The sequence below is a fragment of the Bidens hawaiensis genome, unplaced genomic scaffold (genome assembly GCF_021521415.1).
Source record: "Bidens hawaiensis isolate Kalapana, Puna unplaced genomic scaffold, B.hawaiensis_p1.1 tig00033123_1, whole genome shotgun sequence".
Taxonomy (NCBI): Eukaryota; Viridiplantae; Streptophyta; class Magnoliopsida; order Asterales; family Asteraceae; genus Bidens; species Bidens hawaiensis.
The window spans coordinates 7,617-79,705 of NW_027505276.1; the positions used below are offsets into that span (position 1 = coordinate 7,617).

The following is a 72,089-nucleotide window of genomic DNA, read 5'->3' on the forward strand; positions in this document are numbered from 1 at the left end:
ATTTACCTTTCTTACATCTATACATACATTTATTCCTTATTTCATACTTTCATCCTTTTAACATGTGCATTACATACATAACTATCTGTACATTTTAAACCACATTTCGCCTTATTACCTTCGCAGATATTATTAGGTTCGGCAGCCCTGTAACTTTCGCAGATATTATTATGGTCTGCAACGCTTAACATTCACGATATTATTAGAGTTTGCAACCCTTAAACCTTCGAATATATTATTAGGGTCTGCAACCATCCAACCTTCGAATATATTATTAGGGTCTACAACCATCCAACCTTCGTTCATATTCTGCAACCCTGTAACCTTTGAAGATACTATTAGGGTTTGCAACCCTTTTAGCATACAACCGTACGTTATATATATATATATGTGTGTGTGTGTGTGTGTATAATTCGGGCCATGTGACTTGTACATGAGAGACTGAGAATGGTATGGTCTCTTTACACTTTCATTAAAAAATAAAAACATATCTATACTATATAATAAATAAAACTTTCTAAATGCCACATGCGATCACCAAAGTGATACTTACAAAATATTTCCATCTTCTCTCTCATATTAAATACATTTGAAATTTCTCTTTCTTATTAATAATTTTGTATTTTATTGTTTTTACTTTTTAATAATTTATTTTCTCTTTTTAATAATTCTTTCTAGATTTAAAACCTTTTTATACCAACATAAATATGTTATTCTGTTTTATACAAATATATTATATTAGTTACTAATATTAGGTATTTATAAGTAAACTAATTTTCATGTTAATTTTGAATAATGAATTGAAACATTAAAATTTTAAATATATCATATTAATAATGGTTTTATAAGAAATGGTATTATTAGATGAAGAGGCAAGATTAATTTAAAATTAAAATTCAATAAACTTTAACTTATTAAATATATATATTTACCAAATTACAAGTCTTTTTCTTTCAAACCTTGAAAAGAAGAATTCTCTATTGATGTATTCTTAGTGTTTATGTTAACTTAAATGAGCGTGTTTCTTTAACCAGTTAAAGTATCAACTATGGTTCGGGTCAAAACAATTTATGATTTGAATGAGTTTCGGTCCACGGGTTGGCTTAAAAAAGTAGCAATATATCACTTTTTTTAATCGACTATTTAATCAATTCATCACTTATGTAAGTTTATTATCTTAAAAAATCCACAAAAAATATAAACACTATATTACATGTTTTGGTTTTCAGGTATATAAGACAACTTCTTATTTTTGGAATACAAATGTCAGACATTAGCACAGTATTAATCATATCATAATTTGACTTTGTACATCCTTATATTTAGTGAGCGAGTTGTACTTGCAACAAAAAATGAGGTCGACATAAAAAATTAGCAAACGTTTGCTATTTGGTGATGAAAAATATTACCATTCTTCATATGGTATCTATCTTACATAAAATGATACGTTACAAGAAAGTATTAGTTTTCCAATGTTATAAATGACCTTAAAATCTAAGGTTGTCAAGTTATAGGTTAGTCCTGAAAGCCAATATTCAAGTGATGCTGCTTATAATAATAACTAGCAAATTGGTCTATGCAATGAAATTAAACTATATGTGAAAGAACATTATGATAATTGTGTCATAGAAGCCGAAATCATATCCGAAAGTAATATTGGAACTTACACTTTTATTCTTAAAGAAATCTTAGATAAAATGATTAATTTCAAAGAATGAAATTTTCACTTTATTTTTGTTTTACAATGAAGATTAGTAAAAGATAAGATCAATTATTAATTGTTTGTTTAAGAGACAATTTATTTTAACTCATAGTCAATTATGTGGTGCATTATATAGAGTTAAAAGCATAAAAATGTGAAACTACTAAGTTTTGATATATAAAGTAAAGTTACAAATAAAACTAAAAATATCATGTACAAAGAAATATTTAGAAATTTATGAAATTAACAACTTTTTATTTCCATATTGTGTAATCTAAAATTTATTCTACCATATAAAAAAATATTTTAATTAGATTTACTTCTTTCATTATATAGAAACATAGATATTACATCAACATAGCAGGTATTATTTAAATAATTTTTTTATTCTGACCCATGTGCTACACGGTAGCTAACCTATTTAAAAATATATGAAAATACTAATTAAACACTTCTTTGAATCTCTACTATGTAACAAACACAAATCAAACTAAAATCAGGTTCATTCAGTAACATTCTTCCTTTGCTATGGCAACATTCAACTGTACTGTTGAACGTATGGTGAGCAGTACACATCTGAAAGGAACCTTATTCGTTTTAAGTCTTTCTGCATTCACCATCTTTTGGTTTTTGGGTGCTTATGTAATTAACAGGCTGATTCGAGAAATGCCTTCCATTGCTCCTCAAGATCTTTAATTAGCAGGCCTGTGGAGAACATGCCATGTGATTATTCAAAAAGCCTTTCTATATCAGCATGAACATTATCACAATGTTGTAGCAACTTCGCCAGTTGTTCAGCCTTCTCCTATGTTAAAACACATACACAGTTATTTTTCCTTCTCCTCGTAACTTTGAGTTGCCATAAAAACTGTTTCTTCCACATAAACTAACTGGCGAAGACCCAATACCTGACACGTCTGTGTCTCTAATGTCTTCATCCTTTGACATGTTAATAGGATCATTCTAGCACTCTTATTCGACGCGTATATATAATTTTTACTTTTACTAAAACACGCAGATTAGTTGTATCTTCATCAGTAACAAAATTCACTATAACTACATTCTTTTTGGCATCCGCCTTTTCAACACTGTGATCTTCAGATACCCTCCTCTTTAAACCTGATATGTTATTTATTTCCGCCATCTTTGGCATATCCTTTTTTATGGTCGCCTTAACAACATTACTTACTAAACCATGGATATCGTGTTTTTCTTCTTCACATCATAATTTTTCTTACCTGAAGAAACACTAACCAGACCCCGGGCAGATTATGGGTAACCTGAGGGTTAGATAGATGTTTCCCACGAGGGGTTAGACCCGGCAAAGATGGTTCTTCTGATAACCTGCAAAACAGACACCGTGAGCTTGTCACTGAGAAGGGGGGGGGGGTTCCTCCTTGTGACCACCCTCCGGCGTGAGAATCAGACTAGATTGCTCTTTAAATATAAATATATATTAAGAGATTGCTAGAGCAGATATCAGGTATATTATGATGATAATATGATAAGATATGATGGTCATACCATTTGGGGTATTTATAGCCGAAGGTAGGTTTCCAAGGAGGTGTGGCCTGCTGAATAGTATTCCTGTTCTACCAACTGTGGCCTACGCACGTGCCCTGCTGGTAGTTGGTGGGTAGGCAGCGGCTGATAGTGACCAGGCCTGCTGTGTACTATTCCTTTTCCACCAACTGCCGGCTATGCACGTGGTATGACAGGAGTTGGTGAGTAGGCAGCGGCTAATAGTGACATACAGTACAGGAGCATGCTGCTCGCCATACTGTTGTCAATAAGCTGTCGTATCTTTAGTCAGATCTTTTGCCCATACCTCGTCAGGTACAGTACAGAAGATCTTCCCGTATCGTACGGACTGGCTTATTTGGGCGGGAGTATTCCCCCTCCCGCCCTTGTGCGGGATTGTCCCCGGCTTTGCTCATTCCTTCAGGTGACACTGAGTGATTGAGAGCTAAGTGCCTTGTGCGTGTAGCCATGCTGCGCGGGTGGCCTTCCCTGATGGCTTGTATCCGCAGCTGCGGGAACAGGCAGAGTCCTTCACCATTGGGAGGCATTTCCTGCGGGAACAGCTTGCGTACTGCGCGTAAGGACGTCACGTCTCTGAGCATGGTTGGTCCTGCGGATCCAGTTGCTTTCTTCGCAGACGTCCCTCTTCAAGGTGAGTCTTGCGGGTCCAACTGGGCTCTGCTGGGACCTACCTCTTCAAGTCCCCCAGTCCAATGTTCTTCTCATGAGTGTTTAATAAAGTGAGGTGAACTTTTGGACTTAAGCAAAGGGTTTTGAAAAGGGTTTTTTAAGGTTTTCCATGGGGATTCTTCCCGCGGAAGTCCTTGTCACTTGCAGAAATTCCCGACTTTCCTGCTTGATCTTTGGGTATGATGCGGGTAGGTCTGTAACCTCCTCGCAAGTCAGGAGCGTTGAGTCCCACTTGTGTGGATTCTCCATGAGGTTTTGGTAGTTTTGAACATAGTGATCAATTATGTTAAAACCACCAATTCCATCCTGGAGCTTCAAACAATGTAGTTCTCGACGTTCCCGCTATGCGGGGATGTTATTTCCGTTTCCGCAAGCATTGCCCAGAAGATCCTTCTTGGTTTCAATTCCCTGCGGAGCGCTAGGTATGTGAAGGGTTTTGCCTTGACACTGTACCCGCGCTCGTCTTATGGTTACTTTACTTCCAAGGTATTCCTGGCGTCAATTCCCTGCGGGTGCTAGGTATGTGAAGGGTTTTGCCTTAACACTGTACCTGCACCCGTCTTATAGTTACTTGGTTGCCGAGGTATTCTTGGCTTCAATTCCCTGCGGGTGCTAGGTATGTGAAGGGTTTTTCCTTAACACTGTACCCGCATCCGTCTTACGGTTACTTGGTTGCCAAGGTATTCTTGGCTTCAATTCCCTGCGGGTGCTAGGTATGTGAAGGGTTTTGCCTTAACACTGTACCCGCATCCGTCTTACGGTTACTTGGTTGCCAAGGTATTCTTGGCTTCAATTCCCTGCGGGTGCTAGGTATGTGAAGGGTTTTGCCTTAACACTATACCCGCATCCGTCTTACGGTTACTTGGTTGCCAAGGTAAGGGGTATTTTCCCGCTTACTTTTGAATCTTTTTGAATTTTTTTTGAAATTCGAAGAGTTGGTGAAAGGATAAGAACAGTCCAAACGTCTGAAACGTCGTGCGACGGTTTCTTCTGACTCTTCTTCAGAAGAAAGTTATGGTGACGTGACAGTACCTGGTCATTCCAGACGCTTTTTCAGGCGCGTGGGCGCGATTTTTCGGGCGCGTGGCCGCGAAATTAATGGTATGCGTCCTGTCAACAGCTGTTGCCAGCTTGCTCTTTGCCACGTGTCATAGTTTCATTGCACCTTCGATTTCTCTCTCTTCCGCATTAAATGCATCGCATTAATTGCGATTAGTATATAAAGGGTGAGAGGGTTCTTTGTAATCCACACTTTCACTCTTTTCATCTTCAGAACGATTTCCGGCGAATACTCATCTTTCAGTCGAGCATTCTCTTGAAATCGTTTTTTTCTTTCTTTTGCAAGATGTCGTCCCGTGATCTCGAATCTACAGCCGATGACAAGAGTACTGCTGGCGAGTGCCAGTGTGCTCTGCCTGTCGATCTGTATCAGTACGTCGTCAGGAAGTTCATGCTCGAGTCTCTCGAGCCTGAGTTTCCTGAACCCCATCAGACGGTGTACGATGCCCCCAGAGGCAAGATCGGGGTATATGCTGCATTCTTTGTTTATGGGAACCTTAGGTTCCCATTGACAAAGTTTGTTTACTGTGTCCTGGAGAGGCACGGTGTGCACCTGACTGAGGTGCACCCGATGGCGATTGCCAAGATTCGGCACTTCGAGTGGGTGTGCCGGATTCTGGGCATTGAGCCCTATGTTGACCGCCTGATGACCTTCTACACTTGGAGGTGCATCCAGGGGTGGTATACGTTGATAACCCGGATTAAGGGTTTGAAGATTTGCGCAACCGAGCGCAGTCTTCGCTCGTGGAAGCGGGAGTTCTTCTACATCTCCGCTCGCGCCATCCCCCTTGCCATGAAATTCAAGAATGGGCAAGCACTTCCCAGCCTTCACGCCTCCAACTACGAGGAGGCGGAATGGTTTTCGAAGATATCCCGAGTCCAATCTCCGGTTTACCGGTTTGCGGAGTCCGGGATGGTGATGCTGGGGATGAGCCGGGTGTGGAAGGAGGCGGATGCGCAAAAGATCCCGATCGTCCTCGAATACGGTTCGAACTCTGTTCCTTACGGTATGCTTTGTTTCTTTTTGTTGATTTAGAAACTCTTCTAACTTCTTTCCTGTTTATTTCAGAGGGGAACGACTTGCAGTCGCTCATGTACCCGCGGGAGGCTAACGGTCCCGCTCGGATGGGTACTCGCGCTCTAGACGAGAACGAGTTGCCCATCCTAGAACAAACGGCGGATCGGTTCGTGGAGGTCTACCCGCTAGGCCACGAGATCCTGAGCGCCAGGCGGCCAGGTAAGGCGCTATTCAACCCTCGACCCCTCAATGTTGAAACCTCTGCTGGAATTCCTCTAATCGTATGTTCTGATGAGGAATCCGCAGATGGTCCTCCGTTGGTGCGGAAGAAGAAGGCTGCCGGCCGGGAAGGGGAAGGAGAAGGTGGCCTTCACTGCCGATCCGGTGCCTCGGTCTGATTCGGAGACCGAGAGCGAAGAGGTGGCGGGGAATCCCGGTGGTGACAAGACCACTGCTCCGGAGGCTGCGACTGTCACCTCCGGAGAGCCCAAGAAGACGATGGTGAGCGGCGCAAAGAGGCCGGCTCCATCGGGTTCATCCCCGCCTGTTCGCACTTTCAGGCTCAAGAAAACCCGTAAGTACAAACTTTATTTATCTTTAACTTCATAGCTTAATATCATTAACACTTTTCTTCTTTGTGCAGGCGTGGATGTTGACGCATTCCAGGGTGGAGCGCAGAGCACTCCGCCCATGACGGTAGGCTTGGTCAGCCTACCTGAGGCGACGACCCAGGCGCCTGCGCCTGCTTCCGCTGGTTCAGTTGCTCACTCCGTTGAGCCGACTGTTCCAGCTGAGATGACGTCACCGCCGGCTGTGAGTGCCATTTTTACGGCATCTTTCACCGAGCCGGCGGTTACTATTGCTGCGGATTCCGCAGCGGCGACCGCGGCGGCCGCGGCGGCCTTTACCATGCCTCCTCCGTCATCGGCAACGACGGCCGATCCTTCAGGTATGCATGGGGCGTATCGCCAACCTCTGCCACCTTCCCATCTGCCTGACCTCTTGGATGGATTTCCCTTGGGTTCAGGTGATGGGTTCGGCGGTTATCGGCCTGTAATTGACCCTACAGGTGCGTAGGGTTCTTTTGGCCTATTTTATATTTTTCAATCATCTTTTCCTAACTACTCTTTGTTTTTTGCAGTGTCGGATTCCAATGAAGTGTATGTTCCACGATGGAACATTCGCCGAGGAACAACCCTTCGCACCCCTGTGGAGTGCGTGGAGTGGGCTCGTCACGCTGCTCCTAGTGGTGCATTGGGGGAAGCCATGGCTAGCTACCAGGAGGGTAGGCTAAGCAATGAGCTTCGGGTTCTCCTGGCCCGGATGCAGCCGCGCGTCGAGCTGCTTTGTCGTGAAAACGACAAGTTAAAAGCAGCTCGCCTTCAGGAAGTAGCTCAGGCGCGGGCTGTCCGGGAGGAGAATAGGAGGCTCTCCGCCGCGGCGGCGGAGAAGGAGAAGGCGTTCAAGGCCCTTGAAGTTGAGGTTCAGGCCCGTCTCGAGGCTCGCTCCAAGGCTGCCCAAGCTGTTAATGAACAGCTTCGGCTGGCTAAGGAGACTGCTAGGAACGCAACTGAAAGGGCCACCAAGGCTGAAGCTGTTGCCGAGCCTCTACGCCTGGAGAATGAAGAGCTTAAAGCCAAATTAGAGGCTCTCCAGCAGGCTCATGATGCTTTGGCGATGGAGGACGCGAAGAAGCTCCAAGAAATCCTGGACCAGAGGGGCGTGCTTGACCATACTGAGCGGAAGCTAAAGGGCGTCGAAGAGGCTGCTGCAAAGGAAGTGTTGCTTGCCAACCTTAATAAAAGTGAAGCCGAACGCGCCTGTACCCAAGCTCAAGCCGCCCTCCAAGAAGCTCTGGTTGCCAAGGAATGGCTTCTTCCAGAAGCGTTGTCTCAGGTAAGCTTTTCATGTCTTTACGCTTTTCTTTGTAAATAGAAAAGGTTCTGATACTTGTATATTTTCTTTTGTAGGTTGTGCATCGAGTCTTCACTGAGACGTCTTATGACGATGCTATGAGCGCAGCCCTCAACGCTTCTCACGAGGATGGGGAAAAGGTCGGCTTTCTGCTTGGTCTAGGGTTCGTTGAGAAAGGCATCCCGCCTTCCAACTTCCCTTTGTATAATGCTGATACTGAAGCTGTTTATGACCAAGCAGTGAATCAGTATGCCGCCTTCCCGCATCCGGTGGTGGAGAAGGTAAACGAAGTTGCTGCTGCTGATGATGGGCTAGCTATCCTTAAAACTTTCCTTGAACTGCCACGCTCTACTGATGGTGCTGGTCCAAGTGGAAGTGGCCCTGAAGCTTGATCCTGAAGATCCCTTCCCACTGCTAGGATAGATTTAGCTTGTATAGATTTATTTTCTTGTAGGCGGGTAGTTACCCGGCCATTCTTGTAATGAATCATTGTGAAATATAAATCTTTGTGCGGGTAAGACCACTATTTTCTCTGGATTCCTTGCTTTATAAACGTTATATGACTTGCATACTTTAGTTTAACTTAGCAATTTTCCAAGTGTTTAGAATAAGTTAACCTTTGAACGTGGTAGATAATAGGTTGAAGTTTTGCTTCCTCTTTCGTGATTGTGCGGGTAGGACCGTCACTTGCACTTAGTAGGATGGCTAAACTTTACCTATATCTGACCTGCGTGTAGGTTTTCCTCATCTTTTTTGAAATTTCTAAGTGTTTAGGATAAGTTAACCTTTGAACGTGGTAGATAATAGGTTGAAGTTTTGCTTCCTCTTTCGTGATTGTGCGGGTAGGACCGTCACTTGCACTTAGTAGGATGGCTAAACTTTACCTATATCTGACCTGCGTGTAGGTTTTCCTCATCTTTTTTGAAATTTCTAAGTGTTTAGGATAAGTTAACCTTTGAACATGGTAGATAATAGGTTGAAGTTTTGCTTCCTCTTTCGTGATTGTGCGGGTAGGACCGTCACTTGCACTTAGTAGGATGGCTAAACTTTACCTATATCTGACCTGCGTGTAGGTTTTCCTCACCCTTTTGTTAGAAATTTTCTTGAATAAGTTAACCGTTCGACGCGCGGTTGTTAATAGGTTAGTGTTCAGTTTCCTCTATCATGATTCATGCGGATAGACCGGCACTTTCATTTAATGGGATGACTGAACTTTTCCCTTTCAACTGACCTGCGTGAAGGTTTGCCGTTTTTTGGGTTTATGCGGGTTTTGCCGCCTTCCCCATGCAACGACTTTTCACGTAATTATGCGGTGAAAACCGGCATATCCGTGTTGATAGTTCATAAAGTATAAATGTAAAATCATCAGCGTCGATGTTCTAAGGAGAATCATTTCCATTAGAAGTGGCTCTTGGCCTTTTCTTTACAAATTTGGAATTGATCTACATGCAAACTGTGTAATTGAGCTCCCTTCCATGTTGTTGGGATGGGAGTGCCATCGAGCCGATACGCACCTGGTTCGGGATCTCGTTCTTTACGCAGCATGTAGTCTCCACATTGAAGCTGGAATTTTATTCGTGTTTTCCCCAGCTGGGGTTCTACACGCATCAGCCTGCTCAGCGTTCATTGCGCCACGAGGTGCGCGAGCGTCCCATCTCTGACAAATGCTTCGACCATGTCCTTTACGTCTGTGCATTCTTCAGTGTTGTGGCCTTTTGTCCTGTGAAAGTCACAGTATTTGCTCCGATCAGCATTGTGACGATGTCGGATTATTGGAGGCTTTGGCCATGGGAGCTCCTCAGTGGCGAATATCTCGGTGACGCTTTTGGTGAGCGGCGTATATCTGTTCTTGTTTGACTGTACGTTACCCCTTCCGCCTAACCGATGTTGCAAGCCGGATGAGGTGTCAAAGTTTACCCTTGACTGCCAAATGCCTAGCTTCTCGCTTTTTGTTTAATCGGGCGGTAAGGACGTTGTCTTCTCTTGTTTTCTGGGTGTAGAGGTTTGTGCTCTGTGGGAGATCTCTACCCAGTTGCTTCTTCGTTTCCGCAAAGCGTTTAGCTGCTGTCATGATGGCATCCCATGTGGATGGCATGCCATCTTTACCCGTTAAGGTGTGGATGAGCTCTGGGTCGTTCGCGCCCTGGATGAAAGCAGCGCGAACAAGATCTTCGTTGATATTACCCAGACTAAGCTTCTTTGAGTTGAAGCGAGTTATGAAGTCTAGCAAAGATTCATCTTCCTCTCGAATGCGTTTGAGGATTGTCCATTGCTCCTCGGTATACTTTCTTTGCTGGCTGAAGTGTTGGCTAAACTTCTGTTGGAAGTCTGCCCAGTCGTAGATGTGGTTGACCGGTAGACGATCGAACCACGCTCTAGCAGCCCCAACAAGCGTCATTTGGAACATGTAACACCACGTAGGTTCCGTCCAACTACTGACGGTTGCCCCCGCTATGAACCTGTTCAAATGATCGTCTGGATCAGATATACCATCATATGTGCCTGTGCTGGACATTTGTTTAGCACTTTTTGGGGCAATTGCTTCCGCAATGTCCCTTGCAAATTTGGACGTTCCCGCATTTGCAACGTTTGGTCTGAATGTTTTGGAGAAGTCACGTGGACTTTCACTTGTGTTTTTTGGTTTGAAGGCTTCTCCAAAATGCCTTCTCGGTTGGGAGTCCGTTTCCTTACGCTTCCCTTTTGCCCTATGGCGAGGGTTCGCGTCGGTGTCGGATTCCTCCGAGTCATCGTCCAAGTATTCTTCGAATTCGTCAGCCTGTTGGACGGAACGCAAGCGTTCGTCCAAATCAGCTTGGAATTCCTTTTGACGTGCCTCCGCCCATGCCTTAACTTCATCGAGTGTTTGGCGGGGGAGTCTTGTTCGTTTCTCTAACTGGGTATTGGTGAATCCCAGTGAGCGATTATTTACTGCACTTGCCCCAGCTTGGGTAACTGGGGTAGTGTTCGTAAAATTTACTTCACTTGCCCCGGCTTGGGTAACCGGGGTAGTGTTTGTAAAAACTGTGTAGCCGGTATTCCCCCCAGTAGCTGGGGTTGTGGTTATCGGAGTTTCTTTAACCATCTTTCCAGAAGTTTGAAAAAACTGAAAAGAAATGAAGTTCTAGCTTTTATGCACGGATGGCGCCAATGAAGAAACACTAACCGGACCCTGGGCAGATTACGGGTAACCTGGGGGTTAGATAGATGTTTCCCACGAGGGGTTAGACCCGGCAAAGATGGTTCTTCTGATAACCTGCAAAACAGACACCGTGAGCTTGTCACTGAGAAGGGAGGGTTCCTCCTTGTGACCACCCTCCGGCGTGAGAATCAGACTAGATTGCTCTTTAAATATAAATGTATATTAAGAGATTGCTAGAGCAGATATCAGGTATATTATGATGATAATATGATAAGATATGATGGTCATACCATTTGGGGTATTTATAGCCGAAGGTAGGTTTCCAAGGAGGTGTGGCCTGCTGAATAGTATTCCTGTTCTACCAACTGTGGCCTACGCACGTGCCCTGCTGGTAGTTGGTGGGTAGGCAGCGGCTGATAGTGACCAGGCCTGCTGTGTACTATTCCTTTTCCACCAACTGCCGGCTATGCACGTGGTATGACAGGAGTTGGTGAGTAGGCAGCGGCTAATAGTGACATACAGTACAGGAGCATGCTGCTCGCCATACTGTTGTCAATAAGCTGTCGTATCTTTAGTCAGATCTTTTGCCCATACCTCGTCAGGTACAGTACAGAAGATCTTCCCGTATCGTACGGACTAGCTTATTTGGGCGGGAGTATTCCCCCTCCCGCCCTTGTGCGGGATTGTCCCCGGCTTTGCTCATTCCTTCAGGTGACACTGAGTGATTGAGAGCTAAGTGTCTTGTGCGTGTAGCCATGCTGCGCGGGTGGCCTTCCCTGATGGCTTGTATCCGCAGCTGCGGGAACAGGCAGAGTCCTTCACCATTGGGAGGCATTTCCTGCGGGAACAGCTTGCGTACTGCGCGTAAGGACGTCACGTCTCTGAGCATGGTTGGTCCTGCGGATCCAGTTGGTTTCTGCGCAGACGTCCCTCTTCAAGGTGAGTCTTGCGGGTCCAACTGGGCTCTGCTGGGACCTACCTCTTCATTACCCATGTGTTTACCAAATTTTATGTGATTGTTCCAAAGCTTGTCTTCTTTATCTCCTAATTTATCGAGCTCTTGGTTAGCGAATCTTTCAATTGTGAGGGCTAATTTACCACCTTAAACTGCAATGCCACAATGAACATTCGCATACGCAAGGACTACATACACACTCTTTTATTGTTACAATTCAAATAATATATAGTAGATAAAATAACAATTTCAAATACGACATACCACGAGCAACGTCATTGATCCATTGTAATATGACCATGTATTCCACTTTTGTATTGTTCTTTTCAGTACCATCACAATGTGTTTACACAAATTTAATTCTTTGACGGCCTCTACATCTCTAACAGATGGTTGGAACCTTTGGTTAGGTGTGTTATTCTTAGAGATATCACCCATATATGTAAAAAAAACAACACGAAAGTTCAGCTTGAATCGATTGCCAGTGTCTTTTTTAACCTCTAGATATTGCATAAACCACTTTGGAGGAAATTCCTTGTTTAGGTATCAACATATACACATCCTTTTGTCCTTTTACGTATATGTTCAAGCATTTGGGTTAAACTAGGCAATTCCTTGTTTTGGTGATCATTTTTTCTGTATTTGTCACGATAACATAAAAATCAACCAAAAAAAAGTTAATAATAAATACATAAACCATAAGGAACAATAAAAGACACATATCACATGCAAAATAAAGACATATTACCATCTCGTCATGAATCCTAGCAAAACATTCAGGACCGAAGGTGTGCATATTTTTTTTCTGAGACATGCAAATTTTTTTGAGACCCCATAAGTCTCCCGAAAGTAATCAACTAAATACATTATCTCTTGTCTTTCACCAACTGGGAATCTAGTTCATGGCAAAAGATATGAAACAGGTTAAGATGTCACTACTTCAAAAAAGGCTGTTTATATTTTTGATAGGTTAAAAGCGGTTTTAATGTTTACAGCGGTTTATGATAAACATTGGTTTATGATTTACAGTTTCTTAAACAACAGTTTTCAATAAAATAAATATGCAATTATAATACCAGCATAAATATGTATATACTTATAATACAAATTTATATAGCAACAAATCATATTCATACCAAATTATCCAGTAACATTAAATAACACTTACATCCAAGTTATCTAGATTTATAAAGTACTAGCATCAAAATACATAAATCCAAGATTATCAATGTATGAGAATCATTGTGCCCTTACAAACAATCTACCAACAAGTTTTGGAATTAATCTCATAATCATATCGTCGAGTTCCCCCAATGTAGCAAATGTCAAGTCTTGCAAAATCTAAAAAAGATAAATACAAGTTAGAATAGCAAGAGCAAACCACAACCATAAATATAAGAACCCGACCCAAACTAACGCAAAAGAAAACCGAACAACCCGACGCGAACTAACCCAAACGAAAGCCGAACCGAACTAACCCAAACCCGACAAGACCCAAAATAAAAATATCCAAAACGAACATTTTTTATTCATTCACATGTAAGTCCGAAACCGAACAACCCGCACATTTTTTTTAGTAATATCCAAAACGAAAATTACCATACAGCTTGAAAGCTTTTTTTTTCAACTATATCTAACCCGAAAACCTAAAAACCTGAAAACCCGACCCAAACCCAAACAGCAAACCCAACTTGGTAGTTCAAATATATAAACATACGGAAACTACTTACAAGGTCGGGAGATTGATTTTGAGGATTGTGGACAAATTCAAACATATGTTTTATAACCATATAACCACATTCCCTAGCCCTTTTGTTGTTTCACAACAAATTTATATAAATAATTATCAAAAATATTATCAAAAACTAACGAACTAGCCAATCATAAAACTTACGTTAACCATTTTCCACGTGAATGCTTCTTCCTCGAAAGCATCTTCAAATATTTTCGAAAGAAGATAAATATTTTTATTCTTTATGCCTTTTAAAGAATCTAAAATAAATCCCTCCTTTCTTTTCGGGGAAATAATAAATAGGATCCAGTGACCGCTGCAAAACACAGATTATATAGCAATTATAGAACATGTAGTAACGAAATATATATATAAATTTATAGACATAGACTATGAAAAAGAAAATATGTGTTACCTTGCCAAATATGGTGCAAGAATATATTCTTTATCACCATGATAACTTGATATATCAAGAATGTGACTTTTAACTTCTTCGGGTTGAAGTCGGCATTCAACTTCGGATATCGCTGATATACTAAAGAAATCCAATGGCCTTTCTTTACGAATGGATTCCTCATAAAAATAGCTTAAATTAAAAAGAAAAAAGCCTGATACTATTAATAAAATAAAATATATATATACCGGTATATTGTACCAAATACAAAAACTAACAAACTTACATTGAAAACCATTTAATGAGTGTAGTATCAAGCCAACCCTTATCACGAAAGTAATCAACCAAATACATTATCTCTTGTCTTTCACCAACTGGGAATCTAGTTCATGACAAAACATATGAAACATGTCAAGATATGTAGTCAAGTGATATAAGTTCAAGTTAAGTTAAGGTTCTCACTTTAACTCATGTGTTGGTCATAAGCATTACTCCTAACGGTCTGCAGAAAGAAGACACAGGCCAACAACAGAAAAGTTAAGTTAGAAACCAAATTTGGTAAAATGTAAAAAACCCTCAAAACATTCCTAGGAATGCTCATTCATAAACCATCAAAACCGAAGAAATTTGGTCAGTTTGAAATATGTACGTTACGGTTCATGCACAGTTAGGTTTTGACGGTTTGATGGTTCGAAACTTGGAACCAGCTGTTTTAACATTTATTAATTACTTTTTTCTAATTTCAGAAAAACAAAGTTATGTGTGTGTATATATATATTATATTCATGAACAATTTTTACAATCTTTTTAATTTAAAAGTATGTTTTTTTACAAAATAATTTTCTTGGTCTAAATATATGCAAAACCAAACCTTCAAACTGTAACACCATGAAAACCAACCGGCCAAACCAAATCGTGAACATTGGTCACTCGAAAAACACAAACTTGGCCAAAAGCGGCAACCTATTTACGCACTTTTCCATTTAAAGTTTAAACCACAAAACAACATATTAAACATAAAACCGAACCTTCATAATATCGCCCTCTCTTTGTTGAGGACGCTGACATGTCGCCATAAGCAAGGAGGCAACTTGCCTCTCATTTAACCCTTTGGACCACCTTTGGCCCTCAACAATCTTACACACCTCCATTGGCAAATAAGTTGGCCTCTTATCACACCCAGCTTGCAAGCACGGCCATTGCACGCGTTGGATGGAGATCCCATAAGTCTCGCGAAAGTAATCAATTAAATACATCATCTCTTGTCTTTCACCAACCGGGAATCTAGTTCATGACAAAGCATATGAAACATGTCAAGATATGTAGACAACTGATATAAGTTCAAGTTAAGTTAAGGATCTCACTTTAGCTCATGTGTTGGTTGAGATGTTAAACCCGATATCTTGAACTTTTGACGCATTTCTCCTCGGTGTGTAACCTCAACCTTTAGTCCTTTAAGTGCTTTCTTTATCTAGTTAGTGTAACAATGCCTGTTGAATAAAATTTATATTACGGTTTTGAATTCTTAAAATAGATTACTTCATTATATATTGTAGGTAAAATGATATATAATTAAGAAAATTTATATAATTCATAAAATTGATTGCTTAATTTTCGGAGATTTGGTTTAAATATTTTATAGATTGGAAACTATGAAGAGTATAATAAACATGAAGTTGGTGCGGCTTAAAGGTTCAACTTGGTGGGAAAATTTATGGATTGGAACCATATATACAATTTTAAAAATGACACAAATGTATGGAACTAAGTTATAAGGTATTTGTAATCTGAGTTTTAAATAAAATACCAGAATTATGATTGAAAAAACAAAGAAGCTTATAAAACCTTCAAAAACCAAAATAGTATAACGCATCCAATTCCGGTTATTTAAAATAGGGGAAAATGCTAGCTAGCTATGTTTAACAATAAATCAAATCAAATGGCATAATGTTTCAATAACTCAAAAACATTCACCTTATTTGATTTTTGTAGTAATCAGTGTAAAGCCAGTTTCATTATAAATTCTGCTACTATCAAGATGCACGAAATATGACGCATAAAACCACTCGTACAAGCAATGGTTTGATAGAAACAAGTAGATCGTGTTCAAGCTGAGAATTAATGACAACAATATTTGCAAATTTAAGCAAGTGATCATCATATATAGCATATGCTTCTATGATCAAATTTGTAAGGAATCTTGCTTTGTTTTTATAAATTAACCACGAATATTTTAGAAAACTTTGTTCAGTTTGGTGATGATATCAAATATTGTCACATGTTAACCAAGATCCTTAGTGACATTTGAGCAAAATAAACCCAAAACATGTACAATCCCTGTAGAATATGAAACAACTATATATAACCTAATAAAGTATTAACATATATATTACCTTATGTATGTAAATTTTCGAAAGTGCCTATTCCAACAACGGGGGATTGAACATAATCACCATGGGATCTTGTAAGGCACCCAACCCACACACACTTTCATGGCGTGGATTCAAAACACTAAAACCGCCAAACCGGAAGTGGTTAGAAAGATCGGAAATAGATGAATATTATTTGTAGGGTTACGGAGTTTGGTGATGAGGAGATGCAATGCGAGGAATTTGTGAAGGATGCCGATGGTGATAGCAGGTTTGTATTAGTCAATGTGTATTTATGTATAATATTTATGTATAGCTGTCAATTAGCATGTGTATAGCTGTATGTGTATCACCTCCTAAATTAGCCTTAAGTTTGTTATTTTCCCTTAGTATTTATAGGGATGTATATCACTTGAATGAATCATCGAATTCTTACAATTAACATGGTATCAAAGCACACTTGCTCTGAACCCTAATACCGCCGCCGCCACTTTTTTTCAAGCCTACGGGCTTTCTCATCACCGCCGCCGTATTAGCCTTCACCAGAGCTTTTTTTTTCTTTCGATCCTCTACCTGTTCGTTGTTCATCATGACCAACGGAAAAGAAATTGCTACTCCTGCCACCGCTCCTCTTCATCCGGCCAATACCGTGACGAACATCCAAAACAAGATCCGCACGTTGGATGGCACCAAGGTGTCGTACTCGTCGTGGGTTAAACTCTTCCTCCTCCACGCCCGTGGTTATGATGTCACAAACCACATTGATGGCACATCACCACTGGCTAAACTCTTCCTCCTCCACGCCCGTGCGGCAGCCCTCGAACAAGAGTTTGTCAATCTCAAATTGGCCTCTTTTTCATCTCTAGAGGCTTACTTTCTGAAACTGAAAGAACTGGCTGAAAAGGTGAAAGACGTTGAAAGCCCGGTTACCGAAAACCGTCTTGTGTTGCAACTGGTGCGCGGGTTACCGCGGGAATATGAGAGTGTTGGGTCATTCATCAATCAACAACTCCCCACATGAGAGTCTGCTTGTAGCATGGTTCTGCTCGAACAACACCGTCAACACGCTCGGGAACCCAACCCACCACCCGTTGTTGCTGCTGCCATTGAGCAACCTGGTAACCTCGTTGCTCCTCCTGAATTGAACCCACTGATCTTGGATATGCTTTTGATGCTATGACAATGCAACCACCTGATGACTCGTGGTTCATGGATACCGGTGCAACTAATCATCTCAGCGCCGACTCAGGTATGGTTTCGTCTTCCTCTCGTGTTACACCTATTAAATCTATACTCGTTGGAAATGGTCAATCCATACCAATACTCGGATCAGGAAACACTACACTACCCGGACCATCCCGTGACCTTTACTTAAATGATGTCCTAATATCACCCAATATAATCAAAAACCTTGTTTATGTTATTCGTTTTGCTATAGATAACTGGTTTTCCGTTGATTTTAACCCATTTGGCTTTTCTGTGAAGGATTACAAGAGTGGGACGCTCCTGAGTCGCCATGATAGCGGGAGTCATCTCTATCCGGTCACCAACACCACCAACACTTCCGCGTCTTTGTTACTTACTACTACTCCGAGTGCTCCATGGCATGATCGCCTTGGCCACCCGAGGATTAATATTTTAAATTGTCTTCGTATTTCTGATTTTATTTCATGTAATAAGACTTCTCCTTTGGTTGTTCGCAATTCTTGCCAATTATCAAAACATAAACGGTTACCTTTTAATAACTCTTCATCTAATACTCTTATGCCATTTGATATACTTCATTGTGATTTATGGACGTCACCTATATCTAGCAATAATGGCTATAAATATTACATGGTAATAATAGATGACTTCACCAATTACACTTGGGCCTACCCACTTAAATTCAAGTCTGAAACTTACTCCAAATTCACTCAGTTTCATAATTTTGTCAAGACCCAATGTCATTGCACCATTAAGTCGTTCCAATGCGACATGGGAGAAGAGTTTGATAACAATCAATTTAAAACCTTTGCTTCCAACAATGGGCTTCAATTTCGGTTCTCTTGCCCTCAAACATCCCAACAAAATGGGAAAGCCGAGCGTATGATTAGGCGAATAAACGAAATCATGCTTTGTCTCGTAACTCATGCAAGTGTCCTGCCCGGCTATTGGGTAGAAGCTCTACACACATCCATATATCTCCATAACATCCTTCCCACAAAGCTTCTTCACAATCGCACCCCTTTGTCTGTTCTATATCTCAAACACCCCACATACGAGCACCTCTGTGTATTTGGATGCTTGTGTTACCCTAATCAGTCATCCACCCTACCTCATAAATTACACCTTCAATCCTCTCGATGCGCGTTTCTTGGATACCCTCCAGATTATCGAGGTTATCGTTGTCTCGATCTCACCACGGAAAAGTAATTCTATCCAGACATGTCACATTTGATGAAAATACATTTCCATTCCAAACAACTACCACCACATCTACCTCTGATTACTCATTCCTATCCGATGACCCATCACCACTCATTTATAACTCTTTTACACATTCCCCATCTAACCCACCAACCCATCCCATGCAAACTGAACCAATCCAGTCCACCCCTCTACACACTCCTACACCATCAGCCTCATCTAACACCCCACCACCCTCTCCATGCCTACAACCTACCCTATTTCTTCACCTACACAACCCTCTACCAACGACCCTACCCCACCCAACATACAAAATTCCCAACCTTCCACCATTAACAACACCCACAGTGTTCCACCCACATCTCCACCAAACCTTCACCCATGCAAACAAGATCACGTGCTGGTATTCATAAACCAAAACTACCTTTCTCTCTACACACCACTACTTCCACACCACCTGCCATCTCCCCTATTCCAAAAAATCTTAAACTTGCACTCACTGATCCGATTGGCGAAACGCCATGACCAACGAGTATAAAGCTTTAATAGATAATAACACTTGGGAACTCGTACCACGACCCGAGAACTCCAGTATAATTAATTTCATGTGGTTATACAAACATAAGTTTCATGCTAATGGGTCGCTACAAAGGTATAAAGCCCGGTTAGTTGTAAACGGAAAAACACAACAGGTTGGTTTGGATTGTGACGAAACGTTTAGCCCTGTCGTGAAACCGGTTACCATACGCACCGTGCTTAGTTTAGCCGTCTCCCGGTCATGGCCCATTCATCAACTTGATGTTAAAAACGCCTTTCTATATGGGGACCTAAAAGAAACGGTATATATGCATCAACCCCCCGGCTTCACCGACAAATCCAACCCGTCGTTTGTTTGCAAGCTTCGCAAATCGCTTTACGGCCTCAAACAGGCACCGCGTGCTTGGTACCAAAGATTTACCAGCTACATCATGTCATGCAGTTTCTGTAGTGCCACATGCGATACTTCGCTTTTCATATATCGACAAGGCACACGTGTCGCTTATTTGCTACTATATGTTGATGATATTATTCTTACCGCATCCGACACCACACTTCTCCGTCAAATCATTACGTCACTCTCTAAAGAATTTGCAATGACGGACTTGGGGAAATTGCACCACTTTTTGGGTATTCAGGTCACACCAAAAGATGGTGGCCTTTTTCTATCACAGGAGGCCTATGCACATGAGATAATAACACGTGCAAACATGCAAACATGCAAACCAAGTGCAACCCCTTGTGATACAGACTCCAAACTTAGTAGTTCGGCTGGAGAACTAATGCCTGATGGAACATTATACCGAAGCCTCGCCGGGGCCCTACAATACATAACATTCACTCGTCCCGATATTGCCTATGTGGTCCAACAGGTTTGCTTGTTTATGCACGCCCCACGTGAACCGCATTTCTAGTTTCTACACCGCATTTTACGTTATCTCAAAGGAACGGTTTCACACGGGTTGTTAATCACTCCCTCTAAGTCCACCAAAATCACCGCCTACTCTGATGCCGACTGGGGGGTGCTGCCCGGATACTAGACGCTCTACATCGGGTTATTGTGTCTTTCTTGGAGACAATCTCATTTCATAGTCATCCAAACAACAACATACCGTCTCGCATTCAAGCGCCGAAGCCGAATACCGTGGTGTTACCAATGCCACTGCTGAGGTCACGTGGCTACGTAACCTACTACTTGAACTCTCAGTTCCTATACGTGACGCAACCATTATTTTTTGTGACAACGTATCTGCAGTTTATCTCTCGGGAAACCCTGTCCAACATCAACGCACCAAACACGTTGAGCTTGACATCCACTTCGTGCGTGACAAGGTTTGTCTCGGCTTCATTCGGGTACTTCACATTCCGGCTGACTATCAATATGCGGACATCTTCACCAAGGGACTACCTCGTGCATTGTTTCACAAATTCAAGTCCAGTCTTCGCATTCAACCACGTGCTCCGACTGCGGGGGCGTATTAGTCAACGTGTATTTATGTATAATATTTATGTATAACTGTCAATTAGCATGTGTATAGCTGTATATGTATCACCTCCTAAATTAGCCTTAAGTTTGTTATTTTCCCTTAGTATTTATAGGGATGTACATCACTTGAATGAATCATCGAATTCTTACAATTAACACTTTGGTGGTGATGTGGGTGTGACGGCTGGCTTAATCACATTAGGTTAAACCACATTTATAATGACTTTTTTCTCTGTTCCATATCATAGATTTAATTTACATAATAATATGTTTTGCATAAAAAAAATTGACGAGTTAATACAATAAATGGTAAATTAATTTACATAATATGTTCATATTTTGAAAAACTATATACGTATAACATAGTTAAAAATATTTCGTATAAATTGTACCAAAGCACCAAAGTAGGAGGTGTCACTATTCCCTGGGATGAATAAATCGGTACCACAATATGGCGCTAGACTTCTCTTCAGATTAAGGCAGTGCAAAGGAATCGATATCTGGATATTCAACGGATGAAGATACTGATGTGGAAGTGGAACATTTGACACCATGCTTTTAAAAATACACAGAAAGTATGACGATATTTGGGTGATAGTTGATTCACGTGCCCACGGCATAGATTGGTATTCTAATTGCAGAGTCGCCGCGAGAGGCAGCAATGGAATCTATCCCGACCCGCGAGATCTTAAGATTAAAAGACTCCGACAACGAGTACACGACCTCGAGTTACAGCACGAGATTCGGCAACTCAAGCAACGGATCCAAGATCTTAAGGCATCATCGACTTGGAAGGAAACGGAACCGGAAGAACCCATTGGGGACGAGTTAACCGGGGATGAGGAGCTCATCCCAGTGGTGACACTATCTATAATTCTCTGCCCGTGTATGATGATTACCGGGACGAGGATTGGTATTCTTGGATGTATGGTGAATCTAGAAGATGACGAAGATGACGGAATACACGAGAAAGCCTCCTAGCATGTTTTTTGATTTCTTGAAGGAGGATAATGTAGTTGTTGGTGGTGATATGGTGGTCTCTAGTCTCGAGACGATGGCTAAGAATGGTGGTTCAGTCATAATTAGAGATCGCCGAACCACGATTAAAGGTAACTTGAATTTTTCTAGTGGCCCGGTAGTAATAAAAAAACCACCTCCGCAAAGAGATAAGTGGGACTCTGATGTGGTTAACATCGGTGGCTCAATGATGGTTTACGGTGGTTAGATTGAACCAACATAAAACTGGTTTGTTTAGAAATCTCGAATGTCATGCCGGTAGTTGCGTTTAAATGGAAGGTCGAGACAAAATGTGTGGGATATTTTTTGAAATCTCCCATTCAAATTAATACAAATATTATGACTAAATCAGTGGATGATTTACATGATCTTGATGATAGATTATGTGATATGAATGATATAATGCCATGTAGGCCACATGGATTCAAAAGCCCATGGCAAGTTACTACAATGTCGGTTAAAATTTTAGCATCATTGGAAATAAATAATTGGAATTTGGATCATGGAAAAATTGGAGGCCAAGCTACTACTGTTGATATATTTTTAATTTTGGAGAATGAAAATACCGAAATAAATTGTGGTATGGGTGCAAAAATGTGGAATGAATATTTATTTTACAACTTGAGAAGTGGGGAACCTTTGGAGAACGAGGAAATTCGATTGTTATACCACTCTTCCCATATTGATCAAAATGTAAAGAAAGAAGCCGATTTTTTATGTTCTCAAGACTCGAGGACGAGTCCTTTTTAAAGATGGGGAGAAGGAGGTGGAGAGAACTGGCAACCCAATAGACCTAGGTGGTACGAGTTTAGATCCGGGTGGGTGAAGGTAACGAGTGAGTCGACCCGTGGAGTTAAACGGTTTGGGCGGGTCATGGTTATAATGGATAGGAACCTTCCTTTTGATCCAGGTGGGTGCAGTTTGAAGGCAAAACTCGAGGACGAGTTTTTCGAAGACGGGAGTATGATGCAGGAGCATCTCGTAATTGAAATTATGATTTTTATTATCTTTTAATATTTTATGTTTATCTTGTTTCCTAGTTTATCTATAATCTATTTAGTATATGATGCACGAGCATTTTAATGAGAATATTTTATTTGATACTTTATCTTTTATTGTTTTATATTTATTTTGTTTCCAAGTTTATCTCCTATTGTTTTAGTTTAAGTAGGGTTATCATTGTTTAGTTTGTTTGTTTTTGGTTTTTAAATTATTGTGTAAACCTTGAAGGTTTAGAACCTTTTGGTTCCAAGCTTTTGGCTAATAGTCATATGAGTTTCTAGATTGCCATTTGACATGTGCTTCTAACTGCATCAGTATAAATAGGGCTGTTAGGTTTATTGTTTAGATAGTTTTTGGTTGAATATTGAATATAAGAACATTGTTCTTTGGAACTTCGGTTCGATTTATCGTCTTTGAATAATCATGAGTCTCTCAAGCCATTGATCGCTTCCGAAACTGCATCAGTTAGACATTAACACACTATTAATTATATCATAATTTGACTTAGTACATCCTTATATTGTTGAAGATTTCAAAAATATAGATTTCTGTAGTGAGCGAGTTGTACTTGCAACAAAAAATGAGGTCGACCTAAAAAATTATCAAGCGTTTGCTATCCATGTTTCAGGGTGATGAAAAATATTATCATTCTTCATATGGTATCTATCATACATAAAATGATACGTTACAAGAAAGTGTTAGTTTCCTGATGTTTTAAATGACCTTAAAATTTAAGGTTGTCAAGTTATAGGTTAGTCCTAAAAGCCGATATTCAAGTGATGTTGCTTAAAATAATAACTAGCAAATTGGTCTATGCAATGAAATTGAACTATATGTGAAAGACAATTATGATAATTGTGTCATAGAAGCCGAAATCATATCCGAAAGTAATATTGAAACTCACACTTTTATGCTTAAAGAAATCATATACCTTTAGATAAAATGATTAATTTCAAAGAATGAAATTTTTCACTTTATTTTTGTTTTGCAATGCAGATTAATAAAAAAGAAGATCAATTATTATAATTATTATAGATGGTTTGTTTATGAGACAATTTATTTTAACTCATGGTCAATTAAGTGGTGCATTATATAGAGTTAAAAGCAGTTATATATTAAAACTACTAAGTTTTGATATATAAAGTAAAGTTACAAATAAAACTAAAAATATCATGTACAAAGTAATATTTAGAAGTTTATGAAATTTTTAACAACTTTTTAATTCCATATTCTTTAATCTAAAATTTATTCTACCATATAATAAATCTTTATGTCATTTAAACTTATTTTTTGTATTTCATATTGTGTTATTATTTAAATACTTTTTTTATTCTAACCCGTGTGCTACACGGGTAGCTAACATAGTTAAAAATATTTGAATATACTAATTAAACACTCTTTGAATCTCTACTATTTAACAAACACAAATCAAACTAAAATCAGTTCATTCAGTAACATTCTTCCTTTGCTATGGCAACATTCAACTGTACTACTGGTAGGGCCGTCTCGTGGGTAATCTAAATGATGCAATGGCTTTAGGCCTCCAGATTTATAGGCCTCCATCTTAAATAAGAGTTATGTATTATGAGATTTTAAAAGTATAGTTCTTTTAGAATTAGTAACTCCACAAGTTAAGGATAATTGCTTCATACCATTATCACGGCATATCATTCATATTTTATAATTCTTGTATACTCTCTAGCACTATACGCAACTACGCATAAATATAAGAAAATAAAAAGGCCTCAATGTTTTAGTTAGTTTTAGGCCTCCGAGAACGTTGAGACGGGCCCGACTACTGGTTGAACGTACGGTGAACAGTACACATCCGAACGGAACCTAATTCGTTTGGGTCTTTCTGCATTCACCATCTTTTGTTGTATCTCAAATACCAACTTTTGGTTTTTGGGTGCTTATGTAATTAACAGGCTGATTCGAGAAGTGCCTTCCATTGCTCCTCAAGATCTTTAATTAGCAGGCCTGTGGAGAACATGCCATGTGATTATTCAAAAAGCCTTTCTATATCAGCATGAACATTATCACAATGTTGTAGCAACTTCGCCAGTTGTTCAGCCTTCTCCTATGTTAAAACACATACACAGTTGTTTTTCCTTCTCCTCGTAACTTTGAGTTGCCATAAAAACTGTTTCTTCCACATAAACTAACTGGCGAAGACCCAATACCTGACACGTCTGTGTCTCTAATGTCTTCATCCTTTGACATGTTAATAGGATCATTCTTGCACTCTTATTCGACGCCTATATAATTTTTACATTTACTGAAACACGCAGATTAGTTGTATCTTCATCAGTAACAAAATTCACTATAACTACATTCTTTATGGCATCCGCCTTTTCAACACTGTGATCTTCAGATACCTTCCTCTTTAAACCTGATATGTTATTTATTTCCGCCATCTTAGACATATCCTTCTTTATGGTCGCCTTAACAACATTACTTACTAAACCATGGATATTGTGTTTTTCTTCTTCACATCATAATTTTTCTTACCCATGTGTTTACCAAATTTTATGTGATTGTTCCAAAGCTTGTCTTCTTTATCTCCTAATTTATCGAGCTCTTGGTTAGTGAATCTTTCAATTACCACCTTTAACTGCAATGCCACAATGAATATTCGCATACGCAAGCTACATACACACTTTTATTGTTACAATTCAAATAATACATAGCAGATAAAATAACAATTTCAAATACGACATACCGCGAACAATGTCAATGATCCATTGTAATATGACCATGTATTCCACTTTTGTCTTGTTCTTTTTAGTACCATCACAATGTGTTTACACAAATTTAATTCTTTGACGGCCTCTACATCTCTAACGGATGGTAGGAACCTTTGGTTAGGTATGTTATTCTTAGAGATATCACCCATATATGTAAAAAAACAACACGAAAGTTCAGCTTGAATCGATTGCCACTGTCTTTTTTAACCTCTAGATATTGCATAAACCAATTTGGAGGAAATTCCTTGTTTAGGTATCAACTAGAGGTGCACATAATCGGGTACAACCTGAACCGGTTCGGAACCGGTTTTTTAACACCGGGTAGAAAATAGGACCGGTTCCAGTCAGGAACCGGGTCGGTTCCGGACCCGAACCGATGCCCCGAAATGCCAAATTTAAGGAACCGGGACCGGTTATTACATAAAAACCGGTTCCACCGGTTTTTTTTGAAATTCAAATAATCTAGCCGTTAGAAACCGGTTCCAACGACTATATAGCCGTTTTTGACAGTTGGAACTGGTTATTTTACTATATTAAGCCTAGAAACATACTATAAATAGTAATGTGTTGTGTGCTGTTAGTTAAACCACTTTTAAAACTATATAACACACTCTAAATCACAATTAAGGTTTAACCGACAAGAAATGGCAACTAATGACGACGTTGTTATGGTGATCGAAACAACACGATGCCCCGATGTTTGGGTTCATTACGATTTGTGTGTCATGACTGACGCACAAGAGATGGTTCGTTGCAAATATTGCTCGAAGTTTCTTAAAGCAGGGTCCAACTCGACATTACGAAAACATATGAATAAGTATTGTCATGAGAAAAGAAGTTTGGATGCTAAAAAAGCGGAAGTGGGAGAGTCGTCTTGCTCTACAACCCAAGCATCTACCGCTGGTAACAACGTTTAATCGTTGTAGAACGCCGGATTAAAACGACGGACGTTGCTTTTTAGTTGTAGTTGTTATGTTTAGTATCGTTATGTTTTAATAATGTTTGTAATAGTTCTTGTTTAAATAAATAAAGTGTTCGTAGTTATTAAAAAAATAACAAAAAATTAATCATGACTAATAAGAAAATAAACCGGTACTAGTAATAAACAAAACAAAAGTAGTTATTAAACAAATCAAAACTAAATATTTGTTGAACTTTGATCGTGTTACAAATGATTTTACTAAAACAAATAAAAATTACAACTCTTATTCGTCTTCAACCTTGTCTTCTTCACCACCCGAATTATCGGAAGCATGCCTGTCCTCCGCCTCCTCATCATGAATAGGACGCTCTATTGGTATTTTGTCTTCAAAGTTTGCCTTGTGTTGTACTCGATCCACCGCATCCAAATGGTCTAATGCAAACTTCTAGAGACTCGGGAGTTAATTTTGTTCTTCGCATTGATAATACCCTCCCACTAAGAGAAAAAACCGATTCGGAAGCAACCGTTGATGCTTGTACCACAAGAAAATCACGAGCCATGGCGGATAGAATAGGAAATTCGTTTTGTTTTCCTTTCCACCAAGCCAACAAATCAATATTGCGAACATCGTCGACCGTTGCGCCCTCAACATAGTTTGCTCCACTATATCGACCAAGTTCACTAGTTGGTGTGTTTCCTCTTGCCTCTTCGATGCCGATTCACGAACCACATTCATCAAGTTTATAAGTCAGTCCTTGCACAGCCTACTAGTAGTTGTATTTTTCACAATAGACGATCTCGTGCTTGGACCATACATTTGAAAATAATGGTCATAAAGGTCTTGAAGGTTTTTGTTAAACTTTTCCTTCGCTTCCGTCGACAACTTCGGGTCGATCTCGTGCATACCCATGTTGTCGAATATTTCTTCGATCGTTGTCTCAACCCCATTAACATTCCAATAGGGGTTTAAAGCTGCGGCACAAGTAAAGACCGGCGGTATGTTTTCAAAATATTTTAAGAACTTTTCCTCCATTACCGCAACAATATTCTTGAAGAGTTTGTTCTTCTCCTCAAACTCTTTAAAAGTACAAGACATGTAGTAGAATTCTTGCAAAACCCAACAACTAGTAGGATAATAGACTCCCGATAACTTTGCTGTTGAGGTTTTGAACACGTCAAGATATTTAAAAAAAAAACCGACATTCACCCAAACACTTTGGGGAAGCATATCGGCCTCGCGTACGTCAACAAGATTGTTATGAAAACTTTGTAGAGTTTGGCGTTGGGAAAAAGCACACTTGAGCATATGACAAGTTGAGTTCCAACGGGTTGGAACGTTCCAATTCGGCCCCAAATACTTTCTTTCAACCGACTTGCAATAGTTCTTATATTCAAGATGTCTTCTTTTACCATTTTTGAAAACATCTTGTAACATAAGTCTAAAGAATTTTAAATCGTCACAAATGTTATCATTGTCGAGACCTTTTTGAACAACCAAGTTGATGATATGTGCAACACATCGAACATGAAAAAAATCCCCGTAACAAGGCAGTGAATATTTAATGATAAATTTTTCGGCCGCCTTAGTATTGTTTGATGCTTTGTCAAAAGAAATCGAAAATATTTTATTTTTCAAGTTGTAAGTCGTTATAACTTCATCAAACAATTCAAACAATTTGTCGGCGGTATGTGGGAACGGGAAGTTTTCAAAAGCGATGGTGCGTTTCATCATTTGCCATGTCACCGGATCAACCCAATGAGTGGTGACACATATGTATGATTCGGGTAACCCGTGTGGTGCCGACCAAACATCGGTAGTTAAACAACAGTCGCTTGTAAAGAATGAAAAAACTCGATTAAGTCTTTCTTAGCACACTCCCACAACTTGATACAATGACGTCTTAAGGTAGTACGACTTACATGTGAGCATCGCTGTTGTAGAGTTTCTCGAATCAACGACGTCAAATCCGGGTCGTCGAAGTGGTTAAACGGCAAACCGCGTTGAATAACGAACTTTGTCATTCTATCTTGAACTTGATTCGTGTTGTAACGAAATAGCGTATCATCTTTACCCAAGTCAACTTGATTGGTTGCGCCAATGCCTTTCAAGGCCTTGAAATATGGCTTCTCGATGTGCTTTTTCAAAGTCGAGTTGGAATCGTGCTTTAATAGTGTTCCACATAGTTTGCAACGAGCCTTTTGATCACCATCGACATTGATAACCAAATCCGAATTCTTCCATATGTCTTGGTTGCAGTTATGGGTGACTACCGCAAGAACTTGTGGGTTATCTATAGCGCGAACGGGTTCAACAAAAACATTCTTCTTAGCCTTGTTAGTTTTTTTTGGGTGCCATAATATTATTGAGTCAGATGGTCGGGTTTGCTAAACGAGAAGTATTTTAGTTTGTTTTTGAGTTTGTTGGTGAAACAAGTGGTGGAAAACAAGTTATATATAGGTTTCGGGCATCAAAAACCGATTCCAACGGCTATATTACCGTTGGAACCGGTTACAACGGTAATATTTTCTCTAAAAAACCGGATCCAACGGCTATATTACCGTTGGAACCGGTTACAACGGCTCTATTCTCTCTCAAAAACCAGTTCCAACGGCTACTTTTGACCATCAGTTGGGTTTTTAAAAAAAAACCGTCGGAACCGGTTTTCTCAGGTAGGTACCGAACCGGGTACAATTTGGAACCGGGTAGGAACCGTTTGGAAATATAATCAGTGGAACCGGGTAGGGATTTCAGGTTTAAAAATACCTAGACCTGGTACAAAGCCAATTGGGTAGGAACTGGAACCGGTTCCGGGTTGGTTCCACCAGTTCGGTTCTGGAACCGGTTTTTTTGTGCACGTTTAATATCAACATATACACATCCGTTTGTCCTTTTACGTATATGTTCAAGCATTTGGGTTAAACAAAGACATATTGCCATCTCGTCGAATCCTAGCAAAACCTTCCGAAGGTGTGCATATTTTTTTTGAGACATGCAAATTTTTTTGAGCCCCATAAGTCTCGCGAAAGTAATCAACTAAATGCATTATCTCTTATCTTTCATGTAAGACCCCGACTCCCGGTTGTCCCACAGATGGTACTCATAAACGATATTTACAAAAATACTTAAACTTAAACAGCTCTTTCCATTAAAATAATAATTCAGAGTATAGGTTCAGCAGAAAATTATTAAAACAAATTCCCAAAATCAAATTGAAATGTATTTAATAAAACATTAAAAGAGAATGTTTAATTTTATTGAAACTTCCGACTAAGTATGCCTTCAACCGACCGAGTAGACTCGACAACGTCCAAGCGGTAAGCATCCTCCTCTTAACCTAAAACTCACACTAACATGTACACAAAGTCAGCTTAAGCTGAGTGAGTTCAAGTTTAAATAAATATCATCTTTAATAATAATAGATTTTCATTCTTCAGAAGCCACAATATGCTACGGTGGCTACCTTAAGCTACGGTATTCCCTGCAGAAAAACCATATGGGCAATAATAATAGGTAATCATTCATATATATAAACATCTCTATACATGCTTTCCTATATATAAATATATATATATATATATATAACATTCAATAATAACATTCTTATATATAAACATCTCTATACATGCTTTCCTATATATAAGATATATATATATATATAACATTCAGGGCCGAGAAAACGTACAACCCCAACACGTAACATTCCATTAACGCGTGCAAACACGAAGTAGGCATACGTAATATCCGTAATCGATAACGACTACATCATTCGCCAATTATTGGCCATTCAATAATATATATACATACACATCCATACATCATTCAATATTATCATTTCAAGGCCTATCCTATATAAATAAGCCTATGCAAGATAATTTAAACGGTTCTTCAAGTAAAATCGTTTAAGTGTACATGCTAGCCCAAAAATTAAAAAGAGTAAAAAGGGCATCATGAACTCACCTGAGACAAGACACGAGTTCATCACGAGCTAAATGATTCATAGGTAATCCCAAAATTCAAACACCTGTCGGTTTACATTCAATCAATACTAATGACATCGAGATGACTCGTTTATCCTACAAGATATTCTAACATAGTTCGAGTTACCTAAACCCTAGACCTCATCAAACTAAATCAAAACAGCCCCCGAGGCCTCACATTCACCAAAACGACCCTTAGGTACTCCCGGGAATAAAGATTTCCCAAATTGCCCCCGGAAGCACTAGGTGACACTAATACGCGTGTTTAAGAGTCGTTTAGGCATCTAACATCCAACTCAGCCCCGTTTGGACCCAAATTTGATAAGTTCACATCCAACAAGTCCACACGACGCTACACGAGTCAAGTGGGTCGGTAACTCGCAAGTTCAACGCACCAACTATTCAATAAACACAAATACGCGTTGTACCGAACCGTTTGAGTAACCGACAACCAATTCAGCCCCAATAATTATAAAAATCATTTTCCAACAGCCCGTACATTAAACCAAAGTAATACGAACTGAATTGGTCATCACTTATTTCATCCATCGCGTTAAACGCTACCAAACACCATTCTAGACAGCCGAAAACTAGTTTTTAATCTACAACTAGTTGACCAATCTAACGAACACCAATGAACATAATTTTAAAGTATGTTATACTAGACATATCTAGGAAGATTTTGGTGCAATACTACTCAACCAAAACAGTCCCGGAATTGATAAATTGGACAGCCGCCCGGTAAGCCTAAAACAAGTGATTTAACAATCAATAGGCGAGTTATAATGATCAATTAAGGTGTAAAGACTTGGGGAAACATGGGACTAGCCTTCACTTGAAGTTTTACACCCTAACATTAGCTTCACAAAAATAAAATAAGCAGGTGGGGAGGGGCTGCTCTAATTCCAATCAGAAACAAGGAAGAAAGAAATAAACATTGCAAGTGGGGGACAAGGAAACATGGTGAGTGGGGAAGTGGTTGAATGATTCACCTGCCCATTTCTCATTTGTGATAATAATATAAAATTTTCACCATGGCCCCTTCTACTTGAAGAATATGACACTTAAGAGGAAAGTTAAATGATTTAACGAACCGGGATAACGAGAAGGTTTCCGAGGAATGTCGGATCAATCCCGAGAGATGTACATCCTCTACAAACTTTAAGTCTTTGAACTGAAAATTAACGGATGTTACAAGTCCATCCCCCTTACAATGGGATTCGTCCCCGAATCCCGATGCGACAGGAATAACTGCGGATAGAGTTTCGTCATCTCATCTTTGGGCTCCCAAGTAGCCTCGGAATCCTTACGGTGCTTCTATTGCACCTTAACCTGCCTAACCACCTTATTCCTCAAACCCTTTTCCTAACGCTCAAGAATAGCGATAGGTTCCTCAATGTAGTTCAACTTACTATCGAGCTCAATATCACCCAGAGGCATATGGGCCTCCTTGTCTACCAAACATTTCCTCAAATGAGACACGTGAAAAGTAGGATGGATCCCAGCGAGCTCATCGGGCAATTTCTGTATTGAGATATATATATATATATATATATAGTTGCCAATATTGTAATTCTCTAGCTTATTCTTTGATATTTACTTTGTGATACTATGATCGGAATTACTTTCATTTCGTATTTCCTTTTTCTGACTTTCTGGTAGGTTTCTTCCTACCATTTACTTTGCTCGACTCCCTCAGAGTTCGTACTTATAACCATTTATAGCATTTCCTAGATTTTTCCGTTCATATACCTTTAAATTAATATCTTTCGAACTTCCGGACGTGTTTGTATAAGAAACATAAAACTTCTTATTTGATATGATTTGTTATATATAAACACATATGTACTTATAATTATTGAAAGAAATTATATAAGAACACTAGGCACTTAGCCCAATGGTTGGCTAGTGCGCTAAAGAGGATGGAATTTGGCCTAGACCCGGGTTCGATTCCAGGGGACGACCAATTTCCCCCTTTTACAAACCGAGTGACTCTTTTAAGGTCAGATCGTTAAGACCAGTTTTGTTCAAGATGTGGGTCAATTCTTCCTCAATCCTGTGGTGAGCATGACTTCCGATTATAATGGACCGTTCGATTTTATACCTAATAGCGCCCATCCTTATCAGTTCAGTATACTCATACTGGGATTGAGTTTGACTCTTTATACACCTTCCCTCGTGAGACCAGTTCCCACATCCCATAAATCGTCCGTATCTTTTTGCTCTCCTTTTCATAGCACTTTAGAAATTCCACATAATTGTGGCCTTTGCTCCTCTTGGCGCCACTTTTTCCTCACCTCATTGCTTAAGGGAAAAATTCTCTCCCTAAGTTCTAGAGGCAACCTAGGCTTTGCAAATTGTAAACAACAGAGGAAATTGAAATCAAATGAATGAATTCCAGTTCTTTAGGGTCTGCCAGTAAAAGACCAGTGTCTGCATATAACTTAGTCTTTATCAGAATCAGGGTCTGATTCAGACCCAGAGTCAATTTCAATAGGTGGAAGTGGTGAAGTGATCTGTATGGAAATAGTATTAGCTATCCGCCTTAACATTTCTTCCTGCCATCTATTCCTTTGTTTTAGCCATTCAATTCGCAAGGCTATCCTCCTGACCTGTTCAACTGTTCTGGATCTGTCTACCCTCGTTTGGTCTGGAGGCGGGTTTACCGACGGTACTGTATTTGGTTCGGCTTCTTCGTTGGAAGGTTGTGGTTGTTCTTGATAATCTGGCGGTTGTGGAGGAGTTTGTTGTTTCCATAACGGTGACAGAGGTTGGTCTGTTGTTGTCATGTCTTGAATTAACATGTTCTCATCGAAAAAAGATGGTGGCATTATTCCTTGCTCGGATAATAAGGGTGAAAGCGACTGGTAGAAGCTAGGTGTTTGTGGTTGATCATGGTGTGTCTGAGGTGTGTTGATTGAAACATGTTCAATCACAGATGGTAACTGTGACCGTAAATCATGTCGGTAAAATGATGATGGAGGAAACTGCATCAATTCCTGTTACAATTTTTGAGGTGTGGTACTTTCTAAGAAAAGTGGGGCAATCTCAGGTTGTAAGAAATCAGGAATTATCTTGATATCTTCAAAATCTACATATCCAGGTTGTCTTGGTGGAGATAATACTTGGATAACCTGATTGGTTAAAATATCTAAGGATTTGGCTAGCCAGGTTATGTATGATCCTCCAAGGAGGTTTTACGGATATCGATTTTCTTTATATTGCTCAAAGTTCATAGCAAGAAAATCAACAATATTACATGGAACTGACTCGAATATACAGTGAAGAAAAAAGTGGTCGGTTGAACTAACCCTTTGTAAGTTAGTCTTACATTCTCTGATCGTGTTAGCAATAACAAGGTGCATATATTGATACAAAGGATCAATATAAGAAGTAGAGTAATTATTTGAACCCCATTCTTTTGTTGAATGCATGTTCCAATAATCATGTATATGAGCGGGAATGTCGGTTAGAGCTTCTGTAAATATAGATGAGTTAACCTCATCCGCAGAATAAATACCTTAAGCGTAAAGCGAATTCGGTTAGTGACATCTGAACTTTCTGTCCCCCGAGTCTGAAGTGCATAGATGGACTAATAAGTTTTTTGCGAGGTGCAAAATAAAACGTGGACCAGAATTCATATACGAGTTCGTTATATGAAGGTTCTAGGATATCGAAGAATCGACGCCATGGTGTATCCATTGTTAGCAAACTTGCCAATCGATTATGTGGGTCGATTGTTCGTATTTTCTTCCAGTCAATACTATTAATAGTTTTGACATTTATTTCTTTGAGGACTTGATATCTTACGTAGGCACGAAAATCCTTAAACTGAAGGAATGGGTGGCCTTCAGTCTGTGCACGTATCCCTGCTGCGTTTGAGGATTCAGCAGCTGGTTGAGTAGAGGGCTGACGACTTGCCATCAAGATTGAATATAGATTGTTTTGAGTATGAGCTATGCGAGGAATTTGGTTGGTTTGAAGTTTTAGCTTAAGTAGTGAGTTGCTTATATAGAGATTTCTAGGTTTGCTCATTATGATTGAGTAAAGCTTCTACGATACTCTTTGAGAACAGTTTTCTTACTTTGGTCGACATAGAAGTGATAATGTTACTATTGTAGGTCTGAAATTTCCACTAGCTAACAATTATTTTGCAATGATAGTCTTACTGTAACACGTGCTAAACCTTTTGTGGCAGAAAACGTCGAAGTAATCAGTCACTTTTCTTTAAAGTGTTTGAAATCTTTGATAACAGTCAAAATACTTTAGATAAGGCTAGATATCACAGGTAGCATCCTGTTGTCCTACTATCGATTCTTTTATCGTATAATTTTCTTTACAGATATTTTGTTGTATTCGATGTATTGGAAAGTATTCCAATGGTTTATTTATACGATTAAAGGTCTAAGCCTGGAAATATGTATGTTCTGTATTCACACGTCATGTATATATATATCTATTTATATTTTTAACATGATTCTTAAACCCAATTATTCTATAACGACATAAACAACGACACTACGGGAACCATTTAGTACAAGATTAGTAAGATGTTGGTTAACAACAATGGCCAGTTGTGGTTAACTAGACAAAATACCTTTCTTGTCCTAACTACTTCCGTTCATGACTTTATTTATGTTAGTATTTAAGCAATTATACACATATTTGCACATACACCTATTTTATTATTCGTATCCCTAGAAATTTAGCTAGCATATATTTTTTTCCATACTATACTTATAGTAACCTACATAACTTTACTTACGTTAGTTGAGAAATATATATATATATATATATATATTTTAAGGTAAGGATACCCCCTTTTAATATAAATAATCAAATAAATAATTTCGTAATAACAATACTTATTCACTTGGATCGAAGCCAAGGTATTAATAAATGACTAAATACTTTAAAGTTACCTCCTGGAATGCAGCTACTAGCGGTGGGTATACTGGTCTCTTTTCTTACAGTTCGAGTCCAAGCATTCGGGGATGCTCGGATCCCTCGAACCATGGCTCTGATACCAACTTGTAAGACCCCGACTCCCGGTGGTCCCACAGTTGGTACTCATAAACGATATTTACAAAAATATTTAAACTTAAACAGCTCTTTCCATTAAAATAATAATTCAGAGTATAGGTTTAGTGGAAAATTATTAAAACAAATTCCCGAAATCAAATTGAAATGTATTTAATAAAACATTAAAAGAATATGTTTAATTTTATTGAAACTTCCGACTAAGTATGCCTTCAACCGACCGAGTAGTCTCGAGCACGTCCAAGCGGTAAGCATCCTCCTCTTAACCTAAAACTCACACTAACATGTATACAAAGTCAGCTTAAGCTGAGTGAGTTCAAGTTTAAATAAATATCATCTTTAATAATAATATATTTTCATTCTTCAAAAGCCACAATATGCTACGGTGGCTACCGTAAGCTACGGTATTCCCTGCAGAAAAACCATATGGGCAATAATAATAGGTAATCATTCTTATATATAAACATCTCTATACATGCTTTCCTATATATAAATATATATATATATATATATATATATATATATATATAACATTCTTATATATAAACATCTCTATACATGCTTTCCTATATATATAATATATATATATAACATTCAATAACAACATCCAGGGCCGAGAAAACGTACAACCCCAACACGTAACATTCCATTAACGCGTGCAAACACGAAGTAGGCATACGTAATATCCGTAATCGATAACGACTACATCATTCGCCAATTATTGGCCATTCAATAATATATATACATACACATCCATACATCATTCAATATTATCATTTCAAGGCCTATCCTATATAAATAAGCCTATGCAAGATAATTTAAACGGTTCTTCAAGTAAAATCGTTTAAGTGTACATGCTAGCCCAAAAATTAAAAAGAGTAAAAAGGGCATCATGAACTCACCTGAGACAAGACACGAGTTCATCACGAGCTAAATGATTCATAGGTAATCCCAAAATTCAAACACCTGTCGGTTTACATTCAATCAATACTAATGACATCGAGATGACTCGTTTATCCTACAAGATATTCTAACATAGTTAGAGTTACCTAAACCCTAGACCTCATCAAACTAAATCAAAACAGCCCCCGAGGCCTCACATTCACCAAAACGACCCTTAGGTACTCCCGGGAATAAAGATTTCCCAAATTGCCCCCGGAAGCACTAGGTGACACTAATACGCGTGTTTAAGAGTCGTTTAGGCATCTAACATCCAACTCAGCCCCGTTTGGACCCAAATTTGATAAGTTCACATCCAACAAGTCCACACGACGCTACACGAGTCAAGTGGGTCGGTAACTCGCAAGTTCAACGCACCAACTATTCAATAAACACAAATACGCGTTGTACCGACCCGTTTGAGTAACCGACAACCAATTCCGCCCCAATAAGTATAAAAATCATGTTCCAACAGCCCGTACATTAAACCAAAGCAATACGAACTGAATTGGTCATCACTTATTTCATCCCTCGCGTTAAACGCTACCAAACACCATTCTAGACAGCCGAAAACTAGTTTTTAATCTACAACTAGTTGACCAATCACTACCACAAAAAGGGCTTTTTAGTATGCACAAAAGCGTCCTAAAATGCTATTTTATAGGACCTTTCATTTAAAAGGACCAACGAGAAAAGCGTTTCATGTAAAGGGGTCGTAATAAGTCTCAAAACTCAAAAAGCGTCCTGATATCCCAAATAAGATTATGAAACCAATTTTATGGTCGCATAAAATATCCATTAAGAACCCAAAAAGCGTGCCAATAAAAACATATTACGACACTTTTACAATGTTTTAACATGTTCTTACCTACCTTTAATCTTTTGATACACATACAAGCGTCCTTAAAAATTAATTTATAAGACCCTTATGATGTAACATTATTGGTACTTTAGTACCAAGAAAAAAGTCTTGATATCCCAAATAAGACTATGAAACCAATTTTATGGTCGCATAATATATTCATTAACAACCCAAAAAGTGTCCCAATAAAAACATATTATGACACTTTTACAATGTTTTGACATGTGCTTACCTAATTGTAAACTTTTGACACACATACAGGTGTCCTTAAAAATTAATTTATGTAGTACCAAGAAAAATGTCCTAATATCCCAAACAATATTATAAAACTAAATTTTATGGCCGCATAATATGTTTATGAACAACTTAAACAACGTCCTAAAAACACATGACACTTTTATAATGTTCTAACGTTTAATAGGACAAAAATTCGAAGTCCTAACAAATCATATTATACAACCCTTTTACACACAATTTTACGATACGTTTATGGACATCTAAATATTGAAATAAATAAAACTTCATTATATTAAATAAGCTTGTTCATAACGAAAACACTAAACATAAATAAGTTATAACATTATCCAACATAAACTCTTGTAACATTCAAAAAAAAAAATAAAAGCAATAAAAGAAACAAGCACCATAAAATCCCAAGTCATCATGCGTCCTCAATCCTCACGGGCTACCTACAAATAAACCATCCATGTATAAGCATTAAGTTTCATGTATTAAAACTATTCGTATCACAAGTTTAACAAATACACACCGAGATGAATGGACAAGGCCATGCGATAGATGCACCAATACAATCTTGAATTGTGGAAAATAACCCATATACGAACCGACTAAGTCAATTAAAAACTTCAAATTAGGCTTCAAAAATAAAACAACTAAGAAAATATGAACATGCTCTGTTTCAATGTTTCAGGTTGAAAACCAAGCTAATATGTCTCCTCAAATCCTTTATCGGGTGACAAATCATGAAACTTAACATAAAATAGTCATAGGTAAATGAAATGATATTATACAAACAACTGACAAACACGCAAACCTCAAATAGTTTAAAAAAATTATAGATAATTAACAAAGTACCTGCGTTCTAGTTATTGAGAGTCTTGATCATCGTCACTCTAGTCATAGTTGAGTGAATCGGAGAAGGTGGGCTGAAAGAGGTATTAGGTTATTTTGAAATTCGCAGGCCTGCCATCCAATCTACCATCTGTGGAAGCAGTGCGTCTCAAACCATCTTGTCTTACAATTGCTTTTATGTTCGGGATCCGTTCGTTTGAAATACTGACGAATAAACATATACGAACACAAATTTTTTTTCTTAACGAACAAACACTAATAAGAAAATATGTTAAATCAAATGTCTGTGTTAGTTCGTTTATTTAGTTAATATTAACTAAACGAACACGAACAATCCCCATGCGCGTGTTCATTTGGTTCATTTATAAACCTAGCCGGTTAAGCAATTTCAACCAAAAGTGCCAAAAATGCCCCTAATTCAAAATTCGTTCCGTGGTAGAATTTGACCCAAAATCAGCAGCAAGTTTTGCCTAGACTGTAATCAGTTAACATATTCTTTATATGCTTAATTTTCAAAAATCCCAAATATGCAATGGAGTTAAAATATCATATGTGGCCCGTTAGTAACCTAACCAAAAAATTTAAATTTTTGATAGCTTACAACATCCAACTAATGAAATAGCCTATGACAACTACCCAGTTCACTCCATTTTCAGTTATGTAATTGTAAGTTGAAAACTTCTCAAATAAAACTTTAAAGCTGTCTAAAAACTTTCAACAGTAGATTCTAACCATAGATTTTGTTTTTTTTTTCTCTTATCATCTTTAACTACACAACTAAGAATAATACAATAAAAAATATAATAGAAAACTATAACTAAAATTCAAAAAGTACTTATGAAGATAATTCTAGACCCCCTTGGGTTTTAGAAGTGTTGCTTGTAATATACAAAAAGAAAATGTGGAAAAGAAGGAAACCTCTGCAGCATGTAAAACATAAGTTTAGCCAAACGGGACGTTTAAATTTATTAGGCAAACGGGCGGAATAAACCTTTTTAGCCAAATGAGGCAGTTAGAACCTTTTAATCAATCAAACAAATTGCAAAAAAAAAAAAAAAAAAAAAAAAAACTCTTACACTAAACCAGATGTGTTTTGTCCTTATTAAAAATAACATGTTCAACCCAATCCATTTGTTGATTTTGATCCAACAATGGTTTTCACAATAATACTTGGGATCTATATCATTACATAGGGTCCACCAGGGAGTGCACCAAACCAAAATAGCAGAACCGTAGCAGAAATAACCGGCAAACCGAACTCAAATAAGCGAACTGAAATAAAAAACAACGGTTTAGTTTAATGGGTTTTTTAACCGGCTTTGGTTTGGTTTCGGTTTTACCATCACTCTAAAACCAAATAAAAAAAAGAGCCAAACCATATTGGCATGCACTAAAAAATACCGGTTTTGACACAAAACCATTTTGACTGGTGCTAAAATTTTCTTATTTTGTTAAACCCATTTTCGCACCGAACAAAAGATTACTCGTTTTGGCACAAACCCACTTTGACTCGTACTAAAATTACTGGTTTCGACACAAACCCAACTTGACCCGTTATCTAACCAGCCCGACCCTTCGTTTTGTGTCAAAAATCAATTTATTAACATAAATAAAAGTTAAACAAACTCACTAAGCGTAAAACTATAATGCATCTTACCAGATTATTCGAGGCATGAATCCAAATTGATAATGAACAATTAGACATGTCGTCTTTCCCTTAGCAGTTCCTTAAGAAAAATCAAAGATCCTGCATAAAAATCACAAAAATACCCTTTTGATCAGAATTTTACCAGTTGAAACTGTTTTTAGTTTCAAATGAAATCACTTCAACCCGACACACCAACTCGTTTTGAGTCATAATAAAAAGTGTAACCCATATATTTTAACCCGAACCCTACTTTGTGTTTCCAAATCATACTAAGAAAACCGAAACGAACAATTTTAAGAAACTCAAAACTGAATTTCTGTTTTTGGTTCAGTTTGAGCCAAAGACCGAGCCATGTATACTCCTAACTATGTATAGAAGATTCGCCAAATCAATAGGGGGGTGTTTGGTACAGAGAATGGAAATGGAGAGAAAATAGAAATGGAAATGGAATTGTAGAGAAAGAGAATTGGTATGGAGAATGAGAATCATTTCTCTTGTTTGGTACACGAGAAAATAAACAGAAAACTCTACCATACCCAACCCCACCTCCACCCAACCTGACACCACTCACCACCGCAGCCCCACCACCACAGCCCCACCACCACCAGCACCACCACCACAGCCCCACCACCACCACCAGCCCCACCACCACAGCCCCACACCACCAGCACCACCCTTTCTTCAACCACAGCCCACCACCACCGGCTGCCGCCACCAAACCCCCTTCTTCAACCACTGTACACAAGAAATTAAAAAGATTCAAATTTTTGGAACATAAGATATAGAAAAAGGAGGCTCAGATCTGTCATCACTACCTCTTTGGAGATTTTGTGGTGGTGGTTGTGGTGGCGATGATGATGATGATAATCAGAAGCCACCTGCAACCACCGCCGATTTCCACCACCACTGTCACCCACCTGCGACCACAATCACCCGACCATCTGAAAACCCTAACCTACCACGAACCACCACTTGAAACCCTAATCTCCGTTCACCCGTACCACCTGCAACCTACAACCGGTTACCATCTCTGTGTTCACCACTGCGAACGGCGGAGACGGGGTGGTGGTTGCAGACTTGGAGACGAGGTGGCGGTTGCAGACTTGGAGACGAGGTGGTGGCCGGAGACGGGGTAGTGGCCGGAGACGAGGTGGTGACATGCTATGAGGAGGCTGCTGAGAAATGGATTTCTCTTTGTTTTAAAGAGAAATGGAATTCTCTAGTTTTAGAGAAATAGAAAGAGAAATAGAAATGAAAAGTGGAAAACAAACAAAAGAAATATTTCTAATTCCATTTCTCCCCAATCAAATCCCTCTACCAAACATCCCCTAGGAGTCAACTGTTGCTTTCCTCAATAGTTATTTTAGTTTCATAGAAAGTGTCAGGCCATAAAGAAATCATTAAAGAACCCTAGCTAATAAACACAACTTTTGTGCAGAACAGATAGAAATGATTATATTATGGTAATGGGAAAATTTCAAAACAAAATTACTCGTGAAGTGAATTTTAACAATGTAAACTGAAGTAAATCAACAAATTACTATAGAAAAATGAATTTTAACAATGTAAAAAAACATCAGAAATCTAACTTCCTCAATTTTTTTAAGAGAAAATATTGATCCTTTTATATATAACACAAACCGAACTACATCTGGATGCTGCGCCGCTATCCCCTTTTGAATCGCAAAGCCTATTCTACTAAATATAAATCCTTGGTTCCTCGGGCTCTGCAAGTCATTGTGGACCACCTTCTGCACCCGCTCCAAGAAGCGAACCGCCTCGGGAGCTAGGGATCCAAAAGTGTCGAAGGAAAATGGAATGAACACGTGCTGATTCTCCAAACACGATGTCTCATGCTTAGCAACCTTCCTAGACTCCGCTCTCAAAACCGCCTGTCCCAGTACGAAGCCACTGTCTCTCAGCCCCACCAATGGGGACACCCCAGTGAGGTCAACACACGCATGCTTACCCCCTTCCCAGCCAAACACAAGAACATCCGCAGGACGCAGGGTAGATCTTCCCTCACGCGGATCAGTCAAAAAGTTAACGGGTGCCTCTTTCTTGGCTGAGATCCCGGCACGTCTAAGCACATCCCATAACACATCTCTAACCCAGTCATGACGATACTTGAATCCCGGCAATTCCTTACAGTGGAGGGCATGCTCACCGAATCTATCCAAACAAGCTTTTTTACAAATGGGGCATAATTATCTGGAGGGAAAAGGGGAATCATAAGCCGGTATTTAAGGATGGCTCTGTATTCAACTGCCGATATCCGTTGCCCAAGACATTCAATGGGCACAACAGTCAAAAAATCTTGGGCATGAGCCCCCTTGAGACAAGCTAAAACTGCCTTTTATCACGGGGGCATACCGAATCGCTCCTCCAAATCATGTACGTGTTTACCTTTTATATTAATACATAGCCTCAATTACGTGTTTATGATTCCCCTTTTCATGTACGTGTTTACCTCAATTATGAAAATTCATGTACGTGTTTACCTCAATTATGAAAATTCAAAACTGATCCAAGCATATTAATAAAATCATGATAACATACAAACACCCATGGGACCTTAAATCAATAAATAGCTTGTAAAATCAAACACACCACCGGATTCTACCTTCGTTGTCGTGATCCACCACCTGTGGTGACTGTAAGCCGCCGCCCGAAAACCGATCTAGTAAGGTCTGGCCACGCAACTACTGGTATTCCACCTTGCCATCGGATCTAAGTTTAGCACCACCCTTCTCATCTCTTGAGACTATCTCCCGCGACATTCTTCATCACCGTCGCCGCCGCTAGAAACCCTAACGACACCGCCTGGACACTAACCATCACCCCTACAACCGCTTCAATTAGATATCTTAAAAACACAATGGTAGCAAAACGAATCTTTGCAAAATTAAAAACACATACAGGTTAGAAAGAAATCAAACCTCCAGAATCAACCAAGCCGAACCCTTTGCCTGACCTCCCGTTTCTTCTTTATGGATCTAGAGTGTGTTTGATGATATAGAAAGAGGACCGCGGGAGAATACAAGTCATTTGAATTTTGAAATAGCATTTTGAAGTCTGTCAAATAGAGGTCAGGGAATCCCAGTTTTGTTATCGAAGCCTCCTATCAAATATATGCAACAATGTGTTGTTATCTATGCAAACAAACTTATACAACTCTTATTTTTCAACATTTTAACTTTCTCTCTTTTATATCTATTATATATAGTAATAGATATAATATACTGTAATAAAACTTTAGCGAATAAGCGTCTTATAAAACAAATGTTTTATGACTACAATATCAATTGTCCTATTACTGTGTATTATAATAACACCACAATGATTAAGCATCCTATAAAGGTTAAAGTTATAAGACTCAAGTGTCCTATTAAGTTATGTTATAATAAAACTCTAGCGAATAAGTGTCCTATAACACAAATGTTTTATGACTCAAATATCAAATGTCCTATTACGGTGTATTATAATAAAACCACAATGATTAAGCGTCTTATAAAGGTTAAAGTTATAAGACCATAGTGTAAAATATCCTATTAAGTTATGTTCTTATATGACATCGACTAGAAAGGGTCCTATAACACCAAACATTTATGACTTAACTACAAAATGTCATATTAACTTATGTTATAATAGGACCTCCAATGATCAAGTGTCCTATTACATTACTACTTAATAGGACACCAACAACAACATGTCTTATAGGCTACTTTATTAGGATTTAGATTTTAAATGTCTTATTAAGTTATATATAATACGACCCCAAAGAATCAACCATCCTATTAAGTAACTTTTTAGGACACCGGTTTTGTAGCGTATATTATAAAAGGACCTTAAATGTTCATTTGTCCTATTAGATAGATTTTAGGACCCTATTTTACAAGCCTCCCACACAAAAGGTCCTAAAAAGCCCTTTTTGTTGTAGTGAATCTAACGAACACCAATGAACATAATTTTAAAGTATGTTATACTAGACATACCTAGGAAGATTTTGGTGCAAAACAACTCAACCAAAACAGTCCCGGAATTGATAAATTGGACAGCCACCCGGTAAGCCTAAAACAAGTGATTTAACAATCAATAGGCGAGTATAATGATCAATTAAGGTGTAAAGACTTGGGGAAACATGGGACTAGCCTTCACTTGAAGTTTTACACCCTAATATTGGCTGCACAAAAGAAAATAAGCAGGTGGGGAGGGCTGCTCTAATTCCAATCGGAAACAAGAAAGAAATAAACATTGCAAGTGGGGGACAAGAAAACATGGTGAGTGGGGAAGTGGTTAAATGATTCACCTGCCCATTTCTCATTTGTGATAATAATATAAAATTTTCACCATGGCCCCTTCTACTTGAAGATTATGACACTTAAGAGGAAAGTTAAATGATTTAACGAACCGGGATAACGAGAAGGTTTCCGAGGAATGTCAGATCAATCCCGAGAGATGTACATCCTCTACAAACTTTAAGTCTTTGAACTGAAAATTAACGGGTGTTACATTTCACCAACTGGGAATCTAGTTCATGGCAAAAGATACGAAACAGGTTAAGATATCACTACAACAAAAAAGCCTGTTTATCAGCGGTTTTCTGATAGGTTAAAAGCGGTTTTAATGTTTACAGCAGTTTATGATATACATTGGTTTATGATTTACAGTTTTTTATCAACAGTTTTCAATAAAATAAATATACAATTATTATAATACCAGCATAAATATGTAGCATACTTATAATACAAATTTATATAGCAACAAATCATATTCATACCAAATTATCCAGTAACACTAAAAAACACTTACATCCAAATTATCTAGATTTATAAAGTACTAGCACCAAAATACATAAATCCAAGATTATCAATGTATGAGAATCATTGTGCCCTTACAAACAATCTATCAACAAGTTTTGGAATTAATCTCATAATCATATCGTCAAGTTCCGCCAATGTAGCAAATGTCGAGTCTTGCAAAATCTAAAAAAGATAAATACAAGTTAGAATAGCAAGAGCAAGCCACAACCATAAATATAAGAATCCGACCCAAACTAACCCAAACCCGACGAGACCCAAAATAAAAATATCCAAAACGAACATTTTTTATTCATTCACATGTAAGCCCGAAACCGAACAACCCGCACATTTTTTTTAGTAATATCCAAAACGAAAACCATATAGCTTGAAAGATTTTTTTTTCCAACTATATCTAACCCGAAAACCTAAAAACCTAAAAACCTGAAAACCAGACCCAAACCCAACTTTGTAGTTCAAACATATAAACATACGGAAACTACTTACAAGGTCGGGAGATTGATTTTGAGGATTGTGGACAAATTCAAACATATGTTTTATAACCATGTAACCACATTCCCAATAGCCCTTTTGTTGTTTGCACGACAACAAATATATATAAATAATTATCAAAAATATTATCAAAAACTAACGAACTAGCAAATAATAAAACTTACGTTAACCATTTTCCACGTGAATGCTTCTTCCTCGAAAGCATCTTCAGATATTTTCGAAAAAAGATAAATATTTTTATTCTTTATGCCTTTTAAAGAATCTAAAATAAATCCATTCTTTCTTTTCGAGGGAAATAATAAATAGGATCCAGTGACCGCTGCAAAACACAGATTATATAGCAATTATAGAACATGTAGTAACGAAATATATATATAAATTTATAGACATAGACTATGAAAAATAAAATATGTGTTACCTTGCCAAATATGGTGCAAGAATATATTCTTTATCACCATGATAACTTGATATATCAAGAATGTGACTTTTAACTTCTTCGGGTTGAAGTCGGCATTCGACTTCGGATATCGCTGATATACTAAAGAAATCCAATGGCCTTTCTTTACGAACGAATTCCTCATAAAAATAGCTTAAATTAAGAAGAAAAAACATGATACTGTTAATAAAATAAAATATATATATATATATACCGGTATATTGTACCAAATACAAAAACTAACAAACTTACATTGAAAACCATTTAATGAGTGCGGTATCACGCCAACCCTTATCACGAAAGTAATCAACCAAATACATTATCTCTTGTCTTTTACCAACCGAGAATCTAGTTCATCACAAAACATATGAAACATGTCAAGATATGTAGTCAAGTGGTATAAGTTCAAGTTAAGTTAAGGTTCTCACTTTAGCTCATATGTTGGTCATAAGCATTACTCCTAACGGTCTGCAGAAAGAAGACACGGGCCAACAACAGAAAAGAGTATTAAGTTAGAAACCAAATTTGGTAAAATGTAAAAAACCCTCAAAACATTCCTAGGAATGCTCATTCATAAACCACCAAAATCGAAGAAATTTGGTCAGTTTGAAATATGTATGTTACGGTTCATGCACAGTTAGGTTTTGACGGTTTGAGTGTTCGAAACTTGGAACAAGCCGTTTTAACATTTATTATTTACTTTTTTCTAATTTCAGAAAAATAATTTTTACAATCTTTTTTATTTAAAAGTATGTTTTTTTTACAAAATAATTTTCTTTGTCTAAATATGCAAAACCAAACCTTCAAACTGTAACACCATGAAAACCAACCGGCTAAACCAAAGCGTGAACATTGGTCACTCGAAAAACACAAGCTTGACCAAAAGCGACAACCTATTTACGTATTTAAAGCACAAAACAATAAAGTCAGATCAAACATAAAACCGAACCTTCATAATATTGCCCTCTCTTTGTTGAGGACGCTGACATGTCGCCTTAAGCAAGGAGGCAACTTGCCTCTCATTTAACCCGTTGGACCACCTTTGGCCCTCAACAATCTTACGCACATCCATTGGCATATAAGTTGGCCTCTTATCACTCCCAGCTTGCAAACACGGCCATTGCACGCGTTGGATGGAGATCCCATAAGTCTCGCGAAAGTAATCAATTAAATACATAATCTCTTGTCTTTCACCAACCGGGAATCTAGTTCATGACAAAACATATGAAACATGTCAAGATATGTAGACAACTGATATAAGTTCAAGTTAAGGATCTCACTTTAGCTCATGTGTTGGTTGAGATGTTAAACCCGATATCTTGAACTTTTGACGCATTTCTCCTTGGTGTGTAACCTCAACCTTGAGTCCTTTTAGTGCTTTCTTTATCTAGTTAGTGTAAGAATGCATGTTATGTTATGGTTTTGAATTCTTATAATAGATTACTTCATTATATATGGTAGGTAAAATGATATATAATTCAGAAAAAATAACTTAATTGCTTAATTTTCGGAGATTAGGTTTAAATATCTTAAAAAAGGGGAAAATATGAAAAGTATAATAAACATGAAGTTGGCGGGGATCAAAGGTTCAACTTAGATGGAAAATTTATGGATTGGAACCATATATACAATTCTAAAAATGACACAAATGTATGGAGCTAAGTTATAAGGTATTTGCAATCTGAATTTTAAATAAAATACCAGAAATATGATTAAAAAATCAAAGATGCTTATAAAACCTTCAAAAACCAAAATAGCATAACGCATCCATTTCCGGTTATTTAAAATAGGGGAAAATGCTAGCTAGCTATGCTTACCAATAAATCAAATCAAATGGCATAATGTTTAATATTCACCTTATTTGATTTTTTTAGTAATCCTTTATTATAAATTCTGCTACTATCAAGATGCACGAAATATGACGCATAAAACCACTCGTACAAGCAATGGTTTGATAGAAACAAGTAGATCGTGTTCAAGCTAAGAATTAATGACAACAATATTTGCAAATTTAAGCAAGTGATCATCATATATAGCATATGCTTCTATGATCAAATTTGTAATGAATCTTGCTTTGTTTTTATAAATTAACCACGAATATATTAGAAAACTTTGATCAGTTTGGTGATGATATCAAATATTGTCACATATTAAACAAGATCCTTAGTGAAATTTGAGCAAAATAAAACCAAAACACAATCCCTGTAGAATATGAAGCAACTATATATAACCTAATAAAGTATTAACATATATATTACCTTATGTATGTAAATTTCCGAGAGTGTCTATTCCAACAACGGGGGATTGAACATAATCACCATGGGATCTTGTAAGGCACCCAACCCACACACACTTTCATGGCGTGGATTCAAAACACAAAAACCGCCAAACCAAAGTGATACTTACAAAATATTTCCATCTTCTCTCTCATATTAAATACATTTGAAATTTCTTTTTCTTATTAATAATTTTGTATTTTATTGTTTTTACTTTTTAATCATTTATTTTCTCTTTTTAATAATTCTTTCTAGATTTAAAAACTTTTTATACCAACATAAATATGCTATTCTGTTTTATACAAATATATTATATTAGTTACTAATATTAGGTATTTATAAGTAAACTAATTTTCACGTTAATTTTGAATAATGAATTGAAACATTAAAATTTTAAATATATCATATTAATAATGGTTTTATAAGAAATGGTATTATTAGATGAAGAGGCAAGATTAGTTTAAAATTAAAATTTAATAAACTTTAACTTATTAAATATATATATTTACCAAATTACAAGTCTTTTTCTTTCAAACCTTGAAAAGAAGAATTATCTATTGATGTATTCTTAGTGTTTATGTTAACTTAAATGAGCGGGTTTCTTTAACAGGTTAAAGTATCAAATATGGTTTGGGTCAAAACAGTTTATGATTTGAATGAGTTTTGGTCCACGGGTTGGCTTAAAAAAGTAGCAATATATCACTTTTTTTAATCGACTATTTAATCAATTCATCACTTATGTAAGTTTATTATCTTAAAAAAATCCACAAAAAATATACACTATACTACATGTTTTGGTTTCAGGTATATAAGACAACTTCTTATTTTTGGAATACAAATGTTAGACATTAGCACAGTATTAATCATATCATAATTTGACTTTGTACATCCTTATATTTAGTGAGCGAGTTGTACTTGCAACAAAAAATGTGGTCGACCTAAAAAATTAACAAACGTTTGCTATTTGGTGATGAAAAATATTACCATTCTTCATATGGTATCTATCATACATAAAATGATACGTTACAAGAAAGTATTAGTTTTCTAATGTTTTAAATGACCTTAAAATCTAAGGTTGTCAAGATATAGGTTAGTCCTGAAAGCCGATATTCAAGTGATGCTGCTTATAATAATAACTAGCAAATTGGTCGAAACCGAACAACCCGCACATTTTTTTTAGTAATATCCAAAAAAAATTACCATACAGCTTGAAAGCTTTTTTTTTCCAACTATATCTAACCCGAAAACCTAAAAACCTGAAAACCCGACCCAAACCCAAACAGCAAACCCAACTTGGTAGTTCAAACATATAAACATACGGAAACTACTTACAAGGTCGGGAGATTGATTTTGAGGATTGTGGAAAAATTCAAACATATGTTTTATAACCATGTAACCACATTCCCAATAGTCCTTTTGTTGTTTTACAATAAATTTATATAAATATTTATCAAAAATATTAACAAAAACTAACGAACTAGCAAATCATAAAACTTACGTTAACCATTTTCCACGTGAATGCTTCTTCCTCGAAAGCATCTTCAAATATTTTCGAAAGAAGAGAAATATTTTTATTCTTTATGCCTTTTAAAGAATCTAATATAAATCCCTTTCTTTTCGAGGGAAATAATAAATAGGATCCAGTGACCGTTGCAAAACACAGATTATATAGCAATTATAGAACATGTAGTAACGAAATATATATAAAAATTTATAGACATAGACCATGAAAAAGAAAATATGTGTTACCTTGCCAAATATGGTGCAAGAATATATTCTTTATCACCATGATAACTTGATATATCAAGAATGTGACTTTTAACTTCTTCGGGTTGAAGTCGGCATTCAACTTCGGATGTCGCTGATATACTAAAGAAATCCAATGTCCTTTCTTTACGAATGGATTCCTCATAAAAATAGCTTAAATTAAGAAGAAAAAAGCATGATACTGTTAATAAAATAAAAAATATATATACCGGTATACTGTACCAAATACAAAAACTAACAAACTTACATTGAAAACCATTTAATGATTGCGGTATCAAGCCAACCCTTATCACGAAAGTAATCAACCAAATACATTATCTCTTGTCTTTCACCAACCAGGAATCTAGTTCATGACAAAACATATGAAACATGTCAAGATATGTAGTCAAGTGATATAAGTTCAAGTTAAGTTAAGGTTCTCACTTTAGCTCATGTGTTGGTCATAAGCATTACTCCTAACGGTCTGCAGAAAGAAGACACAGGCCAACAACAGAAAAGTTAAGTTAGAAACCAAATTTGGTAAAATGTAAAAAACCCTCAAAACATTCCTAGGAATGCTCATTCATAAACCATCAAAACCGAAGAAATTTGGTCAGTTTGAAATATGTACGTTACGGTTCATGCACAGTTAGGTTTTGACGGTTTGATGGTTCGAAACTTGGAACCAGCCGTTTTAACATTTATTAATTACTTTTTTCTAATTTCAGAAAAACAAAGCTATGTGTGTGTATATATATATTATATTCATGAACAATTTTTACAATCTTTTTAATTTAAAAGTATGTATTTTTACAAAATAATTTTCTTGGTCTAAATATATGCAAAACCAAACCTTCAAACTGTAACACCATGAAAACCAACCGGCCAAACCAAAGCGTGAACATTGGTCACTCGAAAAACACAAACTTGGCCAAAAGCGGCAACCTATTTACGCACTTTTCCATTTAAAGTTTAAACCACAAAACAACATATTAAACATAAAACCGAACCTTCATAATATCGCCCTCTCTTTGTTGAGGACGCTGACATGTCGCCATAAGCAAGGAGGCAACTTGCCTCACATTTAACCCTTTGGACCACCTTTGGCCCTCAACAATCTTACACACCTCCATTGGCAAATAAGTTGGCCTCTTATCACACCCAGCTTGCAAGCACGGCCATTGCACGCGTTGGATGGAGATCCCATAAAGTCTCGCGAAAGTAATCAATTAAATACATCATCTCTTGTCTTTCACCAACCGGGAATCTGGTTCATGACAAAGCATATGAAACATGTCAAGATATGTAGACAACTGATATAAGTTCAAGTTAAGTTAAGGATCTCACTTTAGCTCATGTGTTGGTTGAGATGTTAAACCCGATATCTTGAACTTTTGACGCATTTCTCCTCGGTGTGTAACCTCAACCTTTAGTCCTTTAAGTGACTTCTTTATCTAGTTAGTTTAACAATGCCTGTTGAATAAAATTTATATTACGGTTTTGAATTCTTAAAATAGATTACTTCATTATGTATTGTAGGTAAAATGATATATAATTAAGAAAATTTATATAATTCATAAAATTGATTGCTTAATTTTCGGAGATTAGGTTTAAATATTTTATAGATTGGAAACTATGAAGAGTATAATAAACATGAAGTTGGTGCGGCTTAAAGGTTCAACTTGGTGGGAAAATTTATGGATTGGAACCATATATACAATTTTAAAAATGACACAAATGTATGGAACTAAGTTATAAGGTATTTATAATCTGAGTTTTAAATAAAATACCAGAATTATGATTGAAAAATCAAAGATGCTTATAAAACCTTCAAAAACCAAAATAGTATAACGCATCCAATTCACGGTTATTTAAAATAGGGGAAAATGCTAGCTAGCTATGTTTAACAATAAATCAAATCAAATGGCATAATGTTTCAATAAATCGAAAACATTCACCTTATTTGATTTTTGTAGTAATCAGTGTAAAGCCAGTTTCATTATAAATTCTGCTACTATCAAGATGCACGAAATATGACGCATAAAACCACTCGTACAAGCAATGGTTTGATAGAAACAAGTAGATCGTGTTCAAGCTGAGAATTAATGACAACAATATTTGCAAATTTAAGCAAGTGATCATCATATATAGCATATGCTTCTATGATCAAATTTGTAAGGAATCTTGCTTTGTTTTTATACATTAACCACGAATATTTTAGAAAACTTTGATCAGTTTGGTGATGATATCAAATATTGTCACATGTTAACCAAGATCCTTAGTGACATTTGAGCAAAATAAACCCAAAACATGTACAATCCCTGTAGAATATGAAACAACTATATATAACCTAATAAAGTATTAACATATATATTACCTTATGTATGTAAATTTCCGAGAGTGCCTATTCCAACAACGGGGGATTGAACATAATCACCATGGGATCTTGTAAGGCACCCAACCCACACACATTTTCATGGCGTGGATTCAAAACACTAAAACCGCCAAACCGGAAGTGGTTAGAAAGATCGGAAATAGATGAATATTATTTGTAGGGTTACGGAGTTTGGTGATGAGGAGATGCAATGCGAGGAATTTGTGAGGGATGCCGATGGTGATAGCAGGTTTGGTGGTGATGTGGGTGTGACGGCTGGCTTAATCACATTAGGTTAAACCACATTTATAATGACTTTTTTCTCTGTTCTATATCATAGATTTAATTTACATAATAATATGTTTTGCATAAAAAAAATTGACGAGTTAATACAATAAATGGTAAATTAATTTACATAATATGTTCATATTTTGAAAAACTATGTACGTATAACATAGTTAAAAATATTTCGTATAAATTGTACCAAAGCACCAAAGTAGGGGGTGCACTATTCCCTGGGATGAATAAATCAGTACCACAATATGGCGCTAGACTTCTCTTCAGATTAAGGCGGTGCAAAGGAATCGATATCTGGATATTCAACGGATGAAGATACTGATGTGGAAGTGGAACATGTGAGACCATGCTTTTAAAGATTCAAAGAAAGTATGACGATATTTGGGTGATAGTTGATTAATTGATCAAGTTGGTATTATGGCTGTCTCTGCGCTAAAAAATTTTGGACCGAAGGCAAAATAAATTCCGGGCCTTAACCAAAAGGATTTTTTTATTGAGATTAAACATTAATATTTTTAAATGGCCTTATTAGGTCATGATTTGGGTTTCGGGTTTTAAGATTAATACACACACATATGTATATATATATATAATACATATAAATAATTTATCTTTTTGAAAATTTCAGCCCTATCGGGCCGGGATTCTTCGCGGGGGCCGCCCTGGCCGCCCTCATTGCCGGCACTAGTTGGCACATTTCTTGATGATTGGGGCAGACAATTCAATTGAAAGGTTGGCAAATCTTTATGTTAACTAGACGCAAGACATATATAGAGTTCCATTTTTATCATGTTGAACAGGGATAACATATTTACTTCAAGGTTCTACACTAGTTTTTTTTCTTAAAAGAGGTGGGTACGAGGCTGTAGTTAAGCACGACTTAAGAGAACGATACTGACCATGGAAGACAAGCTCGTATCATGTGTTTTATTTATCCTTGTGTAGTCTTGTATGGTTCTGCTAAAAATTGTCAATGTAAACGGAAGGATTCCGTTAAGTACCGAAGAAAAGATACGCCAAATGAATAAAATTCTGCGTAAAATGTTAATATATTTATCTGACACAAAATTAATATCAGATTTGACGTTTTAATTAAATTAAGATGTTTTTAGTTCCAAGGTATGGCTGATCGAGAAAATTAAGGTCATAACGAAATATAAGGACTTCATAACTGATATAATCTGAATGGTTTAATCTATTATTAATTAAGTAACATGTTGCGTAGACAATATTTTCACTCCGTAGTGGTTAGAAAGATCGGAAATAGATGAATATTATTTGTAGGGTTACGGAGTTTGGTGATGAGGAGATGCAATACGAGGAATTTGTGAGGGATGCCGATGGTGATAGCAGGTTTGGTGGTGATGTGGGTGTGACGGCCGGCTTAATCACATTAGGTTAAACCAAATTTATAATGACTTTTTTCTCTGTTCCATATCATAGATTTATTTTACATAATAATATATTTAGCATAAAAAAAATTGACGAGTTAATACAATAAATGGTAAATTAATTTACATAATATGTTCATATTTTGAAAAACTATATACGTATAACATAGTTAAAAAAATTTCGTATAAATTGTACCAAAGCACCAAAGTAGGAGGTGTCACTATTCCCTGGATGAACAGTTCACAGCGCCCTTGACTAAACTAATCTAATAGAAAGTCAAGGGGCTTGAAAGCTTACCTGATTATTAGAGAAAGGTTTGGAACCCTAGTTTTGGAGTTTTCGCCCCAACCTAGGTTAGCCACCGGAGGCAAGCGTTAGACCGTATCGCTTCATTTCCTTTGCCATCGGCCATCGAGATCAAATCAGAGCTCAAACCTAGATTGCGTGAGATCTTTAAACGAGGAAATTCAATGATAGAGCAAGCGCGGGCCGAAGAGAAAAAGAGCTCTTCCAAATCGAATAAAGGGTGCGGATAGGTGGAATTTCCATTCCACTCCAATCCCTTTAATGGATCCCCGAAGGAGACGGGTGCAAATGGAATTTCAATCAAAGGCGCTATGACCACTAAGGCAAACTCAGAAAATTGTCTCTTGAATGTAGATGGGGATTCTATAGAAGTCCTTCTGTCTCATCTGTGACTGTGAGTTGAATGAATAAACGGATTAAGTCAATCAAAAAATCGAAGAATTCAAAGAGCGATTCGGACAAAAAAACTATCGGTACCACAATATGGCGCTAGACTTCTCATCTGATTATGGTGGTGCGGAGGAATCGATATATGTATATTCAACGGATGAAGATACTGATGTGGAAGTGGAAACTCGTGACACCATGCTTTTAAAGGTACAAAGAAAGAATGACGCTATTTGGATGATAGTTGATTAATTGACCAAATTGGCATCAGGGCTGCCTCTGCTCTAAAAAATTTTGGACCGAAGGCAAAAAAAAATTCCAAACCTTAACCAAAAGCATTTTTTTTATTGATATTAAACATTACTATTATTAAATGAGCTTATCTGATAATGATTTGGGTTTCGGGTTTTAAGATTAAGCACACACAGAGACATATATATATAATACATATAAATAATTGATTTTTTTGAAAATTTCAGGCATATCGGGCCAGAAGCCACCGCGGGGGTCGCCCTGCCCGCCTTCAGTGTCGGCACTGGTTGGCACATTTCTTGCGTGGCAAATCTTTATGTTAACTAGAGCCAGAGGCAATATATTTATCTTAAACCAAACTAAATGTCAGATTTGATGTTTTAGTTAAATTAAGATGTTCAAAGGTATGACCAATCAAGAAAATTAAGGTCGTAACGAAATATAAGGACTTCATAACTGATATATAGTCTGAATGGTTTAATTTATTATTAATTAAGTAATATGTTGCTTAGACAATATTTTTCACTCCAAAGTATATCATGTTTCTCAATCAATTTAATAAATTAACTAAATTCTCAATCAATTTAATCTTTTATTTTTAACATAACCATCTGATAACCCTCTATGGGAAATTAAAGCTACAATCGTCAACAGTTGAGTATAATTTAAACATGTAGGTCCTCTTTGGATGGATCTAACAACTTTACTCGGATCAGTCCGTGTTGTTAGCTAGCGGAAATCACTAACAACACTTGGATCTCGGATCTTAGTTTTTGTAAAATCAAAAGAGATAAAATAAAGAAAAAGATGAGTGGGTGAAAGAGAAATTTCTCTATATTTCCTTGGAAGTGTGTAGAGTTATGGAGAAATGAAATAAAGTAACCTTTTATATGGTCCCTCATTTCTCCAAGTTTACATAACATGGATACAAAATAAACGTACTGAGGTACGTAATACACCGAATATAAGCTAATATAAAGACATACACAATCCTAATACTAATATAGAATATTAGCCCTACAATCTCCCTCTAGGATTGAGTATTACGTAACATGTGTTGTAAACAGATCATTTACAAATTGAGGGACTGAAACTGGTATTTTATATGGTCCCTCATTTTTGTTTGTTAATTTTTTTTGTTGACTTTCTTGTGCCGACTTGTTTCTTTTCTTTGTCCTTCGACTAATCTTCAGCTACGATCAGTTCATTTTTAGGTTCAACCACCAACTGTCACGTTCTCGTGTTCTTTTAAGCGCTTTAGCATCTACAACTTTAGTCTCTACAGCCCATGGTACTTGATCTTGATCTACATGTCCATGTACGGCTGCACAAAACTTAGAGCGAATAATATTCGTTCACAAACCCTCTCAAGGGTCAAAGAAGAATTTTTTTTACAACACGCCTTTGATTTGAAGTAGCAAGATAACTCTGAAATTTTATTTTATATAGACTACTCATAAAACCAGTTTCAGTCCCTCAATTTGTAAATGATTTGTTTAAGTCATAGGTTTCCAATGAACTTTGCATGAGTTACCTTGACAACAAAACGCGTAATTTTCAATACAACAAAGGCTTAATAAAAATGTAGAACACATAAACTGAAAATATTTTTTGGCATTTTCATATATCAAATATTACGAATATATATACATAATATATCTAAGTTAAAACATAAAATAAAATAAAAGAAAAAGAAAAAGAAAAAGATAGGAGTAAAGATGAAATTAATATTATATACCATAATATTACAGAATTTTCTAATAACTTTAATATTTTTGCGAGAAAGATCATATCATGGAATCATATTGATCGATAACGTCCTAGATCACACTTCTATTTGGATTTTAAGTTGATTGTAGATATAATTTGTCCACTTTAAACTTAACAAGTATTTTGATGTCAACGTGATATGTTAAGGTATACATTAAGCACGACACATATGCGGTCCCCATTTAATCCGACAAATTACAAACTCCATCATACCTCGGGCATAGTTTGTGTTCATCAGTATCTGTCCAATTTGACTCAGACCCCTAATGATTAATCAAAACATTTATAACTCTTATTTAAACTTTTTGCAAATTTTCTTTTTAAACAATAAGTGTTGAACCATGGACTTACAAGCCTTCATATAAAGTGTTTAGGAATTACTTGTTTGTCCCACGTTACGTGGTTCTAATATACCCCTTTTTATTTGTTAATTTTCAACATTTTTTGTTGAATTTAAATTATTTTAAGCACTTAGTAGTTTTTCTGCTTTATCATTTTGATTCTCAATATTTGTATTTAAAGCAAGAATAATTTTTATAGTGATCAATCACTATGTGGCTCGTGTATAACTGACTAATAACATTTTTGTCTTCATCAATATGACTTAAGTTGGAGTTGGCAATCGCTTCATGAATATGTAACCACTAACATAGGCGGGAATTTGAGTTTATATCAACACCTACTCATTTGTCAAGCCTATCTACACATCAATCAATGATCTTGTTGGCTTTTGATCTACTCTTTTCATGTGCTAGGATCATTAAAGACAATTTCTTATCATTTTTCAAAGGTCGGATCAATTTATCAAAATGTTATGATTTTTGTATTATCCGACTCCCTCTAAGCAGGAGCTCCCTCTAAACGAGAGAATATCTTTTTCAATCTTTTATTTTTTTAATTAATTATCCGACTCCCTCTAAGCAGAAGCTCCCTCTAAACGAGAGAATATCTTTTTTCAAACTTTTTTTGCTTTTCTTAAAGAGAGTAAAAAACCTTTTTTGCAAGTCAAGTGACTCATTTTTGTTTTTCTTAAACAAACTAAAAATCTTTTTGGTGAGTTAAATTTACAAAAAGATAGATAAGTTGTTTTAATCAAAATTGATCGATAGCTTTAGTGAAAAGGTCAGCTAAGCTGTTGTCAGATGGACTATCCTAAGCGTGTATTATCACATCATATAACAAAGTTGAAAAGATTCAAATCGAGCCCAGTAGCTGACGCTGGATCCATCACTTGAAATAAGTAATTGGACGAGATGAGTTTGAGAAACGCTCGACAAGTTGTGGTTGAGCCATTTGAGCCAGGTTGGCATTGTTGAAGCACAAAGTATGAAACATTTCCCATTCCCTGAAGTTTGTCCTCCCATGTCGCTTACGAAAGACTCGAATCCGCTATCGAATGGTTTAGTATCAAATAGCAAGGGTTCGTCTCCCGTCATATGTCGGGTGCAACCACTATATAAGTACCGAATACTTTTGATAATCCTCCTTGATTGACCCTACATGCACTAAGCGTTTAAATAGACATGGGTTCCCGAGACATTTTTGTCTTGGGAAAGTCAACCATAAATCGACCAAACTTGAATTTATTTCCTGAAAACCATTTGTTTCTTGGTGACTCATCGCTTGAAGAACAGTCCCTACGAATCTAGGCAAAAACTTGTTCCTTGATTTTGGCAATTTTGGACCTTTCTTTTCTTGATTTTAAAACTATTTTTGTTGAATCCTCAGACTTTTCAGTCTTATGATCTTTTTTATTTTATCCTTTTAAGTTTTCCAAAACGGTTTTCTCTTGAGTTTAAGTTTATTAACTTTGGATCTCACATCCACTTCAATGGCTTCACTATCAGCTTGATCAGTCCTTGAATCTGGGCTACTAAAAGCACCTTTTGGGGACTGACTAAGCCGCCTTCGAATATCAAGTTGTTGCTTGAACCAGTGCTTGCAATGTCTTGTAAGGTGAGAAGAATGACCACACACAAAACAACATTTTCTCTTTGGAGAGCTATAGAATTCATCAGAACTATAATATGGTTTGTGCGGTTGGAAAGGTGATCCATGGAAAGGAACATAATTATAAAAACTATTTGATATGTGACCCCGATCATCAAAAACATTGGTATAATATGGATCAACATAATTTTGTTGATAATGACCATAATAGTTGTTATCAAAATAGTTGTATGACTGAGGATTTTGTGATTGATTAGTTGTTTGAGAAGATGATCTTTTATTTAGTGGCACATATTTAAATGAAGTACTCGTTTGATTATCATTTTCAAACACTTTGCTTTTACTTGAATTATCCTTAGTCTCATAACTTGATGATGAACAACTTGATATGTTCACCCAGGCCTTTCCACCGACCCACTTTCTTCCTCACAAACTGAACAAGATAAATCAATGCTAGAACTAACTGATGAAGGAATGAGATCAACAGTTTTAGAGACAGGAGGAACAAATGTCTTTGGCATATGACCAAATATCATAGACCATTTCGTCCTCGGGTGGGGTGTTGAAACCAAAGTGAGGTAGGCTAGTATAATTATCATTAAAAGGAGGTGAAACAACTGTATTATCATAGCCTATACCTGTCTTTTGTTTCACCCCGATCTGTGCCCCAATAATCCCATTCAACTTATCAGAGGCTAACTCAAATCAGTCAACGGCTATTTTCTTTGAGCTAAATCAAATTGTAGCCTCTAAATTTTAGCGTTTAGTTCAACAACATGTCTTTCATGATGTTCAGCTAATTTTCATATTGAAATAATTTTTCATTAAGTTTAGCCATATCGTTATTATGAGTTTTAATCCTAGTAGTGAAAATCTTTTCAACTTTTCTAAGATCATCGTTCTAGTATCTAAGACTAAGATTTTTATCCATTAAGGCAGCATTATGAGTTCTATAGTTCTCAATTTTATTTATACAAGCTTGAGAGCATAAGTGTGTGTACCTCGGGAAGGATAAGACTTGCTTGACTGCTTACACCCGCAACACTTGTCTTAGCTTTATTTTCTTTAGACTAATTGTTTATTCAGAGTTTGTCATCCATTAATTCAAAAGACTTGATAGTAGAAGTCAAATATGAGAGTGTTATTGTATTCAGATTTGTGGTTCTCTTGATGGTAACCACACTGATGTTCCACGCGTAAGGCGGTGAATTCAACAACTTCATATTGATCTTAGACAAGTCATTGATGATACCGACAATTCTCATTTCAGTGACGAGTGACTCATATATGTTGATGAGAAAGGCAACCGATTCTCCTTGAATATGTTTAAATATGTTGAATTCTTCTTTTAAAATGTCCTTTTGGCCTTCACTTATATTTAGACTTTCTTCAAGCTTAGAATTGCAAGACAATTATTTTTCAACAAAGGACTAAGTAATTATATATATATATATATATATATATATATATATATATATATAACTGGTCAAAGTCAACAGTCAACTCGATTAGAATCTTTTTTGGTCAAAGTCAAATGGTCAAAGTCAACGGTCAGCTCCCACTCGATTAGAAGTTGACCGGCTCGATTAGAAGTTGACCGGCTCGATTAGAAGTTGACTGGTTGATTAGAATGTTCACCGATTAGCTGGTCGGACCGGTTCGGATGGTCGGACCGGCTCGACTGCTTGGACCGGCTCGGCTGGATTTTATTAAGAAGATAATAACCCAAATATCAATAAAGTCTAAAGGGCTTTAGCCTAAAAACCAATAGATTGGTCTAGATCTGAGTTTTTGTTTTTATACCGGATTTGAACCCGGACACAAAAACCAAAAACACCAAAAACTTCGATTTGATGATTTTCGGGTGTCTAAGATGTGAAGCACTTCAAAAGTAGTGGGTAACACAAAGAACAACCTCAAATCTACCAAAAACTAAGATCAAAATCTGAAAAGTTTGATCCGAAAACCAGAAAAGTTGAGCCGAAAAGCTCTCTGATACCACTTGTAGGTCCTCTTTGGATGGATCTTACAACTTTACTCTGATCAATCCGTGTTGTTAGCTAGTGGAAATCACTAACAACACTCGGATCTCGGATCTTAGTTTTTGTAAACTCAAAAGAGAGAAAAAAAAGAAAAAGGTGAAGTGGGTGAGAGAGAAATTCACTTTATTTCCTTGGAAGTGTGTAGTGTTACGGAGAAATGAGGTAAAGTAACCTTTTATATGGTCCCTATTTCTCCAAGTTTACATAACATGGATACAAAATAAACGTACTGAGGTACGTAATACACCGACTATAAGCTAATATAAAGACATACACAATCCTAATAGTAATATAGAATATTAGCCCTACATAACATGTTTAAAATCATTCATTAGTTTAAGCACCGTGTAAGTATTCCACCCGATTTAAGAATTTGTAGACAAAAAGTTTACAACATAGAGCAACATCAAAAGAAAAAATGCAATGTATTTAACAATGTTAATGGATCATAAGATATCCAGGTCTATTCTAATACCTTAATCATCCCCTTTTTATTTTGTAAAAAGATGAATGGTTGAATCCTTGTGAATGTTGTAGTCAGCAAGGGTTTGCCCATTCTCTAGACCTGTTTGCTAAAGCTCAGTTTCTGTTTGCATGGGGAAAGACCTTCCTTATCGAAGATCTTGGCTTTCACATTGCGGATGGTGTCTAAAGGTTTAACTTGCAGAGTAATGAATCTTGATAAATATTTGCACAACTCCCCTTGATATAGGTATCAGTGTAATTCGTTGATGATCAATTTGCTCTTCATAACAAAGAACATATTATCCTTCCTTCGAGGTTCTTGATAGATATTATCACTAAACCGCTTGATTTGCGTGCAAGTGTCAAGGCGGAATCCCCAATATATGCACAAGTTGGCAAGAGTATTGAGGTCCTCAAGAACCATTCCATTGAAGATCAGTTCCTGTTGGTTAAAGGGAATATGTTCCTTGCCATAGATCTTGTGTTTGATGCTGCCAATGGTGTCCATCCTTAGCCCACACTATCCTTAAAAAAGTAATCACAAAAGAGTGAGTTCAAAATAGTTTATGCTTAACAAAATGCGTTTAATCAAATATAATTAATTACTAAACATCACATGATATTCAAACCGTAGATCTTTTGCTCCAAATAAATATTATTCAATTAAATATGTAGCAAATAGTATATATATAACTTAATGAAAATAACACATTCCCAAGCATTTAGAAGAATTCCAGACTCGGATGTAATGGATAAATGATCTCTAATAAATACATGTAATTATGGGATATAAGGCATTGCCATTTGTAGATGATGCTTATTTTTTCCAAAAGAAAAAGTAAAAATTAGGAACTTGTATATCTTACACATCATATATGTACCTTATACATAGACTTTTTAATAATCAGACAATTTATATGAGTTTTAAGCCCAATCATGTAAAAATGCATAAAAAACTTCAGCAAGTCCGAACAAGCTAAATTGGAAAGAAAACACATATATTTTAAATAAATCTTTAATACTGTGTAACTCTTAGAAGAACTTCACACCGATCCACAAGAATTACCTTGTGAGCTCAAGTTTCACCATATGTTTGTTATATTGCTATGAAAAATCAACATGTTATAAATTACTCATATATATGATCTTCTAGTCCCTGCATGATGCAACCAATTAGAACCATGCCACTCATAACAAAATTAAAGGCTTATGAGAAATAGAAAATGAAATTCTCATTACAAAATAATTGAAAAAAAAAGGTAGAACGAAATATTAGCAATGAAATAATAGTTCTTAACCGTAGATGATGACACCTACCAGCTTCCATAAACACTAGCACCTAAACTTTACTTATTAGGGTTTTTTGACAGCGCCACACCGCACTACTATTGATTGAAGAGATATCTTTGACGAGATAACCAAAGGAGTTAGGTTTTATGATTATGAGTAAAGTATGTCATGATATTTATAGATTTATATTGTTGGAACACTAAAGAAAATTGAATTTTTTAAGCCTAGTAAGAAAAAGGTGGGCCAACCATTCTAATAAAGTATTAAAATTCAGAAAACTAAATTCCTTATAAAATGATTATTTTCAATCATGTTTTTCATTAATTCAAATAATCCACTAAAGTATTTAATCTTTCATTCCTTCATGTCAAACAATACGTTACGGTATGCATGAATGAGAGCTGAAATGAAATGGACTGTCGTGAGAGAAGGAAAATGTATGTATGGTTGGTTAATGGAATTAATGGACTCACCTGTTCATTCTATCCCCTTAAACACCCCAAATTCATTTCATCTACCTTCCTTGGTTTTATTGTTTTCATTCCCTTTTTCACGCTACATCACCTACACCACCACCATCACCATCAACAGGGCAGGGCAGGGCAGGGCAGGGCAGGGCAGATAGGGCTCAGGCCCAGGCCCATAACCTTTATAGGGCCCATGAGTTTTTTAAAAAAAATTTATATGTAAGTATTTTAGGCCCATTCACATCTAGGGAGGAAAACAAATAACCAGGGTTTTGGAATACACTAGGCAGTACGTGCAATCTAAACCTACGACCATCTGAATCTCGATGACCTTGAGAGTTTTTTGGGCCAACGGCGACTAGTGTGACGGTGATCGGAGTCTTCCTATTACAGATTTATAGGTTTTTAATTTATTTTATTTTTCTATTTCAAAATAGTAGATTACATTCTTAAATCAAAAAAGTGAAAATCATGTAACAAAAGTGCAAGTGGCAACAGGAAGGATTGTCGATTGGTTTTTGTATATGTTGCAAAGAAAATAACATTGTAACTGAAGACCCTTTGGCATTTAAAAAAATATTTATAATAACAGCTGCATCCTCAACTAGTATTCAAAGTTAGCATTCATATGACCTCTCAATATTTATAAAGAGTCTCACTTGAGATAACGACCCTATAATTGATACTAGTGTTTTGGATAAACATTATCTAATTGGCATTATAATTGACTATTTGATAGTTAAAAACCTGCAATTTATACTTGATATTTGTTAACTTTTTCAATCGATACTTGATATTATAATTGAATATTTGATAGTTAATTTAGCTATGTTATTATTTATTTTTTAGACATTATGCCTCCCAAGTCTAAACACTTATTCGGTTGTCAAAAATGTAAAAAGAGAAAAATAAAAGAAGAACTAAGAAATACACAAATCAAGAATAACGCGAAGATACATACGTTTTTCCAAAAGCAACCTCAAAGTTCTAATGTAAAAGAAAAGGATGTACGTGTAGATGAAGATCATGAAGAGTTACATGTTGGTGAAGATGATCATGGCATGTTGAAGGGCATGAAGCTAATTTCAATATGAATGTAGATGCTCATGATCATGTTAATGGTAATACTAATGTGAATGAAGATGATGTTGATACTAGTGTGGATGAGGATGAAGTCGATGCTAATTTGGATAACGATTCGTTTAAGTACTTTTGTTAGTTCATTTTGCTAAAAAAATCCTTTTGTTTTGTATTCTAGGGCCTTTTGTTTTTCATGTCGTAGGCCTTGGTTTTTTTTTTATTAGCTCGGAGACGGCACTGGCCATCAACTTTTATTAGCTCGGAGACGGCACTGGCCATCAACCACCATTACCTCCTAACACCGCACTACTACCACCACCCACCCATCTCCACCAACCATCACCCCAACCATCGAACCCACCATTTGTCGCCTTTTACCACTACCACTCACTTCACCACCATCACCACAACTGCCGCCCACAATTCCAGACTGCTAACCACCATACCACCGAGCGGCGCCAACTACTGCCATCACCACCACCCACCATTTATCGCCACCACCGCTCGCTCATCACTGCCACCGTCACCAACAACAAACATTATCGCCCGCCACCCACCAACCCTTACCAACAAAACAATACAAAGTAATGATTCATTTCATCCGCACACAATAACCAAATATCTCAATGGAATCACAATGATTATATCCATTCCTTTGTCCATTTTATTACCGTCTGCATCTCCTTACCCCATGCCAATCATAGCCTAGTATTCCTTTTTAAATTAATTACGTGACCGCAATGATTAAGATTTTAGCTTGTTGTAAGTGTTTTAAATTTAACAACTAAAAACCATATTATTCATACTTGGAATTTGAAAGACGATTCCAATTCAAGTTTTTCATTGATTCAAATTCAGCTTGATAAACAAAACTGAAATTGATAAAAAAATAAAAATTTATAAAAGCGTAATAATGATTATGTACATGTTAAAAAGCGTTAAATTTATAGGATTCAAATAATCGAGTGGGACATAACATAATAATGATAATGCATATGTCACACCGACTTTAAATTTATAAAAACATATTAATGATAATGTATATGTCACGCCCCGCTTGCAGTGCACGCATATAATGTATATATGTGTAGACCACTGGCCGGGCAAAAATGAAATTGCACACATTTTGACATTATTTTACTAATTTCGTGAAAATAGCGTTAAAAGCGGCAGAAGGTTAATCAAGCATCATGTGGTGGTGTTGATATCCGAAAGACAATGGTACATGCACCAATTCGCATGGTCGCGATGGTTGAGTGTTATGTGCCTTATGTCTAAGGCTTGATGCAAAACCACTATCGAGCCGGGGTCTCACTGGAAGCAGTCTCTCTATTCCTATGAGGTAAATGTAAGATTGTCTACATCTTACCTTCCGAAGACCCTACCATAGCTGTACTATTGGTGGGATTTACCGAGTATTAGTGGGATTTACCGAGTATGATAAAGATAACCATTGGGTAAGGCTGTCGTACATCTTCGTTTAATACATCATTAGTTCTCAGTAGTTGCATATAGTATTTTTCCTATTCGTGCTTTTGATTCATGTTTATACTCCCATATCTTAACTTTATGTGGTGCCATGTGTCATATACTATGGATCAATGGTGCATAAACGTGACTACAAGCTATTGTACCCAAATTTCGTGAGAGTTATCCTAATACATCCTTCTCATATGCCATTAGTCCAACAAACTATATATCCAAATACATTGCATGTAATGAGCTCGTTGATACATATCCAAATGACACGGTCAAATGAAAATTAATGACAGTCATACCCAGTCAAATGAACAATTAATTGCAATTATAATCAGCTCTAATAAAGGGAGAAGCTGACATGTTATTTGATATTTTATGTCTTTAAATAAATTTGTTAAGAGTGAGAATATCAGTCAACTATTATCTAGTTTGTCTTGTAACGGGAGACTCGGCATCCTGAATATGTTAAATATGAAATATTACGCTACTCGAATTGGGTTATTAGTTTTTCAATTTACACCGTCCGTATTCGAGAGTTTTGGGGCTGCGTTATAGCCCATAACGCCGGGGAACACCTCCCCCCTCAGCGTTATGGGGTTCTTTTTTTTGCAAGTTATACACAAAACGCGATACATGGCACCAAAATCAAAAAAGAGCCATTACTATTACCGTTAATATTACCGTTGGGGAGCCAAAATAAAAAAAAATTATTTTCTATATATTAAACAAATTCATCCCCAATCAAAACTCATCAAATTTATAAAATATCTCTTTCAACTCTATATTTATTCACACAAACTTCACTATTAAATGGATCCTCCATCTATATATAAACGGGTTTTCGGGCCCGACCAACAAGCCCAAGACGACGCGGAGGAAGAGGCGGTTACGAGTGCGATTGTGCTCACAACAACTTATATGAGTTCTGTTACGAGTGCAATTAGCTCTCCACCACCCCCGTTTCAAAAGGAGCATTTATCGAACGAGATCGTACCGAAGCCAACAACCGGTTGATGGCGGATTACTTCTGCGACTCACCGAGATTCAAGAACCCGAAGACTTTTAGGCGTCGTTTTCGGATATCTAAAAATTTATTTATGCGCATCACCAATGACTTGGAGCGTGAGCTTGATTACTTTAAGCAAAGGCCAGAGGGTAGGATTCACGACTATTCAGAAGGTTACGTCAGCCGTACGCGTGCTCGCCTATGGAAACACGGCCGACATCAACGACAAGTATTTAAAGATGACTAATAAAACAACTCGGGATACCTTGGAGTATTTTTGTTACGGTACGTTTTGTTTTTTTTAAAGTTATATAACTTGTTTACTTTAATCAATTATTTTATAAAAGTTGTGTAAAATATAGGAATAGTGAAACTATATGGCCCACATTATCTGAGAGAGCCCAACTAAAACGATCTACAACGTCTTTACGAGGCACATACAAGGGTGCATGGTTTCCCCGACATGATAGGGAGTGTAGATTGTATGCATTGGGAATTGGCTAATTGTCCAACTGCATGGCGAGGTCAATTCACACGAGGTGACCAAAAGGGACCAACGGTCAACCTTCAAGCGATTGCTTAATACGACCTTTGGATTTGGTCGGCATTATTTGGTGTTCCCGATTCCAACAATAACATAACCGTCTTAGAGAAGTCTTTTGTGATGGAGAGTTACATATATGGGACCATTCCCGTCGCTTCGTTTTGGGCTAACGATAACTTCTATCATCATGGGTACTATCTGGGTGATGGAATATACCCAGTGTATGCGATGATCGTTAAAATAATTCAGAGACCCGGTGGATGAAAAAAGACAGTATTTTAAGAAAGTGCAAGAGTCTGCGAGAAAGGATATCGAGAGGTGTTTTGGTGTTCTTCAACAACGATGAGATTTTGTTAAATATACTTGTCGTCTATGGTCTTTAGAAAGAATGAAATGTGCTATGTATGCATGTAACATAATGCATAACATGATCATCGAGGATGAGGGAAGAACAATATGTCCAACTTTCATACAGGACCCGTATCCACCATGAACTCCAGCAAGTATGGAGCAAAGACTAGAAAACTCGGATTTCGTGCGGTCAAAAGAGATACATAACGCACTAAAAGAGGATTTGGTCTAACATATTTGGATGAATCGGCGTTTGCCTGGTGAAAACGATGATCAAAACGAGGGCAACAATGAAGACGACGATGAAGACGACGACGATGAGGCCGAACACGATGAAGACGAAGAGGGCGAAGACAATGAAGACGAAGAGGGCGAAGACGACGAGGACAATAACGAGGATGAGTAGTTTTTTTTATTTTAATGTAATATTTGTTTAATAAAATATTATTGTCATTTGATTATTCTTAATAAAAAATTAAAAAAAAAAAACAAAAAGTGTAAAAGTGATTGGGCGCCACGTGGCGCATAATGCCCGGGGATGGGGCTTTATGACTACACCCTGATTTTTGTATAAAGCCATAACTCTGACTGGACACTACGTGACGTATAATGACCGGAAACTTTATGATTACTCATGGTCTAAGTATGAAAAAGTAAACTAAGAGCTATGGGTAATAGAACCAGCTATAGAACTAAAGTACAAAACCTTAGACCATCTGTAGTCCAACTTTTTGCATGGCGTTTTGGTGTATAACGCCGGGGCACACCCCCCCCCCCCCCCCCCGTTTTGGGTTTTTTAAGCGTTATACACATAACGCGTAAAATGGCACCAAAATCAAAAAAATGAACGTTGGGCTTGGTTACCGTTGGGGTAGCAACTTTTAAAAAAAAATTATTAACTAAATCTATACTATATAAACAAACCTAAACCTTATTTTTTTAACACATTCCTTTCTACCACTCCTCTATACTATTTTTACACCATTATTTCTACTACATTACTACCAAAATGTTCTCAGTTTCGGTCAATTTGCCCGTCAAGGTAACGCAAGCAACCAAAATCCACAACCGAACCCATCTACCGCCCCGATGCCAACCGTCCCCGTCCCTCAACCCCCGCATATGTTCGACGCGCAAATGGCCGCGTACATTGCATAGTTAGGAAACCTATACCAAATACAGTGCCCGGTTTCCAAAACCCAACCACAAACATTTTTGCCAGTTCGGGTTCCCAACCGACGCCGAGTTCGTGCCGGAGACACAATCCGCCCCGGAGATCGTCGACGGTTCGAGCCAACGTGGACGTCCGAGAAAACACGCCAAGAAACCCTCTGGCGAAGCTCAGGCTAAATAGAACACCATATCGTGGAGTATCGACGAGTGGGTACTATGTGCTCGTGCTTGATGCGTGATATCGGAAGATGCCAAGTGTGGTAGGTTTTTAAAATACATATATATTTTTCTAAATTTCTTAGAACAAACATTGAACTTGTATTGTTTTTATTTTTTTAGCGTACTATTAAAAAACGGGGGTATTTTGGCACAAAATTAAAGAGTTGTTCCACGAAATTGGTGGGGACTCGCGTCGAGAAAAAGATTCCTTACAATCGAAATGGAACGATATAAACACCAAATGCATGGGTATCCATACGGTTTTCTCTCGGATGAATCGAACGAGGAGTAGCGGTGTCTCAGACGCGGAAGTCATGGAAAACGTGTTGACAGAGTATCAACATAAGGTTACAGGGGCCTTCAATTACTTTGGCATTTGGAAAGACTACTTAAGGTTTCACCCAAATGGGGCGGGGTTATGGATGCCAACACCGAAGGTGGTCCGCGTAGAAAAAAGTCTAAAACATCGTCTTCGGTTGATCTAGACGCGCCCCGTTCCGACGCTCGAAACTTCAACCTAAGAGATAATTAATCCGCGAATCCTTATGCGGATATTACCGAGATGCCTCGGCCGGGGGTAGAAGAAGCAAGGGAAAGGGAAAGGAGAAAGGGGTCGCTTCGTTGTCGGCAACGGGTTCGAATGCCGAAATGGAGAGTCATTTTAAGTAAATGAATATTCAACTCAAAGATTTACACGAACTTGGAGCCCAACGCCTTAAAGTAAATTTGGACGTCGTCGAAGTACTTAAAAGGAATGAATTAGACACAGACATCGAGATTTTATCAAACGAGCTTACTGAAGACGACCCGAAAGTCCAATATCTAAAAGCAGCTCGGCAAGCGAAAATTTTTGAAAAATACATGTAGTGTTATTAGTATTATTTATGTATTTTTTAATTCAATGTATTTTTTTATTTTAATTTGTGATTTTAATGTATTTTTTTTTTAATTTTAATGTAGTTTTTTAATTTTATTTTTAATTATTTAAATGAATTATTATTTAAAAAAAACAAATAAAATTAATAGTGATTGGCCGCCACGTGGCGCATAATGCATGGGGTGGAGCTTTACTACACCCTGTTGTTGTATAAAGTCATATATCTGACTGGACGGCACGTGACGCATAATGCCTGGGTCACGGACTTTATGACTACTCATGGTCTTATGATCCACAGTCTTAATCAAGTTACTATTCACACTATTCAATAATAAAAATCTTATATAAATATAAGTACAAAGTTATTCTTTTCATTTTCTTGTACACCTCGAATCAAAATTTCATATGGTCGGTGTCAAATTTTCATAGTTGGCCGGGATGTTAACATATATATACCAAATAAAAAAAATTCACAGGATTAGCTGACCCTGCACCTAAGCCGTAAGTCCGCCGCTGTCTTAAAGTTTGAATTATTAAACTTTGGAAGCTATCTTCTTTTAACAACCCTAATTTTATCCTTGCAAATCACGACTAGGGCCTGCATTTAGAAGCGAAAACAATCAATACCTTACACTTGGAAAGTGGCAACACATCAAAAATCATTATCTCAAAACATATCTTTGCGCAAAAAAGTTCTATTGATTAAATTTTGATTGATTACTCTTTTCACAATTTTAATGTGACAATACAAAGCCCACCTGATGTGTGTATGGAAATTGTCCAAAAACCAAGCACACATCATGGCAAATCATCTTTGAGCACACCACCGTAGACAACGATGATGGTCAATAGTAGTTAGAAAATAGAAATGCAATTTACTTATATTTATCCCAAAATATATTTTGGGGTCCAGTGTTACCCATTGTAACACCCCAAAACCAAAAATTTAATTATGTATTTAGATGTTTATGTATGATATTTTGGATATTTTATTTATATATGATCTGAATTCTGAAGAAACAATTCTTTTGTATTTTGTCCAGCTCTTTGTAGAAAAACTGCGAACGTGTTATATAAAAAATCAAGAACATGTTTTAGACACTTATGTCAAGATGACATTTGACAATAAAGCATGATACTATTAATAAAAGGTAAAAACATGATAAAAGTATAACAATGAGCCAAAGTTCTATAACAAGAAATAGGGAAGAAAACCATCCATGTTTAACAATAAATCAATTAAATTGGTATAATTTATCAGTAACTTTCACAATTTCACCAAATTTGTTTTTTTAGTAATCAATAAAAAGCCATTTCCATTAGTTAGTTGGCAATAACAATATTTGCAAATTTCAACAAGTAATCATCATGGCATAATGTATAATCAAATCTTTAAGAAATCTTGTTTTTGCTTTGTTTTTATGAACTGCATTTATTTTAGAAAAAATTAATCAATTTTGGTGTTGATATCAAATGTCACAGATCAACAAGATCCCTTGTAGAAGTTGTGCATAACAAACCAAAAACACTATCCCTATAGAACATGAAGCAACTATAAAATGATAATTAATAAAGGTATCATTTTACCTTATGTACATAAAAATTTCCAAGAGTGCCTAGGGATTGAAATTGAACATATTCACCACGGGATCTTGAAAGGGCCAGATCTCACACACACTTTCATGACATATATTCGTAGGTGGTTGTGAGGCCAATCCAAACAGTAAAACAGAAGTGATGAATATTATTTGTAGTGCCAAGAAATGAAGCCATACTTCGTTCGTCCTAGTGTGCCAAGAAATGCTAACGAAGCCATACTTCATTCGTTAGTCACTGAGCTGTTGGAAACTCTTGATAGGTTTAATGCGTTGTAACGATTCTTCCAAGAGGGCTTCATGATGATCGATTAAAACACAACAATAATATAACACAATTGAATTTAGAGAATGGAACAAGAACTCTAAATGAACAAACTGGTGTAAAATATTATAATGATCATAAGCAATCTAAAGTTTTGAGTGAACATACATCGACATAAATAGATGGAATGGCACAACCGTTTTGTAACCGCTCATCTAACGACACAATAGTTATTAACAACCCTAAGATACTAACCAGTAATCAGGCTTTAAAACAAGTCTAGGCCCGTTACAACAGTTAACATAATATAGGCTATTAAACAAGTTCAGCCCATTACATAATACAACCAATTAAATTGTCTTGACCCAATTATACATACAACAAACATTTATTAACTGAGCAGCCCATTACGTATTATTTGATCAGGAGATTAAATTTCAATACACCTCCCTAATCTCTTGAACATAAGCTGCAGTTTCTTCATGACTTTATTAGGGAACAACCTCAAATGAGTTTGACTCATTTGATCCTTAAACACTTGTTGAGCATCCAATAGCATTTCCATC

General features: G+C 37.1%; 2 long non-coding RNA genes across 2 annotated transcripts; both read right to left on the reverse strand.

Annotated features, from left to right (window-relative positions):
• Nucleotides 1-13,979: 13,979 nt before the first annotated feature.
• Nucleotides 13,980-51,138, reverse strand: LOC143612036 (uncharacterized). The gene is made up of 4 exons (XR_013149885.1): nt 50,953-51,138; nt 50,387-50,426; nt 14,411-14,506; nt 13,980-14,316 (listed from the first exon to the last, which is right to left on the reverse strand). It is a non-coding gene; the product is annotated as an uncharacterized LOC143612036 (long non-coding RNA).
• On the reverse strand, nt 45,589-47,203 carry LOC143612037 (uncharacterized). Its single transcript, XR_013149886.1, has 2 exons — nt 45,903-47,203; nt 45,589-45,803 (listed from the first exon to the last, which is right to left on the reverse strand). It is a non-coding gene; the product is annotated as an uncharacterized LOC143612037 (long non-coding RNA).
• Nucleotides 51,139-72,089: the final 20,951 nt, after the last annotated feature.